The sequence below is a fragment of the Humulus lupulus genome, chromosome 1 (genome assembly GCF_963169125.1).
Source record: "Humulus lupulus chromosome 1, drHumLupu1.1, whole genome shotgun sequence".
Taxonomy (NCBI): domain Eukaryota; kingdom Viridiplantae; phylum Streptophyta; class Magnoliopsida; order Rosales; family Cannabaceae; genus Humulus; species Humulus lupulus.
In genome coordinates, this window is record NC_084793.1 from 158,713,445 (window position 1) to 158,776,153 (window position 62,709).

A 62,709-nucleotide genomic window follows, 5' to 3' on the forward strand; every position below is an offset into this window, starting at 1 on the left:
GCATAAGAACAGCGCCAACACCTATTCCAGAAGCATCACATTCAACTTCAAAAGTGTTAGAAAAGTTAGGCAAAGCAAGTAAAGGAGCATGAGTAAGCTTGTATTTCAGTAGCTGAAATGCCTCCTCTTGAGCTTCACCCCATTTAAATATCACATTCTTTTTAAAACTTCTGTAAGTGGTGCGGCGATGGTGCTAAATTTTTTCACAAACCTCCTGTAGAAGCTAGCAAGTCCATGAAAACTTCTAACATTACCTATAGTTGTAGGGGTCGGCCACTCTTGGATGGCTTTGATCTTTTCTTCATCCACCTGAATACCAGTAGCACTTACAACAAAGCCTAGGAAAACAAGCTTATCGGTGCAGAAAGTACACTTACTGAGGTTAGCATATAAACTCTGTTTCCTAAGAACATCCAAAACAGAATGCAAATGCAAAACATGGTCATGCAAATTCTTACTATAAATAAGAATATCATCAAAATACACAACCACAAATTTTCCAATGAAAGCACGCAATACATGATTCATTAAGCGCATGAAAGTGCTAGGTGCATTAGTTAGTCCAAAAGGCATGACTAACCACTCATACAATCCATGTTTAGTTTTAAAAGCAGTTTTCCACTCATCCCCTTCTTTCATACGTATCTGATGATACCCACTTTTAAGATCAATTTTGGAAAACACACAAGAACCATGCAATTCATCTAACATGTCATCTAAACGAGGAATGGGATGTCGATATTTTACCATTATATTGTTGATGGCTCGACAGTCAACACACATCCTCCATGTTCCATCCTTCTTGGGAACTAGAATCACTGGAACAGCACAAGGGCTCATGCTTTCTCTCACATGCCCTTTCTCCATCAATTCTTCAATTTGCCTTTGCAATTCCTTTGTTTCATCAGGATTACTTCTGTAGGCTGGTCGGTTTGGGATGGAAGCACCTGGAACAAAATCAATTTGATGTTCTATTCCTCGAACAGGTGGCAAACCATGTGGTACTTTCTCAGGAAACACATCCTCAAATTCCTGCAAAATAGACACAACAACACTTGGCAGCGAAGAATCAAGTTGGTTAGTATTTAAAAGAGCCTCCTTATACATGAGTAAAATCATGGGCTGTTTTGTATACAATGCTCTCTTAACCTCACTTTTTTTTGCATAAAAATTATGTTGTTTTCTCTCACTTGATTCCTCACTTTTCGCTCTTTGTCTCTCTTGTTCCTGACTCTCATTCATCTTTTCACTCTCTTTTTGCTCACTTATTTTCTTTTTGTCACTCAATTTTTGCAACCTCACTTGATCTTCATACACTTGCTTTGGTGTCAAAGGCGCTAGAGTGATTGTTCGTTGACGGAATGTGAATGAATACTTGTTGGTGAAGCCGTCATGCTGCACCCGCCGATCAAATTGCCACGGCCTTCCTAGAAGGAGGTGTCCAGCTTGCATGGGAACCACATCACACAACACCTCATCTTCATACTTGCCAATTCGAAATGAGACTAGCACCTGTTTTGTAACCCTCACTTCACCGCTATCATTCAGCCATTGCAATTTGTATGGACAAGGATGCCTAAGCGTTGTGAGCCCCAGCTTGGCAACCATGGAAACACTAGCAACATTAGTACAACTACCTCCATCAATAATGACACTACATACCTTGTCTCTCACATGACAACGAGTGTGAAAGATGTTCTCTCGCTGCACCTCTTCTTCCTCTTCTTTTGCTTGCAAATTCAGGACTCGCCTTGTGACTAGTGCAAGCATCTCACCAGATTCTGGTCCATACTCATTGTCAGAAGCATCTTCCAAAGGTGGCATGTCAGCAAGATCATCTTCATCTTCAGAATCTATCTCTCCACTTTCTCGAATCACCATGACTCTCTTGTTTGGACACTGGCTAGCTATGTGTCCTCGCCCCTGACATTTGAAACACCTTATCTCACTAGAATGAGACTTAGTAGGAGTTGTTTTACCTTGAGGTGGTGTGGCTGTGGTGGCTGGTTTTGGTGTAGATGATGAAGTGGGTTGGTCTTCTTTCTTTGGATAGTTCGACCTCCAAGGTGTTGTACTTGGATTGTGTGGGCTCGGTCTTGACCTCGAACTTGAACTACCCTTCTTGAGCTGCCTCTCAACTTTGATTGCCATATGAACCAAATCCTCCAATTCCACATAATGGTGTAGCTCGATTGGGTCAGCAATCTCTCGGTTCAACCCATTCAAAAACCTTGCCATGGTTGCCTCCCGATCCTCTTCAACATTGGCTCTAATCATAGCCATCTCCATCTCCATCTCCTTGTAATACTCTTCAACACTTCTGTAGCCCTGACGAAGACCCTGCAACTTAAGGTAGTGATCTCGATAATAATGAGGTGGTACAAACCGTCGCCTCATCACCCTCTTCACGGCCTCCCATGTGTCAATAGGGCGATCTCCACTCCGCCTCCTGTTGATGCACAACTGATCCCACCAAACAATAGCATAATCAGTAAACTCAATGGCAGCAAGTTTTACCTTCCTCATGTCGGAGTAGTTGTGACAATCAAAAACTAGCTCCATCTTCTTCTCCCACTCAAGTAATGCTTCAGGATCACTCTTCCCCTGAAATGCTGGGATTCTCATTTTGATATTCCCCATATAATTATCTACCTGGTTCCTATCTTCTCTATTCCCACCATACCTCCTATGATTACCCGTCGACATCCTATCAAACTCATCATCAGAAACTACTCATTCTAAATCCCCTTCATTCTCATCCTCCCTTTGGTGTACCCTACCCCTCCTTGGTCTCCGTTGTGTTCCCTCTTCTACCCGATCCAACCTCTCATGTATTTGCTCACACTCCGCCCTCAACATCCTCCTCATCTCCCCCATTAAAACTTCAATTTGTAGATTTGGAACTGTAGGTGGTGGAGCGTCATTGCCTTCATTTCTTTCTGTATTTTATGACATGATGGAGAATCTGCAAAACAATAAGGTTAGACAATTATAGAAAGGACATCACTGCACTCCCTCACGTGTTTCACTCAAAGAAAAATGGTCACTCAAGTACACTCGTGTTTGCACTCAATGATGGCTTTTACCCTCAAATAAGCTCACACCTCTGCCTTTTTCCACTCTATTTTCTTCTTTAAGCTCTTTGAAAACTAATGAAACGGTGATATGGAGGTTCAAGCAGCCAATTCTACCAAACAAATCAAACGAAAACCGATGAAAAAGTGGCAAAAAATGGTGATTTTTGGAACACTTGTGTGGGGTTTTGGAAAAAGGGCCTCTAGACTATGGGGAACAAGAATATAACAAAAAATTTTAAGAAGGGTTTCCAGACTCTTTTTTTTTTTTTTTTTTTGCTCTCGGATCCCCTTCCCTTCCCTTTTCCTTTCCTTTCTTTTTTTTTTTTTTTACCTCTCAAATTTGAGAAACCAGATACGAATTTCTGAAAAGGGAAAAGAAAAAAAAATGAATACCAAAGAGTTACTAAAACAGATTCAAGAACAAACTATTATGTGATTCAAGAACACTCCCTATAGCATGAAAACCAATCTGTGAAAACCAATACTCCCAATAAAATCTGAATCTGTGGTACACGCCCAATAACAAAGAACCAATATTCCCCAAAACCAATATTAGAGATCCAAACAACCCGTGGCACCAAAACAATCTCAGAATTCCCAACTAGTAAAGAAAATAACACAATCAATCCGTGGCACTAGAGTAATTTCAGATTTCATCAAGAAACAATTGAAACAAGGGAAAACAAATGAATTTGACAACAAATAGGTTCGAACTTGAAGAAAAACAGATTCAGACTTAGCAATATCAACTAGTTTCGGATTTTCAAGGGATTTCACAAAGAAATAATGTAAACAAGGAAATAAGAACACGATTTGAACAAAGAAACAATCTGGAATAAAGAGATTAACTATAATGGTTTCGGATTTTTAGAAAGAAAACAAGAACAAAGACTAAGAAAATCAAGAACACGAATAGATAGATTTTTTTTTTTTTTTGATTTCAGAAACCCTAAAATTGAAATACGAATAGAATAGAAACACAAATGAAAGAATAATAAAAAAAAAAGGATAGGCCAAACCGAATGATCCTAAGCTCTGATACCAACTGATACGAACCACACCAACATTGTGATGAAACCCGACACCAAATATGGAACAGCCACCAAGAACATACGAGATTGGAATGGAACCGCGACCCAATGCTTAGCCAAGCACGAACCTTGGTATGAGGAAGACGCCACAAACGGGGATGGAATCCGTTTGATAAGTCAGGATGAACGCCACAAGGAATCTCCTTGATAAGTTCAAAAGTTTCTTCAAGAACTCAAGAACAAATAAACTCACAATTTCATTCAACATAATCTGCCTTTTCACATTGTTTTGGCAGTCCTTATAAGGACGAAAATTACATGAAAACAAGACCCTTGGTCTTCCTAATGAAACCGAAAAATTAAGGACAGCCCCTTTGTCTTCCTAATGAAAACCGAAATTAAAGACAAGCCTTTTGTCTTCCTCATGAAAACCGAAAATTAAAGACAAAAGGACTATTGGACTCACACAAGTCAAATGTTTGACTTATCACAAAATAAACAAAGACTAAAAAACGTGACTAAAAATAAAAAGACTCATTAAGCTCCTAAACTCAGTCAACTTTGATGAGTAAGACAAGTCTTTGTTCTCCTTCAATGTTGACCACGGTCTCCTCTTGTTTTAGGACTTTGTGGACTAGGCTGTTAAGTTCTTCCTTGAATCTCTTGGCTCGTGCCCTCGTCACTGGACCAACTGGAACTTGACTTGATACTTGGGTCTTGGTGTCCTCATCACTCGTTCCCTTTTCCGTTTAGTCAGTATGAAATAACAGTATTGGACGGTGATCTTGATGAAGATGTCGACCTGAGGAGGAAAAAATGTAGTTGTAGAAGATTTGATTTGACAGGTTTTCCTTGTGAACACGCTTTAGCTGGTGCTCGAGATCGTGGCATTAGTCCATATACTTTCTACTCCAGATTCTACACAGTTGAAGCGTGGCTGTCATCTTATGGTGGATCTGTATATATGCTGGGTAATGAAGAATCTTGGGTGATACCAAATGACATAGGAAGTATGATGATAGCTCCTCCTTTAGTGAAGCAGAAGGCTGGTCGTCCAAAGAAGAAACGACGTTTATCAAAGGTTGAGAAGAATAGCAAACACCGTAGATGTAGTACATGTGGTGTCCTTGGCCACAATTGAACGACGTGCACCACTGTTTGTCCCCCATCATCTAGATATGCTTAGTTTGTACTTTCATTGTTTTACTTTGTACTCTTCAATTACGGAATTTGAATTTTTAGATTGGTTCAGTAATACGACTTTTTGTGTTAAAGTTTGTTGTTTCAAACACACCTAATTTATACATGCACGTAAATCACACACAATTCACACATAGTTTACACCTGATTCACACATATTTCACACGCAATTCACACATAATTCACACACAATTGACACCTGGTTCACATTTAATTCAGACCTAATTCACACATAACTTAATAAGATAAATGTGACAAAGATTTATTCCACTATTAAGATGAAATAAACGAAGTCATTCAATACCATTTAATGAGATGAAGTTGACATAGCTTCTTCATACATTCAAAAATAAGATACATATATTTAAGTAAAAGACAACTATGGTTGTAAGTTAAGGTAAAACAAATCTAAACAAATCTTTTTTCTAAAAAAATCCATGTTGTTGTCATTTACTTCGGATAACGGTTTTTTGGCTGGCAAGTGTAGGAAAAACATAACTTATATAATACTTGAATAAACGCAATATGATAAATACAATATTTATATCTACTAAATTAAAGATACATAAATATTATAATTATAAATAATACAATATAAATAACTTATAATATATATAACAATATTATAATTATAAATAACTTATAATATATATATAACAATATAATATTATAATTATAAATAACTTATAATATATGTAAGAATATAATATTATAATTATAAATAACAATATATAAATTAACTATAATATAAATAACAATATTATAATTATAAATAACTTATAATATATATATAACAATATAATATTATAATTATAAATAACTTATAATATATATAACAATATAATATTATAATTATAAATAACAATATATAAATAACTATAATATAAATAGCAATTATAATTAATTTACACAATAATTATAAAGAACAAAATTAAAAGCCGAGGCCTGTGTAACACACAGTTTCCTTAAAACAGATTCGCCGCCTCTACGAGGTTTCGACGTCTATCTCCCAGGATACAACGGTGAACGACAAGTAACTCAATTACTTCGCCGAACCAAATATGCTCGAACTCTATCACACTAAAACAGATCTAAGAACTATAAAGAGTAAAAGAGAAAACAATATTGAGAAATTATATATATCTTTAATCTTCAAAGGAAGATAAAAATATATATATGAATATGTTTTGGTGTAAATAAAACTAAGGCCTCTAATCTCTATATATAGGCCAACAAGGAGAGGTATAACCTCTTAATACCAATGTGGGAAAAAAAACCAATTGGTTTTTCCATTCAAATATCCAACAATCCCCCACATGAATGAAAAAACTGACTCAAGAATAACCAACAGATGGTTTAGACCTAGGTGATAGAGTTCAACGGTAGAAACCTGCATAGGATAGGTAGGTGTTACCCTTTGAACCTTCCCTTGTGTAAGTATATTTACTTTACTGGCTGATCAGTAGACGCGATGTCTTTGAACTGTTCTGCCGTTCGTGTAAACGATGATATACCACACACAGGAATCTTCCTGACATATATTGGTTCTCAAGATTATGTTCGTTTTGGCCCTGAACATTTCCCTGGTTCTGCAAGAGATATTCTAGGAATTGAGCCCTTATTCAATCCCTATAGAAGTGGCCCATCTTCTCTCTCACATAGGTGATTTTCTTAATTAAGAGTAACCCGTATTACTCTGCTCGACATTTCGACGCATAAGAAATCATTAAAAGCATAGCTTAACCTTTTCCCTACGGTTATCACTGTTTCATCATAGGAATGGACAATGAGGATAACCCCCACAGTGATCCAACATAGTCTTTACAGTTTTAGTTGTCCCTTTGAACCTAGATCTTGGGATCTCCAGTCAACTAGGTGGGGTGTCTACTGTATTGACTTTATTCATTCATGGGGTTTAGACCCATTCCCCTCGATGATTTTTCAACCAACTCTCTATTTAACCCTTTGGTTAGCGGATCCGCAATATTATCCTTTGACTTCACATAGTCAATAGAGATAACTCCAGTTGGGAGTAGTTGTCTAATGGTATTGTGTCTACGACGTATATGTCTAGACTTACCATTATACATATTATTATGCGCCCTACCAATTGCAGATTGACTATCGCAATGTAAGCCAATAGCTGGCACTGGTTTAGGCCATTTTGGAATATCTTCTAAAAATTGACGAAGCCATTCAGCTTCTTCGCCACACTTGTCTAAGGCAATAAACTCAGATTCCATCGTGGATCTAGCTATTACCGTTTGTTTAGAAGATTTCCATGATACAGCTGCACCACCGAGTGTGAACACATATCCACTCGTAGATTTTGAATCTTTCATATCAGATATCCAATTAGCATCACAATACCCTTCAAGTACTGCTGGATATTTAGTATAGTGCAGCCCATAGCTACGAGTAAATCGTAAGTACCTAAGTACTCTTGTTATTCCTTTCCAGTGGTCAGACCCTGGATTACTCGTGTATCTACTCAGTTTACTAACTGCGTAGGCTATATCAGGTCTTGTACAACTCATTAAGTACATTAGACTTCCAATAATTCTAGAGTACTCTACCTGAGAGACACTCTCCCCTTTGTTCTTGAACAAATGTAGACTTGAGTCTATAGGGGTTCTGGATACACCAGAATCTTCTTTGTTGAATTTCTCAAGAATTTTGTCCACATAATGTGACTGACTTAGAATGATCTTATCAGATGTCCTTGAGATTTGAATCCCCAAAATGACATCTGCTAGACCCATATCTTTCATGTCAAATTTCGAGTTCAACATACTCTTGATAGATTTGATCATCTTATCACTGCTTCCAACAATGAGTATGTCATCTACGTAAAGACACAAAATGACATAGTCATTATCTGTTTCTTTAACATAAATACATTTATCGCATTCATTGATTTTGAAGCCATTTGCCAACATAGTTTGGTCAAATTTCTCATGCCTTGTTTTGGTGCTTGCTTTAAACCATATAAATATTTCACCAATTTACATACTTTTCTTTCTTTTCCTGGGGAGGAAAAACCCTCGGGTTGTTCCATATAAATTTCTTCATTTAAATCCCCATTTAGAAAAGCAGTTTTCACATCCATTTGATGTACTTCAAGATTGCGTAACGCAGCAATAGCAAGTATCATCCTAATGGAATTTATTCTCGTCACAGGAGAATAAGTGTCAAAGTAATCAAGGCCTTCACGCTGCTTATAACCTTTAATTACAAGCCGTGCCTTATACTTATCAATTGAACCATCAGATTTCATTTTCCTTTTGAAAATCCATTTGGCCCCTAAAGGCTTACATCCTGGAGGAAGATCTACTAACTCCCAGGTGTGATTTTGAAGTATGGATTCAATCTCACTATTAATAGCATCTTTCCATAAAGAGCCTTCAGTGGAGTTCACAGCTTCATCAAAGCTTTGAGGTTCACCTTCTAGCAAATAGGTCAGAAAATCTGGACCAAAAGATTTTTCTGTTCTAATCCTTTTGCTACGTCTAGGTTCATCCTCACATTCTTGACTTTGATCCTGACTATTTTCAGCAATAGTCTCATGTGTTTGTTTCAACGAACTTGAATCCCCTTTTGATCTAAGAGGAAATACGTGTTCAAAGAACGACGCATTTCTGGATTCCATTATCGTGTTTTTGTGTATGTCAGATATTTTAGACTCATACACCAAAAATCGATACGCACTACTATTATGTGCATAACCAATGAAAATGCAATCAATAGTTTTTGGACCTATTTTTACCATTTTTGGTAAAGGTACAGCCACTTTGGCAAGACACCCCCACACTCTGAAGTATTTGAAGGAAGGTTTCGTTCCTTTCCATAACTCATAAGGGGTCTTATCTTCTTTCTTTTTGGGTATCTTATTTAAAAGACAATTAACTGATAAGATAGCTTCTCCCCACATGTTCTGCGACAATCCAGAACTAATCAACATCGCATTCATCATCTCTTTCAATGTACGATTTTTTCGTTCAGCAACACCATTTTGCTGAGGTGAATAAGGTGCAGTGGTTTCATGGATGATTCCATTTTTTGCACAGAATTCACGAAATGGTGATTCATATTCACCACCTCGATCACTTCTCAACACCTTAATCTTTTTGTTAAGTTGATTCTCAACTTCGGTCTTATAGAGAACAAATTTCTCTATAGCCTCGTCTTTGCTTTTTAGCAAATACACATAGCAATATTTCGTGCTATCATCGACAAAAGTAATAAAATACTTATTGCCTCCCCTTGTTTGAACAAATTTTAAATCACATACATCGCTATGGATTAAATTTAGGGGTTCATTATTCCTTTCAATCGTTTTGAAGGAAGACCTTGTTAGTTTTGCCTCAACACAGGTTTCACACTTATGATTTGAATCAATGTGGAATTTTGGTATGTGATTCAAGTTAATTAATCTCCGTAGAGTATCATAATTAACATGTCCTAGTCTACCATGCCAAACATTGGAAGACTCAAGCAAGTAAGTAGAAGAGTTATTAACTTTATTGATAATTGGTTTAACAACCATTACACTGAGTTTAAACAACCCATCAGTTACATAACCACTTCCCACAAACATTCCACTTTTGGACAGAACAACTTTGTCTGACTCAAATACAATTCGGAATCCGTGTTTGTTCAACAGTGAACCAGACACTAGGTTTTTCCGGATCTCTGGTACGTACAGTACATTGTTCAGAGTTAGCTCCTTTCCAGAAGTCATTTTTAGGATCACACTTCCTTGACCCGCAATTTTAGATGTGGCAGAATTTCCCATGAAAATCTTCTCGCCATTATCTACCTGTTCAAAAGATTTGAACAGACTCTTGTTTGAGCATACATGCCGAGTGGCACCAGTATCAATCCACTACTCCATTGGGTTGGAATTGACTAGGTTTATCTCAGACACCATGGCTGATAGATTTATTAGATCAAACTTAAAGAAAATTCTTAGGTTAGCCTGGAAGAGTAAAAAACCCAACCATTCGTGGTCTAGCCTCTCGTAGAATATTTCTATTAAGTATTTATCCAGCCTCAAATATCTCTACTAGATAATTTCCAAAGAACACTAGAAGAAGGGTCTAGCCCCTGCCTCAGCACTCTAGTTTCTTTGAAAATATTCAGTTCCCAGAACTTCTCTAGTGAGATTTAAGTTCAAACGAACTTTTCGCAATAACAATATCTTTCAATATATAGATATAGAATTATCACTGATATATTCAAATATTATATTTAAACAATAATCTATTTTAAGATTGTAGGAAAAACATAACTTATATAATACTTGAATAAACGCAATATGATAAATACAATATTTATATCTACTAAATTAAAGATACATAAATATTATAATTATAAATAATACAATATAAATAACTTATAATATATATAACAATATTATAATTATAAATAACTTATAATATATATATAACAATATAATATTATAATTATAAATAACTTATAATATATATAACAATATAATATTATAATTATAAATAACAATATATAAATAACTATAATATAAATAACAATATTATAATTATAAATAACTTATAATATATATATAACAATATAATATTATAATTATAAATAACTTATAATATATATAACAATATAATATTATAATTATAAATAACATTATATAAATAACTATAATATAAATAGCAATTATAATTAATTTACACAATAATTATAAAGAACAAAATTAAAAGCCGAGGCCTGTGTAACACACAGTTTCCTTAAAACAGATTCGCCGCCTCTACGAGGTTTTGACGTCTATCTCCCAGGATACAACGGTGAACGACAAGTAACTCAATTACTTCGCCGAACCAAATATGCCCGAACTCTATCACACTAAAACAGATCTAAGAACTATAAAGAGTAAAAGAGAAAACAATATTGAGAAATTATATATATCTTTAATCTTCAAAGGAAGATAAAAATATATATATGAATATGTTTTGGTGTAAATAAAACTAAGGCCTCTAATCTCTATATATAGGCCAACAAGGAGAGGTATAACCTCTTAATACCAATGTGGGACAAAAAACCAATTGGTTTTTCCATTCAAATATCCAACAGCAAGTACTCCAGATGTTTGATCACATATACCCCACAATCGCCACGGCAAGGAAATAAAGTTTTTTAATTATTGGAAGACAATAGTGATTATTTACAATATAAATATGGTTAATAGAGTTATACCTAGTTTTGGTCTGTGGCACTTTTTCTGTGGCAGGTCTTGTGAACTCAAAACACACTTTCTCTGCTTGTAGTTGGACATCTTTCCTATGGCTTAATTGCCCACTGGATTGAATTAGATATGGTAGCATTTTTCCCCATCTACTCATTTTATTCTCAAACTGATGAGGACACCAAGACTAAAAATCCAAGTCAAGTTCCAGTTGATCCAAGTCAAGAGGGGAGGAATGATGAGGACACCAGTTTAGGAGCTTGATCAATATTTAGCTTCCTGTAATGAGTCTTTTTATTTTTAATCACGTTTTTTATTTAGTCTTTGTTTTGTGATAAGTCAAACATTTGACTTGTGTGAGTCCAATAGTCCTTTTGTCTTTAATTTTCGGTTTTTATTAGGAAGACAAAGGGTTGTCTTTAAATTTCAGTTTTCATTAGGAAGACAAAGGGTTGTCTTTATTTTTCGGTTTCATTAGGAAGACAAAAGACTTGTCTTTAATATTTCGGTTTTTAGGAAGACAAAGGGGCTTGTATTGATGTAATTTTCGGCTATATAAGGCCTTGAAAACATTTGGAAAAATCAGATTATGTTGAATGAAAATTTGTGAGTTTTTCTTCTTGAGTTCTTGAAGAGACTATCCGAACTTATCAAGGGTATCCCTTGTGGCGTTCAATCCGACTTATCAAACGGATTCCCATCCCCGTTTGTGGCGTCTTCCTCATACCAAGGTTCGTGCTTTGCTAAGCATTGGGTCGCGGTTCTTCATTCCATTTCGTGTGCTCTTGGTGGCTGTTCCATATTTGGTGTCGGGTTTCATTACACTTGTTGGCGTGGTTCGTATCACAAACTCCTTGTTGGAGACCACAGCGATATCAGAGTCACAAGCTTTTATAAGATAGCACCACAATATTTATATGTGTTTGACCTGTATAATATATGACAAAAGGTTCGGAACCCAAAGGTTATTAGGTAAAACTAGCCAAAAGAAATAAGAAATAAACGTGTGAAGCAAGCATGTGTCAAGCATGTGTGAACCAAGTGTGAAACGTGTGTGAACCATGTGTGAACTGTGTGTGAACCAAGTGTGAAGCATGCATGTGTGAACAATGTGTAAACCATATGTGAATCATGTGTGAACCAAGTGTGAATCATGTGTGAAGTATGTGCGAACCAAGTGTGAATAATGTGTGAAATCGTTTGAACAATGTGTGAATGTAGTGACCTAAATTGTGGAAATCATTGAACTGTGTGTGAACCAAATGTGAATCGTGTGTGAACCATATGTGAACAATGTGTAAACCTAGTGTGAACCATGTGTGAACCAAGTGTGAATCATGTGTGAAGTACGCGTGAACCAAGTGTGAATAATGTGTGAACTCGTTTGAACAATGTGTGAACGCAATGACCTAAATCGCAAAAATCAATCGAAAATTTGTCCTCTCAACATAAAATTATTTCTTTTCACAGATTTTTTAGTGTAGAGTAGTTCGAAAATTCTATTTAAACTATTGCACAAGACACCCATAACCTATAAATAAAAAAAAATTACTCATTATCTGAAATTCTGTTTTTTATGATTACCAACTTAATTATTCAAATTAAATAATTAATTGTTGAACTGTTATTGAAATGTTTAAACATACATAAAGACTGTTTGAACAGAAACTAGATATGTTTAAACAGTTTGTGACCAGAAGATAAAAACGAACATAAGGTAAAGAACACACGAATTTTTACGTGGTATCAGCAATCTTTGCAGATTGCTACTAGTCCACGAGGCCACGCCCAGAGAATGAAATTTATTAGAAGAATATCTAAACAATTACAAAGCCAAATTAACTTATACAAATAAAGACTCCCTCTTGAATTTGTCGCAACTGTTGTAATCTAAACTCCTAATCAAATTTCTAAAGTGCTAAGATCTTGAACTCCCTTCAAATCATAACACTTGCACTTTTCCTCTCGAAAAGTGACTCACGAACAAGACTTCTCCCGAAGCTTGATGACCAATGTCCAAGTGTGTTCAACCTGCACAATTAACACAAGGAAAACAATACAAAAGTACACTGTAATAAACCACTAAGAACTTGCTGGACTCAAGTTCTTCACATAATAAAAAGTCTCTCTAAAACTTGAAAAATATTTGGAAAATAATACACCAAGAGAGATAATAAAAAACCTGTGACTTAAGGATGATTATATACTTTTTAGAATCCCTTTAGGTCGTGGAAAACAAATCAGAAACCAATCAGCCAATAAATTGAAAATCTTCCAAAACAGGAAAGTCAGAATCTGTTCAAACAGACTGGCAATCCGTTCAAACAGATTCATTGAACCTGGACAGTTTTCAACCCAGTTTCCTTAAATAAATAAGGAAACAATATCTACACTATCACTGCAAGTTGTACACGATTTCTGGACAAATAAATCAGATCAAAACATAAAAATAAATACCAATAATTTCCATTTCAAGAAAAGATATTCTTTTATAGGAAATTATATATTTATTTTATTAACATATATATAATAATCTGATTATAAAAAAACACATTTCAACAAAACAGGAAACTACCCATTTTTCGAAAATACTCATTTAATTAATTTTGTCAATATTGTCAAATATGCCAATAAAAGATTTTACAATCTCCCCCTTTGGCAATTTGATAGACAAAATTAATTCAAAAACCTACAACACAAATGTTAGTGATAAGTAAAGAGAAAGAACTCCCCCTGAAAACATGCATTAACTTATAACAAACATGTAAAGAGACTAGACTTAACTCCCCCTCAAAATAAGAAGGTCCAGAGTTAAAGAAAACAACAAACAAGCAGGTTTTGGAAAGTATATACTCTCCCCCATTGTGTCTTTCAAAGAAGCCAAAGAACTATAAACCATAAAACAAAAGAGAGTATCAATGTTTAATTGACAAAAACTAAAATAAAATTAAACGACTGGATCTTTGGACAGAGATTGAACAGCCTCCAACACAGAACGTTGCAGTCCTTCAATTGACATCACTCGAGCAGCCAAAGAATCAACAGAGGCTCGAACAGCAGCTATTTATGTTGCAACAAGTCCTGAATCTGTGGCAACAGAGGAGGAGGCATGAGGAATGTCATCCGAGGCAATCTTCAGAGATTGGGGCTTGACTTTCTTGGTTGATGGAGCAGCAGTGGCTTCAGTAGGAGGAGCAGAGGCCTTGTAGGAAGCAGCAGTAGTGGGTGCCACCAAGTCTTCTTGATCACGTTGGAGATCTTTTTTCTGCATACTCAACACTTTATAAATAACTTGAGGAAAAGGAAGATTCAAGTTTTTCCTATTACCTTTGCGAAACCCAATGATTTGATCATGAATAACCAAAGCCAAATTTATACCAAGACCGGTCCCCACCTTGTACAAAAATGATGCCATATCAAAAGAGATAGTGGTGGTGTGAGAAGTGGGCTTCCAATTCGTTGTGGCAAACTTATGGAGGACAGCATAAGTGTAGGTGAGATTGGAGACCGAGATGACTGTATTAGATGGCCATACCATTTTTTGCCCTACCAATTCAGTGATAACCATGTCCTTGTCAAGAGAGGCAACATCATCATCATCCTCGACATCAAGGGGAAGATGCAAAGCAAGGGCAATGTCTTGAGGAGAAAAAGAGAACCAATGACACCTAACAAACACTTTATTATACAGAGAAGATTTAGGTTCAATAATTTCATTAGTAAGATTGGCATAGAATTCCTTGACTATTCTGTCCACAAAACCAGTAAATTCAACCAAAGAACCTGTCCATTTTCGATCTTGAAGCATTGTTAACACACCATAAGGCCAATGATCACTCAGGACATAATTTCTCTCAATGATAAATTTCCTTTGAGCATAGAGAACCATATCACGGGCATTATCATTATAACAAAAAGTTGAAGAATAAGGTTTGAAATTTACACCTGAACGTTTTGGAGAAGGTGTAGGATCAGAAATAGGTCTCTTCCCTTTAGCCTTGGATGACAAAGGAGTTGCAATTGGTTCTAAGTCAGACGCGGCTTCTTGTTCAGAAGGGACAATGTCTTCTTTTTCTGGCTCATCAGACTCAGCCTCTGATTCTGCAGTGTCAGGAACCGTTTGTAACGACCCGAATTTTCTAATCAAGCTTAGGAGCCTTGATTAGTGTGCCTGGAGGGCAATAAGTGGGTTAATGTGCTTATATGTGAATTTATGTGTATATATGATTATGATGCATGTTTAATTGAGTTAAATGTGCATGTGGGGCCCGTTTGGATATTAGGGTAATAAATGTGATAAATAAGATATATGTTGTATATGTGTGATATGTCTGTACAGCACGATCCGAGACAGTCCTGGGGAGCGGTTAGCTGGAGAGTCACAACGGGGTTGAGATTTGGACTCGGGGTGAGTCGAGGGGTAATTTGGGTATTAGATGAGTTATGGGGTTATTGGGACATGAAAATAAATATTTGGAGATATATTTGAGGATAGAATGTCTAGGCGGAAATATTTGGGGAATTTACCATTTTGCCCTCGGGGACGTTTTGGTACCCCGAGCTTGAGGTAACCATATAGATTTAAGCTGAATAAAACAAAATAGAGGAATGGTTTAGAAACTTAAGGAACCGACTTTAGCTTATTCTTCCCAATTGAAGTTAGCTTCTATCTCTTTCTCTCCTTCATTCTCTAAGGCTTTCAAAGGGAATTCTTGGTGCAAGTTAGCTTAAGCAAGGGATTCAGCTATGATAACTTGGGAGCTTAAAGCTTTAGGATTAATGTTCAACTTCAGAGGTTTAACTCAGCAAGAGGTAAGCTTTTTCATGGAAGTTATGTTCAAGTTTCAGCTACGTTTCCAAGCTTTGCATGTGGGTAGAATCTAAGCTGTTTTTGGGTATTCTAGTTGTATTTTTGGAGCAGATTTCTGTTGGGTTTTAGTGTTGATATTGAGCTGGAATGATGGTGTTATTATCTAGGATTGTTAGCTTGGTTTTGGTGGGAATTGGCTTGAGGAAAGGTTTGGAAAATGGTGTAAAAATCTGGGTTCGTTGTGGAGCGTCGCGGCCCTAGGAGGGGTGCGCCGCAGCCCGCGTGCGCGCGCGGCCATGGGAGGCCGAGAGATTCATGCGCGCCGCGGCCCGTGTGGGGGTCAGTGAGGTGCTAGCCTCTGTTTCGAGGCTAGCCGCGGCTCTTGTGGGTGGGGACACGGCCCTTAGTGCTAGTTTGGGGTTTTTTAGGGTATTTTAGGCTTGGGAACCTAAGGGGTAAGGCTCGGGATGGATTTTATCACTCAAATTGATAGAATTCAAGGTCTCGGAGGTTAGGGTTATGACTTGAAGTTATTTATTGGGTTAGAGTTTGATGGACAGATATTGTTAATGTGTTGTGACTAGGGTTTCGGCGAGGCTCACGTTAGAGGACTGTGCTCGGGGCATCGGTGCTCAGAAAGCTCGGAACTTAGGTAAGAAAACCCCTATTTCCATAGAGCTTGTGTGCAGGGCTGAGCCCAATGTGTTTAATGGAAATGATATGCAGGGCCGAGCCCAATATGCTAGAACTGCAGAGCGTAGCTCTTTATCTGTTTATGCTTGAATTTTGTACTTGTTGTTATATCATGTATGATATTATGTGAGTGATCGGCATGAGCCGGGAACGGTGTAGACCGAGAACGGCGTCAGGCACGTTGAGTGCAAGGCCGAGAACGGCAAGGGGTCGGGAGCAACGTTGAGCACGTGGGGTGCGAGTTGCCAGGGCGAGTCCCTAAAAGGATACCTGGGATATCCTCACGATATGGTCCGCGAACCCAGGGCTTGATAAACGCCTGGGATGGCTAGGCCGTATGTGTTTAGCCATTGGTGACCTATTTATATGCTTGACTTGTGTATTGCATATGTTATCTATTATGGGTTTTCTTGCTGGGCTTCGGCTCACAGATGCTCTGTGGTGCAGGTAAGGATAAAGAGAAGATCAACCAACCATGAGTATAGCAGGCGTGAGGCGGTGTGTACATGTTTGGCCAGCCTGGCTGCCACGGCCAGGGAATTTTGGGCGATGCTTGTAAATGAACTCAGATTTTGTCGTTTATTCGACTCAGTATAGTTTTATGTTGTAAATATTTTCTGAATTGTATTTTGGGATCCCAAGTGTAAAACTTTTATGGTTTACTATGAAAACTACTATTTCTAATGTTTTTCTTTTATTTATGGCTTAGTTACACGGTTTGACTTAAAACCTCGATTAGCGAGTTGAAAGCACGATTTTAAACTTACTTAGTAACGGCTCTAAGGAAGTAGGGCGTTACAACTTGGTATCAGAGTGAGCCAAGGTTATTGGTTCTGGAGATTGACCGAACATGTACACACGCAGTCAGTGATAGGCTTAACTCAGGGTTGGTTGGTAAGATTGGTTGGTATGTCTGAATATGTGTTTAAATGCCCTGTATGCCTGCTTATTTTGTATAGAGCATGATGAATGAATTAACATATGCATGATGTTAGGGTATGGCCCGTTGTATGTTATATGCTATATGAGTTGTTATTTGTGGATTACTGTTGTGCCAGGGAGGTGGTTTTGGATACTGTTGCCATGCCTAATGAGCAGCGTCACTGGTTGCAAGCATATAAACTGAGATGCCTCGACAATCAGCTAGACTCCGCGGCAGTAGGGCCGAGGATTACAATCAAGGTCAGGACCCTCCACCTGCCCCACAGAACTGGCAACAGATATTGGCCAAAATGGAGGCTAGACTGCAGAGAACAGAGGAAGAGCTGCGACAGATGAGGCAGCAGGGCCCGCCTCAGGTTACTGGGCTGCCAGTGCAACAGGCTGCAGCGCCAGTGCCAGTTCAGTCTACTTTGGAGAATAAGTGGGAACCTTTGTATGAAAGGTTCAGGAAGCAGCAACCTCCTACCTTTGAGGGTGGTTCGGACCCACTGCTGGCAGAGCAGTGGATGAACATGATTTCCTTGATCTTAGATTTTATGAGGGTCGAGGGAAGTGAAAGGGTTGCTTGTGCAAGCTATATGCTTAGGGTTGATGCCCGTATCTGGTGGGATGTGGTAAGTCAGTGGAGGAATGTTGCAGTCATGACATGGGAGGAATTTAAGAGTGTCTTTAATGAGAAATACTACAATGTGGCAATACGAGCTGCGAAGGTTGATGAGTTTATCAACCTGACTCAGAATCGATCGACAGTAACAGAGTATGCAATAAAGTTTGATAGATTGGCGAAGTTTGCGCCAGATTTAGTGCCGACAGATGCGGCCAGGAGGGATAGGTTCGTATGGGGGTTGAATGTCATGATCGCCCGCGATGTGAATATTACCTTGGATCCACTGACTACTACTTATGGCCAAGCGGTGGATAAGGCCCTTACTGCAGAGAGGTCTGAGGATCAGATATGGAAGGACAGCGTTGTTATGCGCGATGCTAGGAGGACGGTGCCTCCTTTCGTTGGGTCTAGTCGGGGCAGTGGCCCCAGTGAGCAGAAAAGGAGGGTTCCAGATTCATTTACTCCTCCAAGTTCTGATAGGAGAGTGCGAGGTTCATCTACTGGCCGTCAGAGTGGCAGTGATAATTGGAGGAGTTTTCCTATGTGTCCATGGTGCAGGCGTCGACACCAGGGTGAGTGCAGGATCAGGGCCTGCTTTGTTTGTGGGAGTGCCAGCCATCTGAAGAGGGATTGCCCTCAAGTTAAGAAGGAGGAGCAGAAGCGGAGTGACAGTCATGCTCCTGCCAGGGTGTTCACTTTGACACAGACTGAGGCGGAGGCTAGCCCCTCAGTGGTGACATGTCAGATTTTTAGTGCTGGTTCTTTGTATACTGTATTTTTTGATTCAGGGGCTACCCACTCATTTGTATCTGCTAGGGTGATAGATCAGCTTTGTAGACCTAGTGGTGTGTATGCTAGGGGATTTCAGACTTTGTTGCCAACGGGAGAATTGGTAGTCTCTAGGAAGTGGATTAGGGTATTGCCAGTGGAGGTAGATGGTAGGGAATTGTTTGTTGATTTGATTGAGCTAGAGATGGATGATTTTGACATGATCTTGGGAATGGATTGGCTATTCAAGTATGGGGCAATAATTGACTGCAGGCGCAGAATGGTGACTTTTGAACCAGAAGGGGAGGTACCCTTTGTGTTTGTGGGGTCAGTTAGTGGACCACGTGTACCAATGATTTCAGCCTTAAGGGCTAGGGACCTAATGCAGGAAGGTTGCATAGGATTCCTGGCGAGTGTGGTGGATACTTCTAGGGTGGTGTCGGTTGGACCGGGTGAGACAAGGTTGGTGTGTGAGTCTCCGAATTTGTTTCCAGCGGACTTGCCTGGGTTGCCACCTCAGAGGGAGATTGACTTTGTTATAGAATTGGTACCAGGAGCGGAGCCAGTATCTAGGACACCTTATATAATGGCTCCAGCAGAGTTAAAGGAGTTGAAGATTCAGTTGCAGGAGTTACTTGATTTGGGGTTCATCAGACCGAGTTTCTCGCCATGGGGTGCTCCAGTGTTGTTCGTTAAGAAGAAGGATGGGTCCCTCAGGATGTGTATTGATTACAGAGAGTTGAATAAGTTAACCATTAAGAATAAGGATCCATTGCCTAGGATTGACGATTTGTCTGATCAGCTACAGGGAAGAACAGTGTTTTCCAAGATAGATCTCCGATCAGGTTACCATCAGTTAAGGATTAAAGGGGAAGACATACCAAAGACCGCTTTCCGAATGAGGTATGGACACTATGAATTCCTGGTTATGTCCTTTGGATTAACCAATGCCCCAGCAGCATTTATGGACATGATGAATAGAGTTTTCAAGGACTATCTGGACAAGTTTGTGATCGTATTCATCGACGACATCTTAGTATACTCTCAGTCAGAGATGGAGCACGAGCAGCACATGCGGTTGGTATTGCAGCGGTTGAGGGAGAATAAGTTGTATGCTAAGTTCAGTAATTGTGAGTTTTGGTTGCCGCAAGTTACATTTCTGGGCCATATCGTCAGTAAGGAGGGGATTTTGGTTGACCCAAGTAAGATTGAGGCGGTCAGAGATTGGCCTAGACCGAGCAATGTTCCTGAGGTGAGAAGCTTTCTGGGTTTGGCAGGGTATTATCGGCGATTTTTTTAGGGGTTCTCTAGAATAGCTACGTCGTTGACAGAGTTGACAAAGAAGAAGACCAGGTATGTCTGGACAGACAGATGTGAGAACAGTTTTAAGGAACTAAAGCGGTGATTGATTACTGCGCCAGTACTTAGCTTGCCGACAGAGAATGAAAAGTTTGTGGTCTACTGTGATGCATCCAGGCAGGGTTTGGGGTGCGTGTTGATGCAAGATGGCAAGGTGATAGCCTATGCATCGTGACAGCTAAAGGAGTATGAGCAGAGGTATCCTACGCATGACCATAAGATTTGGCAGTGGTGTTTGCACTTAAGATTTGGAGGCATTATCTTTATGGTGAGAAGTGCGAGATATACACCGACCATAAGAGCCTAAAGTATTTCTTTACCCAGAAGGACTTGAATATGCGCCAGAGGCGGTGGATGGAGTTGGTTAAGGATTATGATTGTGATATCCTTTACCATCCTGGGAAGGCTAATGTCGTGGCTGATGCATTGAGTCGAAAGGGCCCAGGGCAGTTGTTTAGCTTGAGGCAGATATCTGATAAGTTAGCTGATGAGATGACCCAAGCAGGTATAGAGTTGGTGGTTGGTCAGTTGGCCAACATCACTCTTTAGTCTACACTCCTTGAGAGAATCAAGGAAGTACAGGAGAAGGATTCTCAGTTGTGAAGTCATAGAGAGGATGCCCTAGTCGGAGCGACAAAGGACTTCTCCATTTCAGAGATGGGATTACTGAAGTATAAGGGTCGGATATGTGTTCCGATGGTTTCTGATATTCGGCGAGAGATCTTGGATGAATCGCATACCACTCCCTATTCTTTGCACCCGGGTACAACGAAGATGTACCAGGACTTGAGAACTTTGTATTGGTTGTCGGGCATGAAGAGGGATGTAGTGGATTATGTGGCTAAGTGCTTAACTTGTCAGCAGGTTAAGTCTGAGCACCAGAGGCCAGCAGGGTTATTGCAGCCTTTGGGGATTCCAGAATGGAAATGGGAAGATGTTACTATGGATTTCGTAGTTGGTTTATCGAGAACTGTGGGACAGCATGACTCAGTGTGGGTGATTGTGGATAGGTATACCAAGTCCGCCCACTTTTTGCCTGTTAAGACAACTTATACTGTGGAGCAGTACGCTGAGTTGTATGTGAAGGAGATTGTTCGACTTCATGGGGCTCCGAGGTCGATAGTGTCGGATAGAGACCCCACCTTCACTTCCAAGTTCTGGGAGAGTTTGCAGAAGGCTATGGGCACGCAGTTACGGTTTAGTACCGCTTATCATCCTCAGACGGATGGGCAGTCTGAGAGGATGATTCAGATATTGGAGGATCTGTTGCGAGCCTGTGTGCTTGACTTTGGGGGATCGTGGAGTAGGTATCTTCCTTTGATCGAATTCTCGTACAACAACAGTTATCAGGCGACCATTGGTGTGGCTCCATACGAGATGCTTTATGGAAGGAAGTGTAGATCACCTATTCATTGGGATGAGATAGGTGAGAAAAGGTATTTGGGTCCAGAGATGGTTCAGAGGACCAATGAGGCAGTTGAGAAAATTAGAGCGCGTATGCTCGCCTCCCAGAGTCGACAGAAAAGTTATTCAGACCTGAGACACAAGAGCGTGGAGTTTCAGGTTGGTGATCATGTGTTCCTTAGGGTTTCACCCATGAGGGGTGTGAAACGGTTTGGTGTTCAGAGTAAGTTGAGCCCCAGGTTTTTCGGCCCCTTCGAGATTCTGGAACGACTTGGAGAGGTAGCTTACAGATTAGCGATGCCTCCAGCTTTATCAGGAGTTCATGATGTATTCCATATATCTATGCTCCGAAAGTATATGTCAGATTCAACGCATGTCTTAAGTTTATTTGAGGATAGAATGTCTAGGCGGGAATATTTGGGGAATTTACAATTTTGCCCTCGGGGACGTTTTGGTACCCCGAGCTTGAGGTAACCATATATATTTAAGCTGAATAAAACAAAATAGAGGAATGGTTTAGAAACTTAAGGAACCGACTTTAGCTTATTCTTCCCAACTGAAGTTAGCTTCTATCTCTTTCTCTCCTTCATTCTCTAAGGCTTTCAAAGGGAATTCTTGGTGCAAGTTAGCTTAAGCAAGGGATTCAGCTGTGATAACTTGGGAGCTTAAACCTTGAGGATTAAGGTTCAACTTTAGAGGTTTAACTCAGCAAGAGGTAAGCTTTTTCATGGAAGTTATGTTCAAGTTTCAGCTATGTTTCCAGGCTTTGCATGTGGGTAGAATCTAAGCTGTTTTTGGGTATTCTAGTTGTATTTTTGGAGCAGATTTCTGTTGGGTTTTAGTGTTGATATTGAGCTGGAATGATGGTGTTATTATCTAGGATTGTTAGCTTGGTTTTGGTGAGAATTGGCTTGAGGAAAGGTTTGGAAAATGGTGTAAAAATCTGGGTTCGTTGTGGAGCGTCGCGGCCCGCGTGCGCGCGCAGCCATGGGAGGTCGAGAGATTCATGCGCACCGCGGCACTGCGGCCCGTGTGGGGGTCAGTGAGGTGCTAGCCTCTGTTTCGAGGCTAGCCGCGGCTCTTGTGGGTGGGGCTACGGCCCTTAGTGCCAGTTTGGGGTTTTTTAGGGTATTTTAGGCTTGGGAACCTAAGGGGTAAGGCTCGGGATGGATTTTATCACTCAGATTGATAGAATTCAAGGTCCTGGAGGTTAGGGTTATGACTTGAAGTTATTTATTGGGTTAGAGTTTGATGGACGGATATTGTTAATGTGTTGTGACTAGGGTTTCGGCGAGGCTCACGTTAGAGGACTGTGCTCGGGGCATCGGTGCTCAGAAAGCTCGGAACTCAGGTAAGAAAACCCTTGTTTCCATAGAGCTTGTGTGCAGGGATGAGCCCAATGTGTTTAATGGAAATGATATGCAGGGCCGATCCCAATATGCTAGAACTGCAGAGCGTAGCTCTTTATCTGTTTATGCTTGAATTCTGTACTTGTTGCTATAGCATGTATGATATTATGTGAGTGATCGGCATGAGCCGGGAATGGTGTAGACCGATGATACGAACCACACCAACATTGTGATGAAACCCGACACCAAATATGGAACAGCCACCAAGAACATACGAGATTGGAATGGAACCGCGATCCAATGCTTAGCCAAGCACGAACCTTGGTATGAGGAAGACGCCACAAACGGGGATGGAATCCGTTTGATAAGTCAGGATGAACGCCACAAGGAATCTCCTTGATAAGTTCAAAATTTTCTTCAAGAACTCAAGAAGAAATAAACTCACAATTTTCATTCAACATAATCTGATCTTTCCAAATGTTTTCAAGGCCTTATATAGCCGAAAAATACATCAAGACAAGCCCCTTTGTCTTCCTAACAACCGAAAAATAAAGACAACCTTTTTGTCTTCCTAATGAAAACTGAAATTTAAAGACAACCCTTTGTCTTCCTAATGAAAACCGAATATTAAGGACAAAAGGACTCTTGGACTCACACAAGTCAAGTGTTTGACTTTTCACAAAATAAACAAAGACTAAATAAAAAATACAAGATGACAAAATACAATAAGACTCATCAAGCTCCTAGACTTGGATCTTTAGTCTTTAGGCCTTGGTCTCATCAAGCGCCCTCGTCACCAGACCAACTGGAACTAGACTTGGATCTTTAGTCTTGGTGTCCTCATCATTCCCCCCCTCTTGAGAAGGATTTGTCCTCAAATCTTCACCTGCATCAAAAGGACTCAAATCAGAAACATTAAAAGTAGCACTAACAGTATACTCACCTGGTAAATCGAGTCTGTAGGCATTGTCATTGATCCTTTCTAGCACTTGAAATGGACCATCTCCTCGAGGTAGCAATTTGGAACGTCTTTGTGCTGGGAATCGCTCTTTCCTCATGTGTACCCATACCCAATCACCGGGGTCAAAAACCTGCTTGTGACGACCTTTGTGAGCATCAAGTTGGTTAGTGTTTTAAAGAGCCTCCTTAACCTCACTTTTTTTTGCATAAAAATTATTCTGTTTTCTCTCTAATTTTCCCTCATTGATCGAACTCTTCTCTTTCTTTTCTCGCTCACTTGATTCGACCCTTTTCTCTCTTTGTCTCTCTTTTTTCTCACTCTCATTCATCTTTTCACTCTCCTTCTTTTGCTCACTCAATATTTTTTTATCACTCAATTTTTGCAACCTCACTTGGTCTTCATATACTTGCTTTGGCGTCAATGGAGCTAGAGTGATTGTCCGTTGATGGAACGTGAATGAGTACTTGTTGGTGAAGCCATCATGCTGGACTCGCCGATCAAATAGCCAAGGCCTTCCTAGAAGGAGGTGTCCAGCTTGCATGGGAACCACATCGCACAATACCTCATCCTCATACTTGCCAATTCGAAATGATACCAGCACCTGTTTTGTAACCCTCACTTCACCACTATCATTCAACCACTGCAACTTGTATGGACAAGGATGTTTAAGCGTTGGGAGCCCCAGCTTCTCAACCATGGAAGAACTAGCAACGTTAGTACAACTACCTCCATCAATAATCACATTGCATACCTTGTCTTTCACATGACAACGAGTGTGAAAGGTGTTCTCCCACTGCACCTCTTCTTCCTCTTCTTTTGCTTCCAAATTCAAGGCTCGTCGTGTGACTAGTGCAAGCATCTCACCAAATTCTGGCCCATACTCTTCATCATCGATAGAAGCATCTTCCAATGGTGGCACGTCAGCAAGATCATCTTCATCTTCAGAATCGAGCTCGCCACTTTCTCGAATCACCATAACTCTCTTGTTTGGACATTGGCTAGCTATGTGTCCTCGCCCCCGACATTTGAAACACTTTATCTCACTAGAACGGGACGAAGTAGGGGCTGTTTTACCTTGAGAGGTCGTGGCTGGTTTTGGTGTAAAGGATGAAGTAGGTTGGTCTTCTTCCTTCTTTGGATAGCTCGACCGCCAAGGTGTTGCACTTGAATTTTGTGGGATTTGTCTCGGATTTGAACTTGTACTACCCCTCTTGAGCTGCCTCTCAACTTTGATTGCCATATGCACCAAATCTTCCAATTCCACATAATGGTGTAGCTCAATTGGATTAGCAATCTCTCGGTTCAACCCATTCAAAAACCTTGCCATTGTTGCCTCCCGATCCTCTTCCACATTGGCTCTAATCATAGCCATCTCCATCTCCTTGTAATATTCATCAACACTTCTGTAGCCCTGACGAAGACCCTGCAACTTAAGGTACAGATCTCGATAATAATGATGTGGTACAAACCGTCGCCTCATCACCCTCTTCATTGCCTCCCATGTGTCAATAGGACGATCTCCACTCCGCCTCCTGTTGATGCACAACTGATCCCACCAAACAATAGCATAATCAGTAAACTCAATGGCAGCAAGTTTTACCTTCTTCATGTCGGAGTAGTTGTGACAATCAAAAACTAGCTCCATCTTCTTCTCCCACTCAAGGTATGCTTCAGGATCACTCTTTCCCTGAAATGCTGGAATTCTCATTTTGATATTTCCCAAATAATTATCTACCTGGTTCCTAGCTTCTCTATCCCCGCCATACCTCCTATGGTTACCCGCCGACATCCTATCAAACTCATCATCAGAAATTACCCCTTCCAAATCCCCTTCATTCTCATCCTCCCTTTGGTGCATCCTATTCCTCCGTGGCCTCCGTTGTGTTCCCTCTTCTACCGTATCCAGCCTCTCATGTATTTGTTCACACTCCTCCCTCAACATCCTCCTCATCTCCCCCATTAAAGCTTCAATTTGTAGATTTGGAACTGTACGTGGTGGAGCGTCATTGCCTGCATTTCTTTCTGTATTTTGTGACATGATTGAAAATCTGCAAAAATAAGGTTAACAGTTATAGAAAAAGACCTCACCACACTCCCTCACGTGTTTTCACTCAAAAAAATGTCACTCAAGTCCACTCGTGTTTCACTCAAATTTGATGGCTTTTACCCTCAAATAAGCTCACACCTCTGCCTTTTTCCACTTGTATTCTTCTTTAAGACCTTTGAATACTAATGAAACGGTGATATGGAGGTTCAAGCAGCCAATCCTACCAAACAAACCAAACGAAAACCGATGAAAAATTGGCGAAAATTGATGATTTTTGGAACACTTGTGTGGGGTTTTGGAAAAAAGGCCTCTAGACCATAGGGATCAAGAATAGAACAAAATTTTTTAAGAAGGGTTTCCAGACTTTTTTTTTTTTTTTTTTTAAACCCCTCAAATTTGAGAAACCAGATACGAATTTCTGAAAAGGAGAAAAAAAAATGAATACCAAAGAGCCAACCCGAAATCAAACAATCTGAGTTACTAACACAGATTCAAGAACAAACCAATCTGTGAAAACCAATACTCCCAATACAATCTGTGATTCAAGAACACTTCCCCAATAACATAAAAATCAATCGGTGATTCACCCAAAACAGAATACCAAAAACAATCCCAATTACAGAAAACCCAAATAGAAAAGGACCAATCAATCCGTGGCACTATCACAAAGTAAACAATTGACTCAATAACAATCTCAGATTTTCACAAAGGAAACAAGGATTTTCACAAACTCAATAACAATTTCAGTTGATTAGTTTCGGATTTCAAGGGATTTCACAAAGAACTAATGTAAACAAGGAAATAAGAACACGATTTGAACAAAGAAACAATCTGGAATAAAGAGATTAACTATAATGGTTTCGGATTTTTAGAAGGAAAAACAAGAACAAAGACTAAGAAAATCAAGAACACGAATAAATAGATTTTTTTTTTTTTAATTTCAGAAACCCTAAAATTAGAACACGAATTGAATAGAAAAAAAAAACACAAAGGAAAGGATAGGCCAAACCAGATGTTCCTAAGCTTTGATACCAACTGATACGAACCACACCAACATTGTGATGAAACCCGACACCAAATATGGAACAGCCACCAAGAACATACGAGATTGGAATGGAACCGCGACCCAATGCTTAGCCAAGCACGAACCTTGGTATGAGGAAGACGCCACAAACAGGGATGGAATCCGTTTGATAAGTCAGGATGAACGCCACAAGGAATCTCCTTGATAAGTTCAAAAGTTTCTTCAAGAACTCAAGAAGAAATAAACTCACAATTTCATTCAACATAATCTGATCTTTCCAAATGTTTTCAAGGCCTTATATAGCCGAAAAATACATCAAGACAAGCCCCTTTGTCTTCCTAACAACCGAAAAATAAAGACAACCTTTTGTCTTCCTAATGAAAACTGAAATTTAAAGACAACCCTTTGTCTTCCTAATGAAAACCGAATATTAAGGACAAAAGGACTCTTGGACTCACACAAGTCAAGTGTTTGACTTTTCACAAAATAAACAAAGACTAAATAAAAAATACAAGATGACAAAATACAATAAGACTCATCAAGCTCCTAAACTGAGTATTTTGGCTCGCGCCCTCGTCACCAGACCAACTGGAACTAGACTTGGATCTTTAGTCTTGGTGTCCTCATCAACCGAGAACGGCGAGGGGCCGAGAACGGCGTCAGGCACGTTGAGTGCAAGGCCGAGAACGGCAAGGGGCTGGGAGCAGCGTTGAGCACGTGGGGTGCGAGTTGCCAGGGCGAGTCCCTAAAAGGATACCTGTGATACGAACCACACCAACATTGTGATGAAACCCGACACCAAATATGGAACAGCCACCAAGAACATACGAGATTGGAATGGAACCGCGACCCAATGCTTAGCCAAGCACGAACCTTGGTATGAGGAAGACGCCACAAACGGGGATGGAATCCGTTTGATAAGTCAGGATGAACGCCACAAGGAATCTCCTTGATAAGTTCAAAAGTTTCTTCAAGAACTCAAGAAGAAATAAACTCACAATTTCATTCAACATAATCTGATCTTTCCAAATGTTTTCAAGGCCTTATATAGCCGAAAAATACATCAAGACAAGCCCCTTTGTCTTCCTAACAACCGAAAAATAAAGACAACCTTTTGTCTTCCTAATGAAAACTGAAATTTAAAGACAACCCTTTGTCTTCCTAATGAAAACCGAATATTAAGGACAAAAGGACTCTTGGACTCACACAAGTCAAGTGTTTGACTTTTCACAAAATAAACAAAGACTAAATAAAAAATACAAGATGACAAAGTACAATAAGACTCATCAAGCTCCTAAACTGAGTATTTTGGCTCGCGCCCTCGTCACCAGACCAACTGGAACTAGACTTGGATCTTTAGTCTTGGTGTCCTCATCAACCGAGAACGGCGAGGGGCCGAGAACGGCGTCAGGCACGTTGAGTGCAAGGCCGAGAACGGCAAGGGGCTGGGAGCAGCGTTGAGCACGTGGGGTGCGAGTTGCCAGGGCGAGTCCCTAAAAGGATACCTGTGATACGAACCACACCAACATTGTGATGAAACCCGACACCAAATATGGAACAGCCACCAAGAACATACGAGATTGGAATGGAACCGCGACCCAATGCTTAGCCAAGCACGAACCTTGGTATGAGGAAGACGCCACAAACGGGGATGGAATCCGTTTGATAAGTCAGGATGAACGCCACAAGGAATCTCCTTGATAAGTTCAAAAGTTTCTTCAAGAACTCAAGAAGAAATAACTCACAATTTCATTCAACATAATCTGATTTTTCCAAATGTTTTCAAGGCCTTATATAGCCGAAAATTACATCAAGACAAGCCCCTTTGTCTTCCTAATGAAACCAAAAAATTAAGGACAGCCCCTTTGTCTTCCTAATGAAAACCGAATTAAAGACAAGCCTTTTGTCTTCCTCATGAAAACCGAAATTAAAGACAAGCCTTTTGTCTTCCTAATGAAAACCGAAAATTAAAGACAAAAGGACTATTGGACTCACACAAGTCAAATGTTTGACTTATCACAAAATAAACAAAGACTAAAAAACGTGATTAAAAATAAAAAGACTCATTACAAGAAGCTAAATATTGATCAAGCTCCTAAACTGGTGTCCTCATCATTCCTCCCCTCTTGACTTGGATCAACTGGAACTTGACTTGGATTTTGAGTCTTGGTGTCCTCATCATTCCCCCTCTCTTGAGAAAGATTTGACCTCAAATCGTCACCTGCATCAAAAGGACTCAAATCAGAAACATTAAAAGTAGCACTAACAGTATACTCACTTGGTAAATCGAGTCTGTAGGCATTGTCATTGATCCTTTCTAGCACTTGAAACGGCCCATCTCCTCGAGGTAGAAATTTGGAACGTCTTTGTGCTGGAAATCGCTCTTTCCTCATGTGTAACCATACCCAATCACCGGGATCAAAAACCTGCTTGTGACGACCCTTGTTAGCATCAAGTTGGTTAGTGTTTAAAAGAGCCTCCTTAACCTCACTTTTTTTTGCATAAAAATTACTTTGTTTTCTCTCGAATTTTCCCTCATTGATCGAACTCTTCTCTTTCTTTTCTCTCTCACTTGATTCGACCCTTTTCTCTCTTTGTCTCTCTTTTTTCTCACTCTCATTCATCTTTTCACTCTCCTTCTTTTGCTCACTCAATTTTTTTTTATCACTCAATTTTTGCAACCTCACTTGGTCTTCATATACTTGCTTTGGCGTCAATGGAGCTAGAGTGATTGTTCGTTGATGGAACGTGAATGAGTACTTGTTGGTGAAGCCATCATGCTGGACTCGCCGATCAAATATCCAAGGCCTTCCTAGAAGGAGGTGTCCAGCTTGCATGGGAACCACATCGCACAATACCTCATCCTCATACTTGCCAATTCAAAATGATACCAGCACCTGTTTTGTAACCCTCACTTCACCACTATCATTCAACCACTGCAACTTGTATGGACGAGGATGTTTAAGCATTGGGAGCCCTAGCTTTTCAACCATGGAAGAACTAGCAACGTTAGTGCAACTACCACCATCAATAATAACACTGCATACCTTGTCTTTGACATGACAACGAGTGTGAAAGATGTTCTCTCGCTGCACCTCTTCTTCCTCTTCTTTTGCTTGCAAATTCAGGACTCGCCTTGTGACTAGTGCAAGCATCTCACCAGATTCTGGCCCATACTCATTGTCAGAAGCATCTTCCAATGGTGGCATGTCAGCAAGATCATCTTCATCTTCAGAATCTATCTCTCCACTTTCTCGAATCACCATGACTCTCTTGTTTGGACACTGGCTAGCTATGTGTCCTCGCCCCTGACATTTGAAACACCTTATCTCGCTAGAATGAGACTTAGTAGGAGTTGTTTTACCTTGAGGTGGTGTGGCTGTGGTGGCTGGTTTTGGTGTAGATGATGAAGTGGGTTGGTCTTCTTTCTTTGGATAGTTCGACCTCCAAGGTGTTGTACTTGGATTGTGTGGGCTCGGTCTTGACCTCGAACTTGAACTACCCTTCTTGAGCTGCCTCTCAACTTTGATTGCCATATGAACCAAATCCTCCAATTCCACATAATGGTGTTGCTCGATTGGGTCAGCAATCTCTCGGTTCAACCCATTCAAAAACCTTGCCATGGTTGCCTCCCGATCCTCTTCAACATTGGCTCTAATCATAGCCATCTCCATCTCCTTGTAATACTCATCAACACTTCTGTAGCCCTAACGAAGACCCTGCAACTTAAGGTAGAGATCTCGATAATAATGAGGTGGTACAAACCGTCGCCTCATCACCCTCTTCATGGCCTCCCATGTGTCAATAGGGCGATCTCCACTCCGCCTCCTGTTGATGCACAACTGATCCCACCAAACAATAGCATAATCAGTAAACTCAATGGCAGCAAGTTTTACCTTCTTCATGTCGGAGTAGTTGTGACAATCAAAAACTAGCTCCATCTTCTTCTCCCACTCAAGGTATGCTTCAGGATCACTCTTCCCCTGAAAAGCTGGGATTCTCATTTTGATATTCCCCATATAATTATCTACCTGGTTCCTATCTTCTCTATTCCCACCATACCTCCTATGGTTACCCGCCGACATCCTATCAAACTCATCATCAGAAACTACCCCTTCTAAATCCCCTTCATTCTCATCCTCCCTTTGGTGTACCCTACCCCTCCTTGGTCTCCGTTGTGCCCCCTCTTCTACCCTATCCAACCGCTCATGTATTTGCTCACAATCCTCCCTCAACATCCTCCTCATCTCCCCCATTAAAGCTTCAATTTGTAGATTTGGAACTGTAGGTGGTGGAGCGTCATTGCCTGCATTTCTTTCTGTATTTTGTGACATGATGGAGAATCTGCAAAACAATAAGGTTAGACAATTATAGAAAGGACCTCACTGCACTCCCTCATGTGTTTCACTCAAAGAAAATGGTCACTCAAGTACACTCGTGTTTGCACTCAATGATGGCTTTTACCCTCAAATAAGCTCACACCTCTGCCTTTTTCCACTCTATTTTCTTCTTTAAGCTCTTTGAAAACTAATGAAACGGTGATATGGAGGTTCAAGCAGCCAATTCAACCAAACAAACCAAACGAACACCGACGAAAACTGGTGAAAATGACGAAAAAATGATGATTTTTGGAACACTTGTGTGGGGTTTTGGCCAAAAGGCCTCTAGACCATAAGGAACAAGAATAGAACAAAAAATTTTAAGACAGGTTTCCAGACTTTTTGTTTTGTTTTTTTTTTTTTTTTTAGAGTTCGGATCCTCTTTGTTTTCTTCTTCTTTCTTTCTATTTTTTTTTTCTCAAATGCAGATAAGAAGAATCAGAATTGGTGGAACTACAACAATTCGAAAACAATACAACTCGGATTGCACAACAAGAACAAGAACAATTAGATATTTCACAACAAGAACAAGAGACCCCAATCCCAATTTCGGATTTCACAAAAGAAAAGAGAACTCAATCCCAATTCGGATTTCACAACAAGAACCAGAGAAAAAAAACTCGATCCCAATTCAGATTCTCAATCCCAATTTCAGATTTCACAATAAGAATAAGAGAACCCTCAATCCCAATTTCAGAAAACCCAAATAGACTTGTAGCACTATAACAATATCAAATTTCTCCCAAATAAAGGGAAACAAAATTTCAATCAGTGGCACTATAACAATTGGTGGTACACTCCCAATAACAGAGAACAAATATTCCCAAAAATAACAACCCCAAAATAGAAAAGGACCAATCAATCCGTGGCACTATCACAAAGTAAACAATTGACTCAATAACAATCTTAGATTTCTCAACTAGTAAAGAAAATAACACAATCAATCGGTGGCACTAGATTAATTTCAGATTTCATCAAGAAACAATTGAAACAAGGGAAAACAAATGAATTGAAATCAACAATATTAATTTGTGGCTCTAGAGTACTTTCGGATTTCACAACACAAAAACAATTGAAACAAGGGAAAACAAATGGATTTGACAACAAATAGATTCGAACTTGAAGAAAAACATATTCGGACTTAGCAATATCAACTAGTTTCGGATTTTCAAGGGATTTCACAAAGAAATAATGTAAACAAGGAAATAAGAACACGATTTGAACAAAGAAACAATCTGGAATAAAGAGATTAACTATAATGGTTTCGGATTTTTAGAAAGAAAACAAGAACAAAGACTAAGAAAATCAAGAACACGAATAGATAGATTTTTTTTTTTATTTCAGAATTGAAAAAAAAAACGAATTGAATAGAAAACACAAATGAAAAAGGATAGGCCAAACCGGATGATCCTATTCTCTGATACCAACTGATACGAACCACACCAACATTGTGATGAAACCCGACACCAAATATGGAACAGCCACCAAGAACATACGAGATTGGAATGGAACCGCGACCCAATGCTTAGCCAAGCACGAACCTTGGTATGAGGAAGACGCCACAAACGGGGATGGAATCCGTTTGATAAGTCAGGATGAACGCCACAAGGAATCTCCTTGATAAGTTCAAAAGTTTCTTCAAGAACTCAAGAAGAAATAACTCACAATTTCATTCAACATAATCTGATTTTTCCAAATGTTTTCAAGGCCTTATATAGCCGAAAATTACATCAAGACAAGCCCCTTTGTCTTCCTAATGAAACCAAAAAATTAAGGACAGCCCCTTTGTCTTCCTAATGAAAACTGAAATTAAAGACAAGCCTTTTGTCTTCCTCATGAAAACCGAAATTAAAGACAAGCCTTTGTCTTCCTAATGAAAACCGAAAATTAAAGACAAAAGGACTATTGGACTCACACAAGTCAAATGTTTGACTTATCACAAAATAAACAAAGACTAAAAAACGTGATTAAAAATAAAAAGACTCATTACAAGAAGCTAAATATTGATCAAGCTCCTAAACTGGTGTCCTCATCATTCCTCCCCTCTTGACTTGGATCAACTGGAACTTGACTTGGATTTTGAGTCTTGGTGTCCTCATCAACCTGGGATATCCAGCAGCAGCAGCAGCAGCAGCTTCAAGGGCAATTTGAGCAACACCAAGACTAAAAATCCAAGTCAAGTTCTAGTTGATCCAAGTCAAGAGGGGAGGAATGATGAGGACACCAGTTTAGGAGCTTGATCAATATTTAGCTTCCTGTAATGAGTCTTTTTAATTTTAATCACGTTTTTTATTTAGTCTTTGTTTATTTTGTGATAAGTCAAACATTTGACTTGTGTGAGTCCAATAGTCCTTTTGGACTTTAATTTTCGGTTTTATTAGGAAGACAAAAAGCTTGTCTTTAATTTCGGTTTTTATGTGGAAGACAAATGGGTTGTCCTTAATTTTTCGGTTTCATTAGGAAGACCAAGGGTCTTGTTTTCATGTAATTTTCGTCCTTATAAGGACTGCCAAAACAATGTGAAAAGGCAGATTATGTTGAATGAAATTGTGAGTTTATTTCTTCTTGAGTTCTTGAAGAAACTTTTGAACTTATCAAGGAGATTCCTTGTGGCGTTCATCCTGACTTATCAAACGGATTCAATCCCCGTTTGTGGCGTCTTCCTCATACCAAGGTTCGTGCTTGGCTAAGCATTGGGTCGCGGTTCCATTCCAATCTCGTATGTTCTTGGTGGCTGTTCCATATTTGGTGTCGGGTTTCATCACAATGTTGGTGTGGTTCGTATCAGGGTCCTTGGCTCGAGAGGGCACCACCACTTCAGATGGTGGTGCAACATCGACAATGTTAGCAGAGATATCTGGAAACACCATGGGGTGTTCATTAGAGAGGAAGAACACCTTCTTGTGTGCCTTGGATTTGCAAGTCTTCCCAACAGATGTGGCAGCTGCTGGAACAGAAAGAGGCGTCGTTGACACAGATGGAGGAGGCGAAGGAGATGGCACCTTTCGGGATTGAGAAGCAAGGATCTTCTTGGAGGAAGCACCACGAGTTCTCACCATTTTTTCTTCTCTGAAAAACAGAAAGCACTTACAAAAAAAATGAGAGAAAAAAAATTAGAAGAAGAAGAAATGACTTAGAGAGATCGTGGGTGAGAAGAAATAGGGTAATGACAAGCTTTTTAAAGACAACACTTACCCAATTTGGATACCCACGGCAAAAAGAGGTTTCCTTTTTTTTATTATTAAAAAAATTGTTTTAATTAAACAAGAAAGGAAACAATCTTAAAGACACACGATCTACATAAAACCTTACCCCTTTTTTTTTGTATTATTTTATAAAAGGAAATAGATATAAAATGACAATCCAAAAAAGGTAACCGAAAAATACCCCACACGATCTTCTAATTGACCTTTTCCCTTTTTTTTTTTAACAATTCTAAACAAGGTACAAGACAATAAAGATACAAATCATGGTATTCCAAATTAAGAAAAAGGACAAAATAAATTCCTTGGAGACCAAGAATATATTAAATCACACAAATTAAATGCATAATTTCACATAATTACCACAATGATTCGGTCTACCATAAATTTTCTTGTCAAAATTTTATTTTATTATTATTTTTTTATTTTTTTTTCATTTTATATATGCACAAAAATAAAAACTCAACCAAAAAAAATTCTGCTTTGAACAATGTGAGTCATCCTGATAAGAATAAAATCAAGCAAATGAGAATAAGTGTTAGTGTATACCATGGATAAGAACACTTGTGAAAATAAAAAAAATAGAAAGAATATTCGAGAGAAATAGACCACAATTCAGTCACAAGCACATATTCTTAAGTGAATCAATCAACATGTATGAGTCTTACACACACATTTTTTTTTTATTTTTTATAAACTGTGTACAATTTTTATTGCATTGTTTCAAGCATAAGTGTGTGACAGTGTATGCAAGGGAACATTGCCCAATGATAAATAAGTCTTTTTTGAAATTAATAATAATTGTAACCCATGAAGACATTGTCACACTACACCAGTGGAAGCCCTTTTCTATGGTAGCGTATCCTCTTCATAACTCTGAATTACAAAGTTCCAACTTACTCAAAAGACGGCTTTCACACACTGATGTAGGTAGCTCTATTCTTTCACAGGAGCTTGAAACAATGCTACACAAAAGGAAGCTCAAACATTAAACATTGATTAATTTACTCGAATATGCCTAGGAGGAATTGATTAAATTTCTCTCAAGAATATACAACCAAAGGTTCATAAACACAAGTCAGATTATCCAGCTTGACACAAAACAAAATTTTAAAATTGATTGACAATTTTCTTAACTTTGAATAACACACAATTGATCAAGCGGATAACACCATAACAAGACAATTTAAAGAGAACAAACCCCCAAAGATTTTCGGAGGAAATCAAAGCGAACCGAATCAAGAGCTTTAGTGAAAATATCAGCAATTTGTTTATGTGTTTCAATATATTCCAAGACAAGAACTTTATTTTCAACTAATTCTCTTATGAAATGATGACGAATATCAATATGTTTAGTACGGGAATGTTGCACAGGATTTTTTGAAATATTAATTGCACTTGTATTATCACAAAAAATAGTTAAAGTGTCAAGATCAAACCCATGATCCTTCATCATTTGCTTCATCCACAAAAGTTGTGCACAACAACTTCCTACTGCAATGTATTCGGCCTCAGCTGTTGAGAGAGAAATAGAATTCTATTTCTTGATGTGCCAAGATACTAAATTATTTCCCAAGAAGAAACATCCTCCACTAGTGCTTTTTCTGTCATCAGTGTTACCTGCCCAATCAGCATCACTAAAGCACACTAGATTAGGGTTAGTTTCTTTTGAATGCCAAATACCATAATCAGCAGTCCCATGAACATATCGAATGATTCTTTTGACAGCTGTAACATGAGACTCCATGGGATTTCCTTGGTACCTGGCACACACACCAACACTATAACTTAAATCAGGTCGACTAGCAGTGAGATAAAGAAGACTACCAATCATGCTCCTATACAGTGCAAGATCAACTTTGACACCATTTTCATCTTTGGATAGCTTCACAGTCGTTCCCATTGGTGTTTTGGCAATCTTTGAACTTTCAAGTCCAAACTTTTTGACCAGGTTCTTAGCATATTTTCTTTGACAAACAAATGTGCCTTCATCTAATTGCTTGACTTGCAAACCTAAGAATAAGTCAATTCTCCCACCATGCTCATTTCAAATTCCTCTTTCATTTGTTTCACAAATACCTGCACCTCATTGTCAGAAGTAGATCCAAACACAATATCATCAACATAAATCTAAGCAATGATTATGTTAGATTTAATATTTTTGATAAACAAAGTTTTATCTACTCCACCCCTTTTATATCCATGAGAAACAAGAAATTGAGTGAGTCTCTCATACCAAGCCCGAGGGGATTGTTTCAAACCGTAAAGAGCTTTCTCCAACTTGTACACATGATCAGGTGCATGGGGATCTTCAAATCCTTTAGATTGTTCAACATATACCTCTTCATTCAAGATCCCATTGAGAAATGCGGATTTGACATCCATTTGGAACAACCTGAAACCAATCAAACAAGCAATAGAAAATAATAATCTAATTGATTCAAGTCTTGCAACAGGTGCAAATGTTTCATCAAAGTCTATTCCTTCCACTTCTGTGTACCCTTGTGCCACTAATCTTGCTTTATTTCGCACAATTGTACCAAATTCATCAGATTTATTCTTGAAAATAAATTTTGTGCCAATAATATTGGTATGCAACGGTCTTGGCACAAGGATCCACACTTTGTTTCTAAAAAATTGTTCCAATTCCTCCTGCATAGCTTTAATCCAATTTTCATCAGTTAAAGCTTCTTTCACATTTTTAGGCTCTATTAGAGATAAGAAACAAACAAATTGAACAACATTACTAAACCTTCTTCGTGTTACCATACTGTCTTTTGGATTTCCAAGTATTAAGTCTGCTGCATGATTTAACTTAACTCTGGTTGATGGCTCCTTTTGGACTTCATCCAAAATAATATCTGGAAATTTCTTTTCTGTCTGTCCAGAATCTGTTTCATCGGATTCACGATCTGTTGGAACAGATGGACCAGACGTTGCAACAGTAGTATCACTGACACAAGCTTCTTCGTGTTTTTCAGTAGGTTCATCAATAAACCTTTCAATTTCTTCCTCAGTAGAAAACTCAGAAAAATCCCTGGAATCATCAATAACAACGTTAGCCGACTCCATTACAGTTTGGGTTCTCATGTTATACACACGATAAGCCCTACTGTTAGTGGAGTATCCAATAAAAACACCTTCATCACTCTTAGCATCAAATTTACCAAGATTTTCTCTATCTCTCAAAATGTAACAAACACATCCAAAAACATGAAAGTAAGCCACACTTGGTTTCTTACCTTTCCAAATTTCATAAGATGTTTTAGATGTACCTGGACGAAGAAAAACACGATTTATGATATAGCAAGCAGTGTTAATTGCTTCTGCCCATAACCGTTTGGTCAATTTTTTGTTGTTTAGCATCACTCTAGCCATTTCTTGAAGAGTGCGGTTTTTCCTTTCTACAACTCCATTCTGTTGAGGAGTTTTGGGAGCTGAAAACTCATGTGAGATACCTGCAGACTTACAAAAATCATCATAGACAGAATTCTCAAATTCTTTACCATGATCACTTCTTATACGAACAATTTTTCCAATGTTGCAATCTTTTTCAACTTTTAATTTCAAGCAAAGAGTTTTAAAGGCATCAAAAGTGTCAGATTTTTCTTTCAAGAAATCCACCCAAGTATATCTAGAAAAATCATCCACACAAACAAAAATATACATTTTCCCATTTAAACTCTCAATTTGAATTGGACCCATAAGATCCATGTGAAGCAATTCTAAAACTTTCGAAGTGTTTATGTCAGAAACACTTTTATGTGTAATTTTTAATTGCTTACCAAGTTGACAACTCTTGCACTTACCATCAGATTCTTTACCTAGCTTAGGTAAACCACGAACACTCCCTGCATGTGACAATTTTTTCAAGGTTTTGAAATTTATGTGACCAAGTTTAGCATGCCACATATCAGTGTTATTACTCACAACAGATTGACACATAATAGATGGCAGAAGAGTGTAGCAATTGTCATTAGATCTATAACCTTCAAGAACATTCTCACCATTCTTGTTTAAAACAAAACAATTCTCTTTATCAAAGTTAACAGTATAACCTTGATCACAAATTTGACTTATGCTTAGAAGATTAGCTTTAAGACCTTCCACAAGTAACACTCTTTTGATTCTAGGCAACCCTTCAAAGTTAAGAGTGCCCATACCAAGAACATTACCTTCAATTCCATTGCCAAAAGTAACAGACCCACAATGCATAGGTTTTATGGCTGTAAGAATAGACTTGTCACCTGTCATATGTCTTGAACAACCACTGTCAAAATACCAAAAATATGAAGAAGCAGATCTATCATATTCACTAGTAAAACCAGCAAAACAATTATTCTTTTTTATCCATATTTTCTTTGATTGAACATTTTCCTTTTCTATTCTTTTGAAATTATCAAAATAATTGAATTTTTCAAAATATTCATTTTTGGCAAAATCCATAATAATAAAACACTTAGGACGAATATGACCCTTCCTACCACAAAAATGACAGATTGGAATGAATTTTTCGAACTTACCATTGGATTTACCTGCTGACTGTGTCCTTTCTGTTGGAACAATCCGAGTACCGGATACAACAGATTTCAATGAGGATGACACAGGAACATCAGACGATAGCATCCCAGCCGAGATAAAGACAGTTTTCTTTGATTTTTGAGAACTTGAAGCACCAAGTCCCACATGACTTCTTTGACCTGAATTCTGTATATTCTCAAAAACAGTTGAACCGGGGTTAAGCATTCTAACATTTTTCTCAAGAGTATCCAAATCTTTAGACAACTTATTTATTTCAACATTTTTTGAAATTATTTCTTTTTGAAATTTTTCATTTAAATCAGTAAGTTGTTTAATTTCAAAGGATAAATCTGTATTTTTCCTTACCAATGACCGATTTTCATAACACACTTTCACCCATGAACCATACATCTTTTTGTAAGATTCACTCAAGGACTCATCATTCAATTCAGATTCATCACTATCAGAATTATCTTCATCTTTTGAAACATTATTCAAGCAAACAATTTTTTCATTTTCAGATTTAGAAACATGTAAAATAGAAGTGAGAGCGACATTACCTTCCTCATCTTCACTACTTTCAGAGTCATTATCACTCCAAGTAGCAATCATACCTTTTTTGTTCTTTTTCAAAGTGTTTGCACACTCAAACTGGATGTGACCAAATCCCTCACATTCCCTGCACTGAATACCCTTTTTATTAGTTTGAAAAGGTTGAAGAGAAGAAGGATTACCTTTCGACATCTTGCCATTGAGTTTCTTGTTTCCTATCTTATTCATATATTTTCGAAAATTCTTTGCAAGCATTGCCATTTCATTATCACCATCTTCATCATCTAAGACTTCCTTTTCAGTGCTCTTGAAAGCTATGGTTTTCTCCTTTTCTTTGGAAGTACTTGGCCTGTCTTTTTGACGAATCTTTTGATTTAACTCAAAGGTACGAAGTGACCCCATCAATTCTTCTACCTTCATAGTACTGAATTTTTTTGCCTCTTCCATAGTAGTGAGCTTAACATTGAACCTGTCAGGAAGAACTCGAACGATTTTTCTAACAAGAACAGAATCATCAAGTTTCTCACCAAGTGCAAAATACTCATTAGAAATATCAGATAATCTCTCATAAAATTCAGATAGTGTTTCAGAATCAGACATTCTAAGGTCATCAAACCTAGTTTGTAACATAATAAATCTAGACCTTTTAACATCTACAGTTCCTTTAAACTGAGTTTGAAGAATTGTCCAAGCATCTTTAGCCGAGACACATGTGGAAACAAGTTTTATAAAGCTTTCTCCAACACCATTAAATATGGCGTGAAGAGCTTTATTATTATAGCTGGATAATTTTTCTTCTTCTGTATCCCAAATAAGTTCAGATTTTATAATTGTGCTTCTATCTTCACCTTTTTCAGTAGGAGGTGACCATCCAGACAAAATTTCTCTCCATACTTTCTCATCTTGAGCCTTTATGAAAGATTTCATCCTAACTTTCCAATATAGATAGTTTGAGTCATTTAGCAATGGAGGTCGAGACACCGAATTACCTTCTGCAAAGAAAGACATTTCACACAAAACAAATCAAACGGAAAATAACCACAAGATCTCACTAAGAGTTTAGTGAACCGCTCTGATACCAATTGAAATTCTGTTTTTTATGATTACCAACTTAATTATTCAAATTAAATAATTAATTGTTGAACTGTTACAGAAATGTTTAAATAGACATAAAGACTGTTTGAACAGAAACTAGATATGTTTAAACAGTTTGTGACCAGAAGATAAAACGAACATAAGGTAAAGAACACACGAATTTTTACGTGGTATCAGCAATCTTTGCAGATTGCTACTAGTCCACGAGGCCACGCCCAGAGAATGAAATTTATTAGAAGAATATCTAAACGATTACAAAACCAAATTGACTTATACAAATAAAGACTCCCTCTTGAATTTGTCGCAACTGTTGTAATATAAACTCCTAATCAAATTTCTGAAGTGCTAAGATCTTGAACTCCCTTCAAATCATAACACTTGCACTTTTCCTCCCGAAAAGTGATTCGCGAACAAGACTTCTCTCGAAGCTTGATGACCAATGTCCAAGTGTAATGACCCACTAATCTAGACTAATTGGACCATTATCGAAACTATACATAAAAACTTACATTTTACGAAAATACCATAATTTATTGAGTAACTTGAAAATAAGAGTTATTTACAAAGAAACAGAATACTAAGAAGGATTTTGGGATCCCATTGTCTTTAAAACAAAATAAGATTTAAAATAAAAGACATTACATGATAATGCGGAAAATACATGTAAAACCATAAAAAACATAAAAGGAGACTACATCCTCGAATCGATAACGCTCGGCCCCTTGACTCCATTCATCATCGATACACATCCTCCCAAGCATCACGAATCTTACCGCCTCTAAGCTTATTTTCCTGCACATAAACAGAAAGGAGTGAGCCTAATGCCCAACAAGGAAAAACCTAACACATAGTCATATACACAATTTCATAAGAAAACATAAAGACTTAACATAATACATATAACATACACTTATTATAATGGCCATTATTACTTGGGGTCCCATAGACTAAACAAGCATATGCCCATGGGGTTAATGGGGTCCTACTAGCTAAGTAGGTCATATGCCCATAACCCATTTGGGGTCTTGTTAGTCATATGGGTCATATGCCCAAGCCTACATACACATATACATATCATAACACTTTTAATAACATAAACATATAGATAACATAAGCACATAACATATTAATTCTAGCCTATTTTCCTTACCAAAGTTACCGGGATAAAATGGACTGAGTTAGGACTTTTGGAACACTCCACCACTTAAGTGCTTAAGAACTTGGATTCCCTAACCAAAAATAAGAATAAGGTTAGGGGACTGAGTAGAAGGTTTTGAGAAAAGAAATAACATAGAATACAGAAAGGACTAGAGTTTTGGGTTTACCTCAAAGATTGCAAGATCAATCTAACATCCACCGAAATACTATAGCACTCACTTACTTCCCAAGTGTTTGATAAGCTTATGATGTTTAAGCTTATAGTTTTTCCCCAAACCAAGTGTTTACACTCTCTCACTCACTTAACACTAGCAGCCTCTGAACTTAGAGCAAATGGTGAATAATGGCTGGGTACTAGGTCCTATTTATAGAGTTTGGGAATGAAAATATCTTGATTTTACTTGAATAAAAATAATGGCTTTTTAGGTGAAAATCATTTGAATAATCGTTCAGCAGAGGCTGAAGACTCGTTCAGAAGATGCTGGACTGTTGAAGGAGTTTGAATGGCTGAAGGGAAAAGAATTCAAATGTATTTTGGAGAAGCTTACAGCAACTACAAGAACTCCTAGACTTGGGTTTCCTCAGTACAATGACATTCAGTTATTTTTTCCCCAAGTGGAAAATAGGCCCTAAATGCACGCATCGGCAAACACAGGTGTTTATTAAAATCATCACTTATATAGGTGCGTCATCATAACTTAATTAACATAAGAACTACATCTATTAAACTGCAAGCTTTCAAATTTAAACCACACGTTCCAAAATATAAACCGCAAACCTTAAATTGTAAAGGGAAATTTCATGTTATATGCATAATAACTTAGTGAAATTTTTTAATATGCCACCATAAGTTACTATTCCAAATATATGACAATTTCAATTTTTTAGACAAAAATATATCTAACATTCAAATACTCATTTTCTCTCTCAATCCAAACTTTCTCTCTCTAACATCTCTTATTCTCTCACTCTCTCTAACATTCTAATACTGTAGATCTCGAAAAAATACCTAAAAAAAAAAATCATCTGAAACTGACATTTGAGTGAAAAAATATGAATCTCCAAAGTTTTCGTCAAATTTCAGTACTGAGCATCAAAATTGCATCGAAAAAGCATCGTTTGGGATAAAATCAAGTTTTCATGATTGCATCGAAACATTATCGGTGCACCATCAATTTTGCATCGAAATACAATCGATTTGGCATCGAAACACTATCGATTTTGCATCAAAAAATCATCGTTTTGGCCAAAAAAATAAGTTTTCATAATTGCATCGCAACAACATCGAAACATCATCGATGTACCATCAATTTTGTATCGAAACACTATCTATTTTGCATTGAAATACCATCGATTTTGCATCAAAACATCATCGATGTACCATCGATTTCGCTTTGAAAAAATATCGTTTTGGCCAAAAAACAAGTTTTTATGATTGCATCGAAACACCATTGATTTTGCATCGAAAAATCGATGGTACATCGATGATGTTTCGATGCAATCATGAAAACTTTATTTTTATCCAAAACGATGTTTTTTCGATGCAAAATCGATGGTGTTTCGATGAAAAATCGATGGTGTTTCGATGAAAAATCGATAGTGTTTCGATGCAAAATCGATGGTACATCGATGATATTTCGATGCAAAATCGATGGTACTTCGATGTTGTTGCGATGCAATCATGAAAACTTGTTTTTTTTGCCAAAACGATGTCTTTTCGATGCAAAATCTATGGTGTTTCGATGGCATTTCGATGCAAAATCGATGGTACATCGATGATGTTTCGATGCAATCATGGAAGCTTGATTTTTATCCAAACGATGCTTTTTCGATGCTCTGCACTGAAATTTGACGAAAACTTTGGATATTCATATTTTTTCACTCAAACGTTGGTTTCAGATGATTTTTTTTTTATTTTGGTATTTTTTCGAGATATACAATATTAGAATGTTAGAGAGAGTGAGAGAATTAGAGATGTTAGAGAGAGAAGGTTTGGATTGAGAGAAAAAATAGGTATTTGAATGTTAGGGGTATTTTTGTGAAACGACCCAAAATTACTAATATGGCTTAAGGGCCTTGATTAGTGTGCCGGAAGGGCATAATTGGTTTATGTGTGAATTTATTAACTTAATGCATGACTATATGATAAGCATGTTAGTAAGGTTATATGAATATAAATGTGAGTATATGCTTTAATTGTGAGAACCACATTATTATGTGGGTAAATCTGCAGCATGTGACTTAAGGCGACCCTAGGAGGCTAGTTAGCGGCAAAGTCACAACGGGGCTTAATACTTGACTTTGGACAAGTCAAGGGGTATTTTAAGTATTGGATGGTTACTTAGGTTATCGGGTTATGGAAATAAATAATTGGAGATATATCTGAGGTTAGGAAGTCTAGGTGAGAATATTGGGGAATTTTACCATTTTTCCCTCGGGGACGTTTCCGGTACCCCGAGCCTCGGGATTGACTTAATTTCCTAAGAATAGACTAAGTAAAACACAGAATTCGGTGGAACACTAGTGTAACGCCCCCAAACTCCAGGGATCGTTACAGTGTGCCTTGTAAACAGTGCTAAACTCGCTAATCGAGTCATTTGGCCAAAATCATGTAACTAAGTATGATTAGCGGTTTAGGGATTAAAAATTTTGGTTAAGATGTAACGTTTCATTAGAACGTTTACTGTATATATTGGGATCCCAAAAATATAATTTCAGAGTATATTACAAGAAAATGTTTACAACAGGCCGATGTAAGCGGCAAAACAGGGTTTAACCCTAGTTCCTCTTTCAACCCTTGGCTGTGGCGGTCGAGCAGCCGCATATGTACACGTCGTCACCTAAGCTCTCCAACTCAAGGATGGTCCAGCTTTCTTTTGCCTTTACCTGCACCACATAGCACCCGTGAGCTGAAGCCCAGCAAGAAAACTTAATATGTTCATGAACAGTAATAACATGTCATCAAATCATAAGACACACACACGCCTAGCAGATATAGCCCTATTCCAGCAAGCAAACAAATCCACGTAATGTTGAGTATAACACATCAACCAATGACCATAATAGCCATCCAGGGCTTTTAGCCCCAAATAGACGAGTGACAATTGTACTAGTCACTGAGGTGGGTTCCGTTCCCAATAGCCATGTGACGATAGGGTCACCGGGGCTTATAGATAAGTGATCATTTCACTAGCTTAAACAAGATAGGTATCTGGTGAAATAGTCACCAGCATAAACCTGTCGAGTAGATAAGTGATCCTTTCACTAGCTTAGATAGGATAGGTGCATGATGACTAGTCACCAACATAACCTTCCTCATGACCATAGAGTCATAACCCTGGAACATCGTTCCCTAGCCATGTGACAAGCAGTCACCTAGGCCTTAGGCCCTGGCTCTGAGTAACTAGTCCTAGACTATCCAAGCGCTTATAAGTTTCATCGACCTTAGGGTCGGTCCAGCATTAATACCCCATATGAGTCATTCAACGCTGATATCGATTAGATCTAATCTTCATTCGGCCCGCGTTCAGGACCCTTATGCCGTTTCTGACTCTTAGGTCAGTGTCCCTGACTAGTCAGTGCCATATACAAGCAATGCCACCAAACATATATCATATATCCAATATCCGAATACAGGGCATCCAGCATGCTTACTTAACAAATACTAGCACAATTAGGATCATGCATAAACACAGAGGCTCAAGCTCTGAACAATATCATACTCAGTATACATAGCATGTCCTAATCACATGTTTCTCGTGCATTACATTTAAACATCCAACATGCATCAAGAATAACCATGCATGTCACATAACATAGGGTGTAGTTTTCTTACCTCCGGTTCGAGCGAGAATTAGAACAAGGACGACCCTTGAGAACGATCGATCCTTAATCCTTTAGCAGTCACCTAGTCATAACCAAATACAATCTCCGATTAATGAAAATCATCAAAGATAGGGTCTTGACCTAAACCCCACTCTCGGGACCTCGAAACATGCCCACACGGTGAGTAGATTCGATCCCGGGCCTAAAGGATTGAAACTCCGAGCCAAAAACCCTTAAAAACACTCAAAACAGGGCTCTGAAGAAACAGGGAGCACTACAGTGCTGCCCTCCTAGTGCCCCAACGCTCAAGACATAACCAAACTGCCCTAGCCTCCTCTACAGGTAGCGATGTAGCGCCCTATACTGGGCGCTGTAGCGCTACCTTCAGCCAGCATCTGCCCAGAAAGTTCTTCCTTCGATTCCACCATTTCTAAGCCAAACCAAAAGCTTCCAAACATCAAATTAAGTCCCAAATGAACCTAAATACCACCTCCACATGTCCTAGGCACCACAACCCCAAGAACCCTAGCCAAACTCCAATCAATTCCCCACTTTTCAACCCAAAAACCAGCTGGAACTTAACTTGGAAAACAGAGCAAAAGCAAGAGTTCTAATGGCTAAAAACTCACCTCAATCTCAGCAACACACCCTCTTCAATGGTGGAGCATAACCCTAGCTTATCCCAGCTTGGTTCCTTGGCTTGATTCCTCAAAAAGGAGCTTGAAAATTCAGAGAGAAATGAGGGAGAAAACCTATCGGGAGAGAAGGGAAAATAGGACTCTGTTTTTTGTTACTCTTCTACAGCCTTAATGGCTGATATAAATCTCTAAGGGTGAAAAGACCTAAATGCCCTTAGATCTAAAATAAAACCTTAACAGCCACCAAGGACAAAACCGTCCTTCCGCACCTATTTTGTTAATCATAATTAACACCCTCCAATTCCCGCTATTCTCAATAATCTCAAACATCAATAAATCATACCATTACCCTTTAATTCCCGGTAATGCTCTAATCATTAAAATCATCCCGAGACTCTCCCCGAGCCTTGAACTTAAACCTGTTATGACCAGACCGAACACTTGCATTTCATGATCGTCTCATGCCGAAAGGCTCGAACAAATCCACATATAATGTGGTACCATCCAAAACTCACCCACATGCATGAAAATACACAATTACGCCCTCAACGGGCCAAATTACCAAAATGCCCTTATAATTAAAAATAGACCCATATGCATGCATTCATCATCATATAATAATATAATTCACATAAACATGCATATGATCATTAAATAGCATCATAATTCAATTATGGCCCTCCCGGCCTCCTAATCAAGGTCCTGACCCTTATTGGGAAATCCGGGGTATTACAACTAGGGACCGACCTACTCTCCTTCTCTCTTTCTCTCTCAAAGGAAACCACTGGAATCTAAGGGAAAACTCAGCTGGAAACTCTGTAATTTGAGCTAGAGTTTTGAGGGATTAGCTCAGTTTTAGCAAGGGAATTTAACCAGGACTGAGGTATGGATTGAATCACACTTTTTGTTGTTGAAATTCTATGGTTTTGATTGAGTTCTAAGAGGTTTTTGGGTTTTGAATTTTAAGGACTGAATAAAAGCTAGAAAGCTTGGGTTTTAGCTCAAAAATCATTAAGGGAGTTGGTTCATCAAAGAAGGTAATCTCTAATTCGTGATTTAGTATTTGAATTCTGAGTTTTTATGGCTGGTTTTAGTGTTCTTGAGCAAATGAGTTTCAGAGATTGAAGTGGGATTTTTGGTAAGTTTTTAGGTTGAGTTTTAGCTGGGTTGTGTAGCTAGAATTGTGTTAGAAGTTTTGTGATAATTGAGTTGTGGAATTGGGATGGTTTTGGGTGAGGTTTGAGAGTAAAAAATGGAGGTTTTTCTGGGTTCGAAGGGGTCGGGCTGCGGCATAGTTCTTGGTGAGCCGCGGCCCTTTGAAGCTGATGCATGCTGAGGAAGGAGGGCGGGCCGCGGCATGGGGCTTGTAGGGCCGCGGCCTGTGTCTGGTTTTGGGCGTGGGGGACCCTCTGGTTGGGGTCATGCCGTGGCATGGGTGGCTTGAGCCGTGGCCCTTAAGGGATTTTGGGATTTTAAGCATGGGAATTTTACCTAGGGTGCTCGGGATTGAATCTATTACCGTGTTTGGTGGAATTCAATGTTCCAGAGACTATAACTTTATCTAGAAGCCATTTTACGATTATTGATGGTATCCCTTATTTTGGTTGTGACTAGGTACTAAGCTAGGGCTCGGGGATCAGATCGTGCTCAAGAGGCATCGCTCGTAGTCAGTGCACTTGGGAACTAAAGGTAAGAAAACTGCACCCGGTTGTGGATTTATAATGGGGCTAAGGGCTCCCTATTTTGTATGCTTTGTAAAGGATGGTATTATGCCATGTGAACAGTAAACCAACGGCCTAAGAGTGCCGAAGTTTACACTAGCGCACAGGGCACGGCTCGGCCACTGGTAGCTGAGGACAGCTTATTATGCACTGAGCTCAGTTTAAGCGGGCCGAAGTCAGTAGGGTAAACAGAGGGTGCGACCTAAGGTGTCGACCCTAATTATTATGTGATTTGCTTGTTATTATTGATTGGTGGATTGTTATGTTGTATAGCTGGGTGATGATTAGCTGATTCTTTGGTTGAATCTTCATGCTTTGTGATTACTGTGGTATGCTAAGTGTATGAACATGCATAAAGGGTTATCCAAATGGTATTATTGCTTGTTATGTAATATGATATGTTTTCTTGCTGGGCCTTGGCTCACGAGTGCTTCGTGGTGCAGGTAAAGGCAAGGGCAAGCTTGACTAGCCCTGATTCGGAGAGCTTTGAGAGCAGAATGTACATGATCAGCTACTCAGCCGCCACGGTTGAGAGGGAGACAGGAACAGGAGAACCAGAAATGTATGTTTTGCCTTAGAGTGGCTAATGGTTGTTTAAACTTTGGAAATTTTGTAAACTAACTTTTGAACGTTGTTCCTTTTTGGGATCCCTTGTGTAAAAATGTTTAGTTATATAGAATGTACCCTTTTGAGACCAAAACCTTTTAACCTAGTACATTAGTGGTTTCTGTATCACGTTTTTCACTAAATGACTTGATTAGTGAGTCCTGCACCTTTATAAGTACACAGTGTAGCGGTCTTGACTATCCAAGGCGTTACATTTTGTCTAAAAAATTGAAGTTGTCATATATTTGGGATAGGTGGCATATTAAAAAATTTTACTAAGTTATTATGCATATAACATGAAATTTCTCATTGTAAATCGGTGGCCCTAAATACTTACAGTTTACACTTTTAACCATCATATGGTTTAGATTTTAAACATTATGCTTTATAGTTTAAATTTATAGTGTAAAGAGACGTGGCTTAGATTTTAAGCCTAGTGTAACGCCCTACTACCTTAGAGTCGTTACTAAGTGAGTTTAAAATGTGTTAACAACTCGCTAAACGAGATTTTTAGAATAAAAGTGTGATTAAACTGAAGTTAAGGCTGTAATCTTTGAAAATCTCTTAATTCACCGAAAATTTCAAGTGTCTTACATCTGGGATCCCAAAATATAGTTTATAAAATATTTACAACTCCAAAACAAGTTTACAAGTAGTTAACTACCAAAATTAGGGTTTACACAGCCTTTCCTACAAAATACCCCCAACCAGGCAGTTGGGCAGGCCAAACATGTATGCGCCGCCCCCACGCTCTCCATACTCATGGCTGGTTGACTTTCTCTTTGCCCTTACCTGCAACACAGAGCACCCGTGAGCCGAAGCCCAGCAAGAAAACTCATATAGCACTTAACATATGCATATTATATAATCAACACATTAAGCAATCCACAGACAAAACAAATAATCTCTCAGACTTAACAAGTACGGCCATGCCGTCCCAGAGGCATTACCAAAGCCCGGGATCTCGGTCCTCATCGTAGGGATATCCCATGTATCCTCTGGGGTCTCACCCTAACCACAGGCACTCCATGTGCCAAGTGGTATTCCCGGCCCCACTGCTGTTTCCGGCCTTCGCCGTTCTCGGCCTTTCACCGTTCTCGGCCCTTCGTCGTTCATACAACTATAACCACATATAGCATTCGCATTCAACAATCAACATATAATAGTACATTTAGAGCCATATCCTAGCAGTAATACAATTTAGGGCTGTGCCCTGCAACAACACTATGGGCCCACACCCCGCTCTATGGGTGTTATAGTTTTCTTACCTGTACCCCGAGCCTTCCGATGCACCAAGATCACAAGCACGGTCCTCTATCCCGAGCCTCCCCGAAAACCTAGTCACAACACATATAAAACACCCTTTAATGCTAACCAATCCAAAACCACTTTCCGGGGCCAATCCCACACTGAACCCCCAAATCCCTAAAACAATACATCGAAGACATTCCCCGAACCCCCGGAGCAAAGGCTCAAAATTGCAAAATCTCATGTTCTGAAAATGGCCTAGCGCCACGGTGCTGCCCTAGAGGGCCGCGGCGCCCAGCGAGTCAGAAAGCCTCCCCTGCCCAGAACACAGCGTCGCGCCACGGCGCCTAAGAACAGGGCCACGGCGCTCCTTCGCAAACCCAGAAATCTGGGTTTTTCCTTGCGTTTTTCCCGAGCTAAAACCATTCCAAATCATTCCAAGCAAGTACCTAAGTCTAAAAATCATTTCAAACCCCAAATGAACCCTTTAACTGTTGGTTTTTATTGATCAAATCAGAGATTATGCGCAGCGGAACAACAATCAAATTGTCAGATTAATCCCATAAGATTTCTAGATCTACTTCTTCACACTCATATATATATTGAATCAAGGACAAGAATAGAAACATTACCTCAGGTCCTTCCTTGCTGCTATCTTTTCGTATGGCTGAATCCTTGAGATCTCACACCAAGATCTTCCAAAATGTTCTCAGTCACCCAAAGAACGAGTGTGGGCTCGCTATACAAATAATAGGCAATAACTATTTATCAGATATTCTCAACACATGAGATCTGATAAAGTTTGGACCTAGGTTTTGTGAAGAACAATGACCTTTGTTTTGTCACTGATCTTTTTCTCTGAGAGAATCCTAGATATTTTTCTATCCCTGAAAACTTTCGTTCTGTGAAAACTGATATCCAATATTTAATAATATCCAATATATTAAAATATTTGCTATTTTAAACAAATTCAAAATAACTGATCAGCTATCAGAATTTTGTTTAAATAATAATATTTAAATCAAATCAAAATATCTCATTATTTATTTAATATTTAAATAACTAAAATTGTGGAATCAAGAGACCAAGTCTATCTCTTATGCGTGTAGCACAGTGCATGTGCACTGTGCCACACGTGTACCACATGCATGTGCATGCATGTGATTTTTCCCAATTTTTATTATTATTTAAATACCAAAAATCCCAAAAATAAATTAATTCAAAATTAATTATATTTTTGTTAAATCAAATAATTAATTAATTACACATAATTAAACAATAATTATGTTTGATACATAGAAAAATATTTTACTTATCACATAAGTCCTTTTTACCCATTTTTGTATTTGCCCTTGACAGTGATTGTTTGAGTCATTCTGGGGACCATGGACCTATAACATTAAGCTCCAATAAATTGAAACTAAATAATTAAACTCTTTAATTATAATAGTTAATTTATTAATTCTGATATTACTCCACTATAAATTCAGAATTGCACTCTTTATGTTATAGATATACTTTTACAGAAATCTTTTTCTTAAGTCGTCCATTGATATAACCATCTTACAATAGTTCAACCCTCTAATTAATTAGTTCATAAATTAGAATGGAAGAATTACCATTTAACCCTTCTAATTTATTTATTATTCCTTAAGTACCATTAATTCACTAGTGAATAATTAATCTATAATCTAATTATAGATTTGAGCTCAAAATCATTCAGTTCCAGAATTAACCCTTAAGGGAACTAATATACGATCCGTTAGGAAAGATTAGATTCCGTGTTGTTGATACATGTTCCCAGCCATCCATGATATTAAATCTCCAAAACAAAAGTCATTAGCCTCATTCTTTGAAGAGACCTTAACGAGTGAATCAAAAGATTTAATAAACATGAACAGGAGTTCATGAACACTCAGGATTTAGGTTGATCTATAAATGATCATCTGTTATGATATGAATTACAAGTCTTTATTGTTAAATGGTTTTTGGATAAAGACTTTAATTCACATCGATCCATGTCATATATAATCATATTATATAAAGCACCTTTACCGAGATGTCTTACCACATCAATAATCCGAATCTAGATTATTTGTATCATTATGATACTCAGTAAACCGTACTTACAACTCCAATTAAAGAATTCCATAACTTTAATTTGTCGTTGTTGACCATTTTTATTCATTCATGTGATCTTAATTCTCTCGTACTAATACAAGATCACATCCTCAATAATGAATATGGAATTTTTCTGATATTTACAAAATTATTCAAACAATAATTTAACAATCTAAATATGACAATAATAATAAACCATTGTATTTATTTATTCACAGAAAAAACAAATGTCTTTACATGCTTTTAGGACACACTCCTAACATTAACAACCTATAAACATCATACACAGCCCCAATCACACATACACACCCAAGATCCCATCTTGAGTTTCAAATTCCTAAAACTTAAACCATGGCTTCCAAGACTTAAACCAAAGCTTGAAAACTATAAATCATGCCTCTAGAATCTTAAACCACACCAATTACGAAAAATTAAACATGCTAAAGATTCTTACCTCAATCAAACTCAACTTGAACTCCTCCCAATTCTAGCTCCCAACCTCTTTCCTCTTGATTATCCTAATTGAATTTCCAAGTAAAACCAGCCATATTCCCTTTAGGTTTTTCACTCAATCTCTGAAAATTCAGACTTAAATTCAACATAAACAGAGCACAATTCTTACCTTTGAGCAATCCTAGCTTAAATCTGGTTTTGGTTGCCTCAAACTCTTTTGAATCTCCTCCTAGGTCTCACAAGTTCGGCCCCTTCTTCATTTCCCCTTTCTTTCTAGCTCTTTCTTCCTAATTCAGCATAAACCAAAATATAACCAAGTGTAATACATATTCCCTTCTCCTTCAGCTGAAGTAATCCAAATCCTTGCCTAATGACCATTTTACCCTTCCATCTATTTCCCATTCCAACTAAACCTCAAGGCCCTTTTTGTCATTCCTACTTCCTTACAATTCTACCACTTCTTTTAACCAAACTTGTTACTCTCAGTGATTACTAATGGTTACACAAGTTACCAGTTACCACTAACTCACAAGAACCCAATTACAAAATCCCCAAAATACCCATAGGCTCCTCCCGAGCCGGGTATTTAATCCCGTTGAGAATTTTAAACTAAATAGCTCCTTAGGACCGTCTCGGTACGTGCATCACACTGATATCACCACACTCACGTGGTACAAATCACACAATACAATTATCACATTTATGCCCTCAACGGGCTAAAATTACCAATTTACCCCTATCATGCAAACAAGGCTCACATGCATATTTATACCACCTAAACATGCATTCTAATCACATATTCATTTAAATTCACACATTATCATATTAATTCACTTATTGCCCTCCAGGCACACTAATCAAGGTCCTAAACCTTTGTAATGACCCAACTACTCTAGACTTTTGGACAATTAACGAAAACTATACATACTAATCCTTAATAAAACTTACAAGTGAAAATACCATAACTTTATTAAGAAACTTGTAAAAATAAGAGTTAAACTTACATAAAATTCAAGTTAGGATATGGGATCCCATTGTTTGAAAAACAAAACAAAACATAATTTAAAATAAAAAGGGATTACATAACAAGTGCGGAAAAATACATGTAAAAAAAAATATAAAAACAAAACTACATCCTCGAATTGAAATGCTCGGCTCTTGAATCCATTCCGCCTCAATACACATTCTCCAAGCTTCCAAGAACCTTTCCCGCCACTAAGACTATTTTCCTGCACATATAAACAAAAAGGAATGAGCCTAATGCCCAGCAAGGAAAATCTAACACATAGTTCATATACATAAATTTCATAAGAAACATAAAAACATAACATAACACTTATATCATACACATACTATAATGGCCATTATTACTTGGGGTCCCATAGACTAAACAAGTCATATGCCCATTAGATTAGTGGGGTCCTACTAGCTAAGCAGGTCATATGCCCATAATCCATTTGGGGCTTGTTAGTCATATGGGTCATATGCCCAAGCCTACAAACATACATACCATAACATAACATATTTCATAACATAAAAACATAAGATAACATATAACAAGCATATAACATATAAATTCTATCCTATTTTCCTTACCAAAATACCGGGATATGAGGACAGAGTTGGGACTTTGGAACACTCATAAAAACCATTTATGAAAGGGTGAGTCTATTGAAGAAAAAGAGATGAAAGAGATGAAGGAACTATACTTTTAAAAATATACTTACCAAAACATTTTTACTCAAGAACTTAGATTTCCTAACCAAAATAAGAATAAGGTTAGAATAAGTAGAAGACTATGAGAACTTTTAAAGAAAAAGTACAGAAACGAACTAGAGTTTGGGATACCTTGAAGACTTGTAAGACCGATCTAAACCTTGAACCGAAATGCTATAAAATCTTACTTCCCAAGTGTTTTGATAAGCTTATGATTCCCAACCCAAGTGTTTACACTCTCACACTCACCTAGCAACTTGCAGCCTCTGAACTTAGAGTAAAAGATGAATAATGGCTGGGTACTAGGTCCTATTTATAGAGTTTAGGAATGAAAGGATCTTAATTTAGCTTGAATAAAAGTAATAGCTTTTTAAGTGAAAATAATTTGAATTATCGTTCAGCGGAGGCTGAAGACTCGTTCAAAAAGATGCTGGACTTATCAAGAGGTTGAAGGTTTGAATGGGAAACGATTTTGAAAACATTCAAAATATGCTGAAGGAGGCGATATATCGCCCCCTGTAGGCGATATATCGCCTAGGCTAGTATGCCCGAGGCAAACGTGCATCGTTTCGGGTTTTTCGTATCCTCATACTGCGATATATCGCCCCCTATAGCTGTGATATATCGGCATACGCTGATTATTTAAACACGAAATTACACATTTTTAGCTTAATTTGAATTGAGTAAACAGCCTTGACTAAGCCCTTAAACGTTTTCAAAGATGCTGACTGACCTTAGAGCATTCAAATTTTACCCTTAATAAATTTAATCCTCAAAATACTTAATCATTAATAACACATACATAACATGTGCTAAAATCCTATTGGTTCTTATCTAAACCTTATAGTATAATAAATATTCAAATTTTACCCTTAATAAATTTAATCCTCAAAATACTTAATCATTAATAACCCATACATAACATGTGCTAAACTCCTATTGGTTCTTATCTAAACCTTATAGTATAATAAATATTATCCTCAATATCAGTCATATTAATCAAACTTTAGGTTAAAATTAATATTCTTAAACTATAGGTTAAAATCTACAAGTACTACTATGAGTGTCCAAATAAATCCCGGTCTGAACCGAAAATCCACAGTCATAAAGATAATACTATAATACTACTATCTAACTTATCTAAGTAAAGTTCTTGGACTCTACCACCTTATTAGCTACTTAGGGTGCTACACCTAGTGGTTTAAATTTCAAGGCTTGTGGTTTAAATTTTAAAGAGTTGTGGTTTAGATTTTAAACACTATGTTATATAGTTTAAAGAGATGTGGTTTAAATTTTAAGTCTTGTGGTTTAAATTTTAAGGAGTTATGGTTTAGATTTTAAATGTTATACTTTATAGTTTAAATTTATAGTGTAAAGAGACATGGTTTATATTTTAAGCCTAGTGGTTTAAATTTTAAAGAGTTGCAGTTTAGATTTTAAATGTTATGCTTTGTAGTTTAAAGACACGTGATTTAAATTTTAAGCATTGTGGTTTCAATTTTAAGGAGCTTTGGTTTAGATTTTAAACGTTATGCTTTATAATTTAAATTTATAGTTTAAAGAGATGCACTTTAGATTTTAAGCCTTGTGATTTAATTTTAAGCAGTTTTGGTTTGAATTTTAAATGTTATGTTTTATAGTATAAATTTATAATTTAAATTTGTAGTTTAAATAGACGTGATTTAGATTTTAATACTGGTGTTTAGAATTTAACCTTAGTGGTATAAATTTTAAGTCTTGTAGTTTAAATTTTAAGCCTTGTGATTTAAATTTTAAGGAGTTATGATTTAGATTTTAAACGTTATGCTATATAGTTTAAATTTATAGTGTAAAGAGACGTGCATTGGTTTTAAGTCTAGTGGTTTAAATTTTAAGGAGTTATGGTTTAGATTTTAGGGTTTAGTGTGCTTTACTGTTTAAATTTATAATGTAAAGAGACATGATTTATATTTTAAATCTAATGGTTTAAATTTTAAGTCTTGTGGCTTAAATTTTATGGAATTGTGGTTTAGATTTTAAACGTTATGTTTTATAGATTAAAGAGATGTAGTTTAAATTTTAAAGAGACATGGTTTAAATTTTAAGCTTTGTGGTTTAAATTTTAAGAAGTTATGGTTTAAATTTTATAAAGTTGTGGATTAAAGTTTAGGCCTAATGGTTTAAATTTTAAGCCTTGTGGTTTAAATTTTAAAGAAATGCACTATGGTTTAAATTTTAAAGAGTCGTAGTTAAATTTTAAGCTTCGTGATTTAAATTTTATAGAGACGTGGTTTAAATTTTAAGCCTTGTGGTTTGAATTTTAAAGACTAGTGATTTAAATTTTAAAGAATCGTAGTTTAGATTTTAATGGATCGTGGTTTATATTTTTATATGGTCATGGTTTAAATTTTAAATCTAGTGGTTATCTTTTAAGTCTTTTGGTTTAAATTTTTAAAAGCCATGGTTTAAATTTTAAGTTTTGTAATTTAAATTTTAAAGATTCGTGATTTAAATTTTAAGTCTTGTGGTTTAAATTTTAAAAATTAGTAGTTTAAATGTTAAAAAGACGTGGTTTAGATTTTAAAGGATCATAATTTATATTTTATATATGTGATCGTGGTTTGAATTTTAAGCCTAGTGATTTAACTTTTAAGACTTATAGTTTAAAATTTAGAAAGTGACGTTTTACATTTTAAGCGTTGTGGTTCAAATTTTAAGCCTTGTGGTTTAAATTTTAAAGAGTCATGGTTTAAATTTTAAGCCTTGTAGTTTAAATTTTAAAGACTAGTGGTTTAAATTTTAAAGAATCCTGATTTAGATTTTAAAGGATTATGGATTTTATGTGGTTGTGGTTTAGATTTTAAGCCTAGTAATTTAACTTTTAAGTCTTGTGATTTAAATTTTAAAGAGTCGTGGTCTAAATTTTAAGTCTTATGGTTTAAATTTTAAGAAGTTATGGTTTAAATTTTAAGGTTTGCAGTTTAGATTTTAAGTCTTGTGGTTTAAATTTTAAAAATTTGTGGTTTAAATTTTAAGCTTTGTAGTTTAGATTTTAAGCATTGTGGTTTAAATTTTAAAGAGACGTGATTTAAATTTTATAGAGTCGTGGTTTAAATTTTAACTCTTGTGGTTTAAATTTTAAAGACTAATGATTTAAATTTTGAAGAGTCGTGGTTTAAATTTTAAATGTTCATAGTTTATATTTTATATGGTCTTGGTTTAGATTTTAAGCCTAGCAGTTTAAATTTTAAAGATCAGCGGTTTAAATTTTAAGCCTTATGGTTTAAATTTGAAGTTTATTGGTTCAAATTTTAAAGAGTCGTGGTTTAAATTTTAAGTTTTATTGTTTAAATTTTAGAGCTTGTGGTTAAAATTTTAAAGAGACGTAATTTAAATTTTAAGTCTTGTAGTTTAAATTTTAAAGAGTTGTGATTTTAATTCCAAGACTTATGATTTAAATTTTAAAGACTATTGATTTAAATTTTAAGTTTTGTGATTTACATTTTGAAAAGTTGTGGTTTAGATTTTAAGCATTGATGTTAAACTTTTAAAACGTCGTTATTTAGATTTTATGTTTTGAGATTTATAATTTAAATGATTGTGGTTTACGTTTTAAATTTTAAAGAGTTGTAGTTTAGATTTTAAGACTTGATGTTTACATTTTAAATAATAATCTTTCATAGATTGAATACAATCCTATAAATATAGTTGTTATATGAGTTGTTATGAGCCTAAAATTCTTCTTTAAACATTTCAACAAATAATTATAATGCATTTCTAATTTATCTATAATATGACATATATAATACACACTATAACCATGTGCTCAAATACCCTAATTTGAGAAGGCTCACGGTAATAATAGGTAAAATTTACCTAAATATATTTAGTGTATAATTTAGTTAACTATTCCTAAAAATAGGAAGTTCTCAACTTTTACAAAAAAAAATTAAAAAAAGTCATCAAATAAGATTTTTAAAAAAACCATATATTTGCAAAACTGATAAGAAATACCATATGAAATGTAATTTACTCCAAAAAAAAAAATTAACTAATTAGGATGTTGTAATTAGTTAGTTGCTCATAATGCCATTTTGAATTGGATTATAACTTATTAGTTGGTTGGGTTGTTAGAGTGATTAGTAGAGTACAAGAATCTTTGGGCTATACTGTTCTTGTGTGTGTTTTAGATACTGGTTGAGTTCTATCATATTCCCAAAGCACTTTCATAGCATTTATTATTGCCTTTAAGATAAAGACAGTCTAATCGAACTTTTTTCAAAACGGCATGCCAATAGAATATAAACATGCTTAGTTATTGTTTGAGTAAAAAGCTAGAATGAGTATTTTCTAAAAAAATATAGCTACAATTCACAAATCTTCATATCATAGAAGAAATGTTTTAAAGTAAAAATAAATAAATCATTTATCGTATAGACGCAGCCAAATGAGGGGCAATAGATAAAAATATCGTTATAACCTCCATCTAAATCATGGATAAAAATCAGGTTTTAAACTGAAATATATTTGGCAAACAAATAATATATGCCAGCTTAAAAAACTTCAGAAGCAATAACACTTTATCACAAAACTTTCTCTACTGAAATTAAGTCATTAAGAGCTCAAGAAACAACAATTCAAATTAGTCCAATAGTAACCTTCAATACTCGTTCTAACATGAAACAACTCAACATAAAAGTATAATAACATTCAAACTCGGCAAACACTTAACTAAATATGTTGGGACAAATAAGGAATCTTAGGTGTTTGTTGCTCTAGTGTAAATCTGCTGGCTTGCATGAGCAGACACCATCCTGATCAAACCTCTGGCCATCAAATCCTTAATAGCCTTCCTTGCTAGTGATCCATTAATCTGTAACACCAAACAAAAGCATATGAGATTTATGGTCAGAAATTTTCACAGCATTGAAAAAAGATCTTTTCTAATAGAATTTCAACTGAGTAGATTTAGTCCTTAGAAAAAAAAAACAAAACTCCAATCAAAGCCTAGACGCAATGGAAACGAACCCATTGAAGAAGAATTACTAACAGAAACCTAAATAAAACAAGAACCAGAGACCTACATGTTTAGGGAATACATTAACCAAAACTGTTATATGAATCATTTAGTTTTAGGAATAAAAAATGTGAATTTGTAGCATGTATAAGCTAAACAACGAACTGCGTACTAATAAATTGAGTTATACAGCATCTAGTTTGGGAAATTAGATATTCAACAAACAAACCCCGAACTGAATCTCAATCAAGGATTCTTCCTTTAGAAAACCAATTAAAATAATATATATATATAATACCCTCAAACGATCGGAAAGGATAGAGGGGGTGATGAGCTTGTATTTTGGAGCCTCGGAAAGAAGCTTGTCGTAGGTAGCCTGGTCGAACAACACCATGTTGTTAACCTTCTCCTTTTGCTTTCCCTTGCTCCACTTCTGAATTTATTGAAAAAAAAAATACATCGTTTCATTTCACGAATATATTAATATATTCAGAAAAACAAAATTTTATATATACATTAATCTAAGCAAAGAAAAAAAAATCAAAACTAGTAGAAGTAAGAAGATGACCTTCTTCTTCTGCTTGCCACCGCCGGACTTGGCGGGCTTGGAGGATGGGGGAGGAGCCTTATCCTTCTTCGGAGCCTGAGAGCAGAAAATATATAAAAGCGTTACTCGTTAGGAAGAGGAAAAGATGAGAAGGTGAGGGTACATCGAACAAGTCTGATGTGCGTACCATTGGTTCGAATCAATGCGAGAGAGAGATGAAACCGAGGGTGAAAATACTCGGACGAAGCTAGCGGCAGAAGGCTCCAACTACAGACTGAAGGGAATAAAGATGAGAGCTAAGCGGCTTTTAGACCTAGGGTTCTAAGACACAACGGCGTCGTTTTATGCTTTGTTTGCTAACCCTAGTCACCTGAGCAAACCAGATTCGATATTTTTTGGGCTTTCTCAATATTCACTCTTTTTATTCCTGGACTTTTGCAATGGACTTTGGGCCCTCCGGTTTTGGGCATATTTACAAGTGTTTTTTTCATATTTAATTTTTTTTTAGAAGTTTTACATAAATATAAATATGGAAAAATAAATATAGTTTATAAATTTATGGGAAAAAAAATAATTATACAAAATATTGTAAGTTTTGAAAAAATAAATAAATATGGTAATTCTATAGAATATAAAAAATAGATTAACATAATCATAAATACACAAAATTCTCTCTCACATTCTCCTTTCTCTCCCATGCAATATCTCTCTCTTTTCTCATTTCTTCTTCTTTTCTCTCTCATTTGGTTCTCTCATCTCAACCCTCCGCTGGCGATGCTACATCTGCCTCCGATGTCGACGCACCTCGACCCCCTCCCCCTGACGACGACGTACGTTTGCCCATCTGGTTCTTCTTTTTTCTTCTTCTTCTTCTTCTCTAGTTTTATTTCTATTATATTTGTTATTCTTCTTATTTTTCACATCTCGTTTTATCATTTTAAATCTGATTTTACAATTCATATTTAATTTTTTTTTCCTTCTAAATGTAACTGGTTACAATCACGATCTATTTTGATTTCTTGTTGTTTTTTTCTTCAGATCTGTTTAAGTAACCGGGTACAATGACGTCTGATTTTTTTATTCATATCTGATTTTTTTTTTAGATCTAGCTGTAACCAGATACAATAACGATTAATTTAGATTTTTTTGCTTAGATTTGATTTTGTTTTCACACCTGACTAAGTAACCAGGTATCATGACGATTGGTTTTTCTTTTAAATCTGAATCTGTAACTAGTTACGATTATAACCAGTTTAGCTTTTTTGTTTGTGATTCTATGTGTTTCCAAGTCTGGCAAAGTAATTGGTTACCATCGCAACTGGTTTTTTTTCATATCTATTTTGTTTTTCAGACCTAGCTGTAACCAGTTACCTTCACAATTAATTTAGTTTTTTTTTTCATATCAGTTTTTTTTTTTTTCAAATCTCACTAAGTAACCAGTTACAATTCAATTAATATTTTGATAATGGTGCATTACTAAAAAAAATCAAAATCAGTTAAAAAATAAAACTAATTTTTGTTCTTATACCCAATTACCACACAACACTAAAAAAAATGGACAGTGGTACATGATTACTATCACAAAACAAAAATCAAAATTGTTTTGATAGTGGTAACCAGTTACTACGAATAAAATGTTAAATGAATAAGATAAAAAATAGAATAAAAGAAGAAGAAATGAGAATAAAAAGTATGGTGATGAAGGTCTCTGATTTTTTTCTACAAAGAATTATGTAAAAAAAATATTTTATAAAATATGAATGATAAAAAATAATACAAATAGATTAAAATTATAAAAATAATCTCAAAACATATAAAACTAATTACTAAAAATGTATAAAAGATAAAAATACGGTATACAAATAAAATTTTACAAATATATAGGAAAAACTCTCATAAAAATGTAAACAAAAAATATGCCTTAAAAAACTACCATATTTTTCAAAGTTTAAAAATAAATCTCATAATTGGTGTAATTTCCTTTTTTTTTAGGTTGATTTACAAAAAAATAAGGAGATATAATTTTTTTTTTTTGGCTTTTTTCATTTGAAAGTTCATAATTATTGAATTTTTTCCATAAATTTGAAAAAATATATAATTATGTCATATTTTTAATAATAGTTATATTTTTTTTGATTTTGATTATTATTTTGTTTTTTTTTCCTTCATTCTTTTTATTAATTTTCCAGCTTTTTCTCATTATTTTATTCCTTGCATATTTTTTGTCCTATTTTTTCTTTTTATCTTTTTTTTTTCTTCTTTTTTCCTTCCTTCATCTTTTGTTTCTTTCACCATTTTTTTTTTGTATTTATTCAATTTTCTTTCTTTTTTTTCCTTCGTCTTTTTATTTTCTTTTATCATTTTTTATATTTTTTCAATTTTATTTCCTTCTTTTTCTTTCATTTTTTCCTTTTGTTTTTTCTACTTATTCTTTTCTTCTTCTATTT

General features: G+C 37.0%; 1 protein-coding gene and 1 long non-coding RNA gene across 2 annotated transcripts; both read right to left on the minus strand.

Annotated features, from left to right (window-relative positions):
* Positions 1–41,891: 41,891 nt before the first annotated feature.
* Positions 41,892–42,687, minus strand: LOC133821371 (uncharacterized). The gene is made up of 3 exons (XR_009887521.1): positions 42,559–42,687; positions 42,384–42,462; positions 41,892–42,025 (listed from the first exon to the last, which is right to left on the minus strand). It is a non-coding gene; the product is annotated as an uncharacterized LOC133821371 (long non-coding RNA).
* A 16,590-nt stretch (positions 42,688–59,277) lies between these two features.
* LOC133799637 (small ribosomal subunit protein eS25) lies at positions 59,278–60,606 on the minus strand. The gene is made up of 4 exons (XM_062237635.1): positions 60,450–60,606; positions 60,284–60,358; positions 60,014–60,148; positions 59,278–59,571 (listed from the first exon to the last, which is right to left on the minus strand). Exons 1-4 carry the CDS (start codon positions 60,450–60,452, stop codon positions 59,458–59,460), a joined length of 327 nt encoding a protein of 108 aa, XP_062093619.1. The 5' UTR covers positions 60,453–60,606; the 3' UTR covers positions 59,278–59,457.
* Positions 60,607–62,709: the final 2,103 nt, after the last annotated feature.

Excerpts from the sequence above, each read along its gene's own strand:
- LOC133799637 (XM_062237635.1), bottom strand. Across the intron at positions 60,149-60,283 it reads GTGGCAAGCAGAAGAAGAAG|AAGTGGAGCAAGGGAAAGCA; the intron begins GTCATCTTCTTA and ends CAATAAATTCAG. Across the intron at positions 59,572-60,013 it reads TCCTTTCCGATCGTTTGAGG|ATTAATGGATCACTAGCAAG; the intron begins GTATTATATATA and ends TTGGTGTTACAG.